This window comes from Pelmatolapia mariae, linkage group LG5, assembly GCF_036321145.2.
Source record: "Pelmatolapia mariae isolate MD_Pm_ZW linkage group LG5, Pm_UMD_F_2, whole genome shotgun sequence".
NCBI classification, from domain to species: Eukaryota; Metazoa; Chordata; class Actinopteri; order Cichliformes; family Cichlidae; genus Pelmatolapia; species Pelmatolapia mariae.
The window spans coordinates 13,528,191-13,600,279 of NC_086231.1; the positions used below are offsets into that span (position 1 = coordinate 13,528,191).

The window sequence follows — 72,089 nt, forward strand, 5'->3', positions numbered from 1 at the left end:
CTTTTTTATCCTTTGTTGCTGCTGTGAGTCTGATTTAAGAAAAAAGAAGTCTTGCAGATATTTTTTATACTCAAGAATATTTAGATTGTTGCAGCTGTGTATGTCAAATTACTGCTTGGGCAACTCATCTAACAAATGACAATAAAAGCAAAGCATATAATGCTGAAAAATCACAACTTTCATTTACATAGCGTACATACATTTCCATTATCTTAATATTTAAAAGAAAAAAGTTGCACAAGAAGTCGACATATACACGGTGGGAAACATCTGTATGATTAAAAATCATGACAGTGACACGCATGAATGTACAAAATAGAACCCCTTGGTACATTTAGACCACATAAAAATGACAATAAAATGGATCAGTAAAAAAAAAAGATGTTTATGATTACAGTATTAATAATATGAAATAAGGGTCATGTGATCCTGCAAGGTTTGCCTCTCTGAGGGAGGCAAATGTGTGATCTTTGCTTTATCTGTGGTTTCCTCCCTGCCTGTACGACCTGGCAGATGAGCCAGAGCGAGGGAGAGAGCGAGAGAGAGAGCGAGGGAGAGCGAGAGAAATCCCTAGAGACAGACTGAGAGCGAGAGAGAGAGAGAGAGAGGAGGGAGAGAGAGAGAGAGGGGGGGGGGGGGGGGACAGACAGGACCAGACAGACTCCCTCAGCAGTTTAGTCGCCGGTCACTCGGCGCAAAACGCGGATCCTCTAAAGCTGATTTGTTGTAAGGGACTAAAAGTAGCTCAAGTACATCTTTACAACGTTGAAACTACATTTAAAGGCTGCAGCGATACTTCAGCGGCACGCCGATAGATAGATAGATAGATAGATAGATAGATTTTCGTGGAAGAGGAGGAGAAACCTCAGAGAGGAGGAGGAGAGAACCGAGACAGGAGGAGGACCGGAGGGAAAGGAGAGGAGATTGGAGAGAGAGCAGAGAAAAAAGGAGGATTTTTTTGGAGGGGAGTTTGTTGTGAGATTTTTATTTTATTTTTTTTAGTCTCCTCTCTCTCTTCCGGTCGCCTCTCCTCCTCCACTCGTCCTCTCTGTCCCGGAGTATTTATGTCTGATTTTAGGAGCATTTAAATGTTAAACTTGATGGGTGTTTTAAACGCCACCGCCGCCAATGTCTCCTGTACTTGTAACTGCAAGCGCTACACCTCCCTCCAGAGCATGGAAATCAGTGAGTAATGACTTTTTTCTGCCTCTACCTCGCTCACTTTTTCCTTTCAAGTGTCTTAAAAATGCGTCTGTGAAGCTTCGCTGCAGGTACTCGGAAGAGTTTCTGTTTCCCTCTGCTCTTTCCACATTATTTCTTTTATTTAAACGACTGGAGTTAAGTCTTTCGTTCTGAGTCAGTTTAGAATCTGCTGGTAGTTTTAATATGTTTCATGGTACTCCCTGCAATTATTAACTGTGGTGAATATTATGTTACCCTTTCTAACATTTGTGATTAATAACGCCTCATTTTGAACTTAAACCAAAAACCGCAAGCTTCCCCATCTCTTCCTGAAGACTCGAAAAAGCTCTTCTGTTTGATTTAATTTATATCACATCATGGCTGTTTCGAGCCGTTTTCTTCGCCATGTCAGCTAACTTTGACAGTTTCGGGTTGCTGTGTTTTTTTCGGTCGACTTTCTGAGCCGTTGGCGTTTTCTGTCTGCTTTTGAACTTAACGCTCAGCTGACTTGGGTTTCAGAGAAAACCTGCTCCTTCATTTTGGATTTTGACGGTAAAAATGAGACTTAAAGTGCGACGAAACTGTCAGGACGTTACCTTGGGGGGACACTGAAAGCTGATGTCTTAGGAATACCTGGGTTTGATCGGTGACAAAGCAGGGGAGTTGGAAGTTTTGTCGTCGCTTCGTCATTCGAGCAAAGCCAGACGGCTGTCTAGCCGCCCGTCTGCGTGCGCGCGCGTGCGAGAGTGCGCGCGCGTGTGTTTATGTGTGTGGCCGTATCCGGGAAATCCCTGTGTTCCACTGCGTGTGTTTATATTGGCGTATACTTTATGTCGGAATCTTTGTGTGCTGTTTGGTCTAGCAAGACAGTAAAGCAGCAGCGGTCCCTGTCTGTGTCGATATATATAAAATGTGTTTTTACTATTGCGTCGTAATATTGGAGTTATTAATGACTTAACTGCCCTGTCCATGGGACCCTTCGCCTAGCCGGGTCTGACTCCCCTGATTCATGTTTGACGACGGTGATTTAGGTCTTTTTAGCTGAGTAAAACTCACAGTCCCAGTATATTTAAATAAAATAAATCGCAGACATGATAATACTGGATCATAGTTCCTGATGCATGAGTATGTCTCTCAGTTTAATTTTGCAGCTGTATCTATGATAATACAGAAGAATATACTAGTAGATCTATAGTTTTTAAATCTTCAAAATATGTAACTAAACCTTTAAAATAAATGCCATGGATCACAAAGTACAGTATTTGCACAGAAAATATAGAGTACACTGGAGTGAAATCTGTGCTTCATTAAAGTACTTGAGTGAAGTTATGGGGTTCTTTTCCAGCTGGGGACACCTACTATTAAAACTGCAAACAATCATAATGTTGTGAGGTCATTTAAGACATGAAAGCTGTGTGTGTGTGCATGTGTGTGTCACTCAGACAGCTTCAGACGCAGTTCAGGTTGTTGGAGAAGACAGTGCACACACAGACACTGCAAACAATTGAAGCCTATAGACGTTTTTTAATGTGACGTCATGCACATGTTGCTCGATATTGGTCTGCCATATTGGATGTGATCCAACTGTCAGTTGCTGAGGGAAAATGTGTTTTTTCCTAAGTGGATGGCATTGGTTCTTGGAGGTTTCTGGCTCTCACTAGGTGAAATTGGTAGCTAAGAAGGCTGGGAATACTGATTTTTCCCTCACGACCAGTGATTACTAGATAGTCATGGACCAGTCACCAAGTCTGTATTGGGTGTTATTTACTTACCCTTACCCTATATTATCACAATGATTGTCACAAGTAAAGCAATATATCTCTCTTAATCATGTTTGACGTTCCAGCAGCAGTTTCAGATAGATGGCCTTTTCCTTTTCCACAGCACCTTTAATGTCTTTTGTTTCACCACCTATCCAAATCTTGTCATGTATGACGAATTAAACATTTAAGATCTAGGGCAAACAAATCTTTGCAGTTTTGCAGGTTTAAACAAGCAAGCTACACACAGAGCGCTTATCTCCACCAAGGTCAGTTTCAAAGAAAATGTTCTGCATCTGTACCAAAACCGAACAGCCTCCATCTTTGCTCATGTTCCACCTCTCCATCAGGTTTCATCAAATTCGGCTTGTGTAATCCTGCTGACACACACACAGAAGCCACAGACAACATTTGCATCAACAGACAATAAAAACGAGTTACAGTGAAGAACCAGACAAAGTATAAATCACATCAGTGAAATGGTTATTGATGAAATGATTAAGCATTTGCAAGTTCACCTTCATAATTGGGAAGATGTATTTGTAACATTTGTAAAAATGATTACTTTTAGTTTTTATTCGGTAGATAAATCATACATCCTTTAAAGTGCCAGAAATAGTGATAAAAAGCCAGACGTGACGTTATTAGAAGTCTTATTTGATCTGACAAATAGATCAAAACTAAAAGATATTTATTCGCAATCACATCTGCAGAGCTTAATCCAAATGAGCGATTAGATGATGACGTGATTTGCTGTCTTTTAAAAACTGAAAAGCCTTTTGAGCAATGTGTGAGAGACCTAAATTGAAGCATTAATAAAAAGGCTTAATTTCTCCTGAAAGTGATTTTTCTGGATGGTTCAAGCAATATTTTAACAAGTTTTGTGTTTTTCTCATTTAAAATTTAGAAGCAATGATAATGGAGAACGGTGACTAATGTATTTTGTGCAGAAATGGTTCATGATGGTGTCACCTGTCATTTTTCCATGCTGCCACGTTGAGATGACATAAGTCCCAAGCAGATGCTGTCAGACCAGGTTTCCCAACAATAATGCATATTGAAAATACTTTGATTCTGTAAATGCATGATAAATAAAGTTATGTGCAATGCCTTGAAAACATGCAAATGGTATACTTGTAACAGTTAGAAAGGTCAGTGTGTCAGTGGCCTCAATGGAGTTACTTTTGTGATGTATAGATTTCAGCAGTATAGTGTAGAAAGTTGTGCACTTACCAAGAAATGACATTTGCTTCATATGCTGCACTTTGCAGATATTTACAATTTATTCTTAATGCACAAAACACCCAAGTTATTCCACAATGCATGCCTGACAGGCAGCTAGAAACTCTAATGACATATCCCCTTCCAGCTAGCTCTCATGCTACATAGCTAAGATGACGCGATGTGTTCCCTCCACTTTCTGGCAGTTATTATGGTTAGACATATATGAAACACTCCAAACAGCAAGTTTTAGTACAAAATGTTTTCAGTGCTGGTTCATTCCCAGTGCCAGCTAGCTAGCAGCTCTTTAGCAGGTATTACTTGATATAGCATTGTTTGTTGTTTAAGCAGATAAAAACGTTAAGTGTAAGAAGTATAAGCAGACTATTGTAAATATCAGCAAAATATGGCAGCTAGCATGACAAGCGCATTAAAATGTTCAATCACCAGTTTGGGTTGGTGCACAGTACAAAGCACTGTACTGCCGATCCAAGCTGTAGAAATGCAACAGCTGTAAGTCACATCAAATGTTTTGGTAATATAAATAGGATTCTTTTATTCTTAGAACCAGTCTGCGATCGAAATCTCCCAACTAGAATTCTAAGAAAGTAAGTCCATGTAAGCATGTAGTAATGTTGATGGGGTTATGGCAATCAAGCCATGTGATAACCATAGTTGCCTTAACTTGTAACAGAGAGGCTAGATAAGAATGCAGACAGAGGCGCATACTCAATTCTTCTGTCTGAAAACAGACGTGATGTTTAGTCTGGAGGACAGGAGGAGGGAAACAGATAAACCAAAGAGGCAGACAGTGAAGAGTACTGAGCAGACTAGAGAGACAGCGGAGAGAGAAGTTAGCAAGAAGAAAATGTCAAAACTTTGGAAAAAGCAAATAAGGTGTCTGTAAAAGAAAACGACAGAGGAAGTGAAGGAGAAATAAGAGGAAAAAAGAACGGAACAAAAGACATTTTGGTGAATTTTAGATTGTGTAGGAGTTGACAGACTGAAACTAACGATGCGTTGGCTTTTATTAAAAAACAAAAAACAATATCACATTTAGGCTCGTTCAGCTGTACTGGGCAGTAAGCACCGGAGTGTGACAGGAAAGATGAAAAGCACAGTAGAACAAAGTAAAAGATAATCCACGTTATGCACTTGATGCGGTGATCAAAGGATGACATGATAGAAAAAGGAGGGGTTCCCTAAATTTTTTACCTCTGAAGATCTTAAAAATAGATCTGAAGAAGAAAGCACAGATTTCATAGCAGACACCTGACATATCTGTTGCTGCATATATTAAGGCTGCCGGGTTCAGTTCACCTCTAAAAAAACTAAAAAAAAACCCATCTTTAGTCATTTCACTTGAGCGGTATAAATCAGAAAGTTTCAGTTTTATCTGTCCAAATTTTTATATCTCTTTCTGAGATTTATAAAAGACGTTAACATGGTTGTGTTAATTTTGCATTAACCAACACAAATGGTGCATCTAACTAGCAGATAATTAAAATAGTATTTCTTATAGACACTTTGAGAGGACCACTGGAAATGAAATTAAGTGAAAAGCAGCTCTCCTAGCTGAGTTCTAAAGACATAATGCATCTCAAACTAATTTGGCATCCCATACCGTGTACCTTCAAAGCTGGATTTGAAGCATTTAAACATTTTTAAGTCACTGAATTTAGATAAAAACATTCATCTGAGATTTGTGAAAGAGCTGCAGATCCTCTGAGTCACCTCAGATTATCATTTATCTGTCTCTCTTCCTCTCATACGCATCCTTCCTTTGTCTCGCAAGTTGTAATTGTAGGGTTTCGTGTACCTGTGCAGTCACACACACACACACACACACACACACACACACACACACACACACACACACACACACACACACATATGCAAAAACACATCTGTTCTGAGCAGCAGACATTGGTAGTCAAAGCACATGACATCAGCATTACTCACAGACTAGCCGTGTGTATGTGGAGAGGGGGAGTGAAGTCATCGCTGGTATCAGCTTGTAAGAATCATTTCCTACCAGTAGCTCAGTTTCGCTATTCATTTGTTACTACATGTCTGGCTGCCTTAACATCAACACGTCCTCAGTCTGACTCTATAGCCGACATAAATGTTATCAATAGTGTGTGTCGAAGTATGTGTGAGTTCAGCTGGAGGGTAGGAGTGTGGGTTTTTTGGTTAATGAATTTGAGAAAAACAGTCATAGAGTTCCTGAGTGGAGAGGAGGATGACGCCAACGTTGGCAGGAGGAAGGACACAATGTGACCAGGCATCATGTTCAGTCACAAGGTTGATCTTTGCAACAACCCTTATTTGATCACATTGTACTTTAACCTCTTAGCATCCACCAGATCGCCAGTGAACTGTTTAGTGTTAGGGTTAAATTCCCAACAACCCTTCATATGGAAATGTTGTTCATCTGGTCGGAGATAAGAGGAGTTGAAATGCATGAAAGACAGTCAATTTGCACGATGACATCTTCTTTAGCATGTTGCTGAAATGCAAGCTAACATGGTTTGCTGGTGACTTCTTGGCTGTTAACAGGTTCATTGAAGATAGTTCTTGATTTTTTGTTCTTGCATTTAGCAGTGAATTACCTCTACTAAATCTGGTAATGAAACAATGACAACTTGTAATACTAACAGGCTTCAGGTTTCAATATTTGTTCCCTCTACTAACTGCACGGGTGGCAACATAAGTAATATACAATCTGAAAATCATCAAGACATATTTGCTCCTTTATTTACAGTTATAAATTTCTACACACTAGATCAGACTCTGAACAATATGATTTATAAGCCCACTATACCCATTTTCAGCTCCATATTTTTAATATAATATTCTTTTCAATCCAGTTCAATTTTATTTATGTAGCATTAAATCACAACAACAGTTGCCCTTAGGTGCTTGATATTGAAAGGTAAAGCGCCTACGATAGCAGAGAGAAACCCCAGAACAATCAGACGTCCCCGTATGAGCAAACACTTGGCGACAGTGAGAAGAAGAAACTCCCTTTTAACAGGAAGAACCAGGCTCAGGGAAGGGCAGCCATCTGCTGTGACCGGTTGGAGGAGATGGCAGGGAGGGAGATAGATGAATAGATTTTCTAAACGAATGAGATTATCATTCTTGGTTTTAGCTTTTTCCCTTTTCTTAAAGCCAACTCTCTGATTGCCCAATCGTATATGAAAGATATGGCCAGCAGGTGAATGGGACTTCAATGTATATGACATTTTCACTTTCAGTGACATCATACAGAGCCATGAGTGGAAGAAATAACTGAAACAGAGTGTTTTAAGCAGTTTAAAGCCGCAACTTTTGCTGACAGGGATTCCTTGAACAGTTTAATTGAAAATGCTTGTAACAGAGTTGTATGGCAGAAAACAAGAAGCCTAATAGGTCCACTTAAATAAAACATTAGTCCAGAGAATTTCACATTAAAATGATACGGAAGAGGGAGATAATTTCACTAGACTAGCCTAACTAGTTTATTGATTTACACTTTCCTGCATTTTAAACAACATATTTTTGCTTAAGAAATTAATTATATGAAGTTTGTGTTGTAAACCAGTAAAAGTGATGACTCTGATTAACCTTAACCACAACCAAAAGAATCCAGGTTTCACTTGTAATTCTGTGACAAGAACATTACTCTCTCCTGATCTTAGTTTGGATAATTGCACCAAATTCACCTACTGTCGGTGAAAGTTCACCACATGACCCACATATATTAAACGTCTGTACAAAGGCAACAAGAATACATGTAAGTTTTATGTATAGCGTGACAATCTCACATCTAAAATTCATCCTGTCATTCTGTCACTATCATGTGTCAGGCTGTTAAAATAAAAATCCCTCCCACATCCTGTTTGGGCTGCAGCTTCCATGTGACCCAAGACATGATGTGCATTAAAAAACAGGAAAAAAGCTTCATTTTATTTCTCCCCATTTCTGCTTTTGACAGATTATTTTTGGCACAAAAGTATATCCTGAGGCAACCTGCATGGAACTCTGTCTTTGATTGTTTTACTGTAAACTGTGGTAGCTACACAGGAATGACGCATAACGCTCCTTTTGACATATCTGTCACCTTTATATTGGCGCAATGTTTGGGGGCTGTTGACTAATTATTTCTTCAGAATAATTAAACAGTGTATTATTTCAGGGAAAGGGTTTCAGCAAATTCACGAGAAAGTGCTGAAAATAGAGTTAAATTCTTTCTTCCTTTCTCACTCACTCAGTGAATCATGGAAATTAAATGACTGAGTCTGTTCTGGCTGGCCTCCTAGACTTATTATGTAAACCGCTCTGTCTGGCTGTCTCAGTCCTCTGTGTGAGTGTGCATGTGTGCGCACGCGTGCACATGTGTTAGTCTGCGTTTGTCTGTTAATTTCCTCCCTGTGTGACTGTGTATTTCTGTGTGAGCAGTCAGTTGAGGGGGGATTGAGAAAGAAAAAACAATATAAAAAATAACGTTCCTTATTGGACTTTTCTCGCAGCTAAAGAAGATGGGTTGGCGTGGATCAAATTCTGCCTTTTGTGTTTCATTTTTCTGTGACTGACAGCTGGCATCGTCCCAGAAACAGAATCGCTTTAATCCCGTGTACGATATACAGATAGTAATTTGTCTTCAAAAGAATTACCACAAAAAGTTGGCACATCTGCTTCCTCTTTGTTCAGTTTCCGATAACGCACGACTCCTGAGTAACTGGGTTCAGTGTCTTGCTTAAGGGCACAAAGAATAGCATTTCCTATTTACTGCGAATTGGTGAGAAATTGCCTCTTTCCAAGGTTTCTCACCTCCTTGCTTGTTTCATCCTTGATTTTTCCATTTAACCTCCTGTCTTGTATTCAATTTTGTGCATTTTTTAAATTCTAGTGGTGGATAGGTCAATTTGATTCATTTTCATTAGTGGTTTTTAATAGAGATCAACCAAATTTGTATATTTAATATTTATGATATTTAATCATTTGAGGAATAGCCGATGCCCTTTATCAATTTCTTTTTTGTATTTTTTTTTTTATTTAGTTCCTTTGTCAGAAAAAGCAGAAAAGTCTTTGTCATTTTAAAATCTTTCAGGTTTCCATCACACTATCCTTGAAAATTCAGTCAGAGCAAAATGTATTTGACCCAACAACAATATCAGTTACTGACAAAGTTAAATGAGGGTTTTCAGAGATGTTAGAGAGACGCATTGCTCTCAATGAAGTCTGGACTGAAATCTATGGGAGGTAAATGGACTGGTGTTTTTATAGTGCTTGTCTACTCTTGCTGAGCTCTCAAAGCCCTAAAACACTACAAACCACATTTACCCATTCAAACATCATTCATTTCTATCACTTTAAACACTTACCTATCACACTCACACCATCAATGGATGCATCGGGGCAATTTGGGGCTTAGTATCTTACCCAAGGACTTGAGGAGATGGTGATCAAACCACTGACCCTTATATTAGTAGACTACTTGCTCTACCTCCCGAGCTGCAACTATATATAGCTATCAGGCAGCTTTAACCTCAGGTCAGTTATACGTTGACAGTCTTTTCACAGTAGATATATATACTTATATTTTGCAAAGTCAATACTAATACCGAGCCTTTTGTAATTTAAAAACCTGCAGAGGTTCCTTAGTTGGTGATGGTTCTTTGAAGAACCAGAGAACTTTTAAAAAATTTGAAACGAGTTTTCCTAGAGAAGATAGCAAGAGTTGCCACTAGAAGATGAGTATCAACCTGCATACTTAATTTCTAATGCAAGAAACGTCCAAATGTGCCTTTTTTTCCATAGTGGGTGAAAGACCGAAAGTTGAGGCACGCAACAATGTGTGCTGCTGGTGTTCCTCATAACAGCCATCCCTCAAGAGTCTCTCCATCTAAAGCAATGCATTATCAGGGGCTGTAACATCTAGTCCTTTTTACTGAATTTTAAATGTGAAAATATGAACGTTGTTATGGTCTCTGTTTCCGTTTGTTTCACATCACGTTAAACGTATATATCATCCGTAGGTAAATTAAGAGTCACCAAAAAAAAAAAGCTTTTGCTTGCATAGGGTCGAGGATGTATATATGTATATATACACAAATACATATTTTTAAAGTAAACATAGTTTTACTTTTAAATTATTTTTCTTTTCTTAAAAAATGGATTTTGACTAAGTAGACAAAAAACATTATTAATTCAACAATTACTGGATTAAATAACACACAGTTGCAGATTTAAAGTGTTTTTTCCTTCATTCTTTGTTTAAATCCTTTCGTTCCTTTTTATTCAGCCTCTCAGCTGTTCATTGTTTCTCGGTCTAGACACCAACAACACACACACAGCTCGAAAAAGTCATCAGCATGTTCTCATCATGCATATATGTAGATGCATGCAGTGTGTGTGTGTGTCTAGGGGGTCTGGGTCAGCGACACTTTGGGGAGTTTGTGTTTGTGTGAGTGTGTGCTTTTTGCATATTATCTGCATACCAGTCAGCATTCAGCTGAGCCTCTTGTAGGCTGTTGGACCCATATTGTCCCATTAATTAGTCTGAAGTCAGAGCCAGCCCTATATGTCTGTCTCTCAGTGTGAATAAATCCATACAGAGACTGTCTGAGGTCCAAGAGGCTGGCTCTATAAATAAAGGCAATGACTGTCTGCCTGCTGTAGGCATAGACTCGCACACAGTAATGTGGAAAAGATTGTCTCTTGTTTTTCATTAATTAGGCTGAGGACGAAAAATAAACCTTTATGACTGTCTGGTCTAAATACTTCAATTGTTGTGTGTCAATGTAGTTTAAAAAAAGACTGTTTTCTTATTAATTAGTCTGGGACAGAGGAAGTTGCTAACGTTAATGTCTGATTACGTGTTGAGAAGAAATTAAAGTGTCCCTTGGCTTTTGTTAATTTGTCTGAGTCATAATTTGTCTGTCTGGTCTTTTAAGAGCGTGGTGTCACCTGCTAATGTGGAACAGATCATGAACGCAGGCTTGTCTGCTGAAAAGAAAATTTAAATTATTATTATTTTTTATATTTAAGAGTTTGTGTTTTTGTCACCTCTGTACGCGTACGATTGGATGTCTACATGGAATTTAAAAGTGATGTCATGTAGAGACTATTCTGAGTGACAAGTAAGTAATTTCATAAGTAAATTGTAATTGAGAAAACAATTCACCAAAGTTTCTCTAATTGAATATGTTCGTACTTAAGATCAATGTTTATTTAGTCATTTAGAATCGCACCCCTATTGCATTAATATGGAATCTCTGGTGTTAAATGAATTAGAGTGATACTCAGAATGAAAGTCATCAAAACTGTAGTTTATGAGTCATCTTGTTTAATTAACATTTAACAATATTTTTGCCTTAAAAGGTTAGTGACTCTCCTGATGGACCATCTGCTTTTTCACATTAACCTAACTTGAAGAAACATGAAAGTAGTTGAGTGATTTCAGACGTTGTGGGAAGAAATATCAAGATTATGTTTATGTTATGTCACAGGCCTCCATGAGTAATTCAGTTTGCAGATTTTCATTAGACATTCGGATATTCAGATGTATGCAAATGCTTGCTGTGTCAATGGTGGCATTTTTGCATTTGAAACCAATGTCGTGCTGCATCTGCTGGGAGGCAGTGGGTGAAGTGAAACAGTCTGAGTATCTTTAAAGGCAAAGGTCAAGGGTCAGGTCAGGAGAAGGCAGGGAGGAGGAGGGGTGAAAGGTTCGTTGTCACAGCGGAGGGGGTTGGTTTTGGTTGTTTGTGTGCCTTCTCCCATAATATTTCTCTCATACTAACTTTTTCTCCTCACTAACTATATTTTGTTAATGAATTCAGTTTTATGTTCCTTGTTTGTTTTTTTTAAGTGCAGATATATTTATGAGACCTTTGATGACTGATTGATTTGTTTCTCTCCACCTGCTGACAAAGCTACCAGTAAATATAGCAACTGGACATATTGATGCTGACTCCAGGAAGCCACAGATCAATATAGATAGCCAAGTCTCAGCACAGGGTTGGAGGAGGCTCCAAAAATGAAAAATCTGCATGCTGAAAACAAACAAAAAATGAGAACAAATGAGTGTTTTAAATACACATTTTTTGACATCCTAGTCTAAGAAAATATTCGAAACTGCAGTGCTCAATGAAACTATTGCTTAAAATTTAAGTTTAGAAGTCTAGACCATGAGTGTCAAATGCCCAGCCAGCCAGAAGATCCAAAACAACCCGCTGGATGGTTTTTCAATGTCTGAAAATTTCAGTGAAGCAGGTCTTAACTTTTGAACTTTTCTCTGTGTTTTTGAAAAAGGAAGCACTGTGCTGACAGTGTCTAAGAATGAATCATGTCGTGAAAGTCGTTCATACTGTATCATTCAAGCCAGATGTCTGAATCATCACCAGTTTTACAGCCTTCTTACTGACAAAGACTTTACGTGTGGCCTGCCCTACCACACCAAAGCAAAGTTGTTAAGCCAGGTAGGCAAAGTGTTTCTTTGATTTATGACAGTAGTCTTTGTGGTGACAGTAGCCTGAGTGAATATGGAAGACGGACACATATTATTGAGATTCCACATACTTTTCTGAAGACATCTCAGACTTGAAATGAATGGCTCATATGAAGTCAGAGTGTCTACTAAAACAAATGGAAAAATTTAGACAGTGTTTTTTTCATTGCTATTTTTCCTTGATTCACTGATCTAGCCCACTTGAGATTAAATTGGGCTGTATGTGGTTCATGAAAGAGTCAAGACTAAACTGATTGTCAACTACTGGAGAGCATCTTACAAAAAAGACAAAAGCATAGATGATTTTCACCAAATGTGCAGAAGAATTTGAGTTACATAAGTCACCACATACATATTTTGGCCTTTTGTGTGGATATACCTTACATTATGTTCGGAAGCAATCCGTGATGTAGATTTCACACAAAGACGTTTTGTGCGACATTTACGATGATTTGTCAACCAATCAGCTGCCCTGACTGCGAGACAGAGTCTAGACAATGGACACTTCAGTGTACAAAGCACACACATACACTCCCATTCCCCCCACCCACGCGACACAGACACTCATGACCGTGGGCTTGACCCCTGCGCGCACACACACTCAGACTTCCAGAGAGAACGCGTCTGCCTCCTTTGCCCTCTGGCTCACAGGAAACAGCTGGGACCACGTCATTTGCATCCTCAAACACACACACACACAGAATGCCACCGTGACTCCTCCTAGCTGTTTATATTGCTAATAATTATCATTACATATTCAACCATTCAAACACATAGACACAAACCAAGCTCCACCTAAACGCCAAATAACCCCCTCACTCTCTGACTGTCACAAACGCACATACATTTACACACGCACACACTGAGTGGATTGCAGTGTCTAGACAGAGCAGCAGGCCAGAAAAGCACACAGACAGCCCCTGTACTCCGCTTCAGATGCACATTAAGGATGTGATTCTAATGGTTTTAGGGCTAAAAGGTGAGAAAATAAAAGCCCACATGCACATCAAAACAAAGTTATATTACAGTCATGCTCTTGCACTGTAGCCAAGTCTACATCCCCACTAAGCTGGCTCAGTCGGAAAACACATCTTTTCCTTTCCACTGTGGCCTTTTGTTCACATTCGATGGTGTTTTTCAAAGCCCAAAACAGATCTCCTGGTCTACAGAGCAGCTAAACATGTAAATGTTGGCCTCAGATTTTTGATCACTGGAAAAATCGAAAACTTGATCATAGGAAAAGTATGCAACCTAAGCCTGCTTATGGTGGAATCTATTCAATTTTTTTAGAAAGGGGTTATAAGGAGTAAGGGGTTTACCTATAAACTAATGTGCTCTGAGAATAGAATAGAACTGAACTTAGTGTTGGTCAAACAAACAAGCAGCCTCGGTGCTCTTCAGTCAGTTTTTTTATAGCTATGTCTGCACTACTACAGAGTGTAGAAAGAAAAAGAGCTTTAAATGGCTGGAGACTTCACAGAGTGCATTTCAATGCATTTAAATATTTAATGTTTAAACTGTAAAAAGCAAGCAGAGGAAAAAGTGAATTTCGAACACAAACATATCCCCAAATAAATAATGATGCAAATAACGGTGCAGTGGTTTACTAACATCCTATGATCAAGGGTGTGTTCAGGGGGTCACATAGGGTGGCACTGGCCCATCTCAAAAATTTCACAACTTTGCAAAAGAGTTCAATGTAAAACAAATTTCAGGCTCCTTTGCAGCACTAATTTTCACTTAATGCTATTTGTATAAGGGTGCAGACCTGCACATTAACATGAAGACTCTGCCTAATGTTTCTCCAAATTTCTGCTCAGTGTTTATTTCTGATAAAATATTCTGAAGTGCCATTGCATTATATACATTCATCAAAACTATATAAGATGAAAACACTGTAGGAGAATTTTTCAGCAGAAAAAGAAAGCTTTTTGAAATTTTATTTTTGGTCAGATTTAGCAAATATTTGACTGTTTCACGTTTCTGTATTTGCAGTTTATATGTCTCGGCAACCATAAAGGTAATAATACTACTTCGAATGCTATCCAGATGAGCTGTTGAGATGGCTGTCGAGTTTTAAGACTTGCTTTTGGAAGGACTTTGATAGTTTTGCTGCCCACAAGTGGCAAAAAATCTGTGAACTGAGCTTCCAGCATCTGTGGTGTCTCAGCCTGACAGCTGTTTTTGTTTTACGTAAACATACCAATTTTGAGTCCATTAAAGTCTTCGTGACGGCCTTGATTGTGCTCTTCATGTAAGCATGGGGACCACAAGACTTGATGATGATGGGTAGGAATGAGAAAACAGGAAATTTAAAAGAAAACAACATGTTGCCTTAATCGGATGTGCATGTCTGATGAAGGTTTGTTCTTTTTACTATTTTTAGCCATGACTCAGTGTCCAGCCGCTCCATGGCATCAGACTTAAATTTGTGTTTGGCTACCCCACACAAAGTCCACAAGACCTTTTGGAGTCAGTTGAAGTGAAAATTCAACTTGAAAGGTTTAAGGAACTTCTTAGAAGTTGTTTTTTTTTTTGTCTCCTAAATGCACCACAGTATGGAAGGAGTCTTCTTACAGGAGACAAACTTTGAAATGGCTAGTTTCTTTAAAAAGGCAAACAATTCCCATCACACCTGCGCTGACAGATTCTTGGCTACATCAGAAACATAATCGCTGCTCACATTGTGTCCACTAGCTTCCCACACCTTCCTCAGTGAGGAGACGGTAGACTTTGCCAGCTGGCATGCACACCTTAATGTGAGGCCCATATCATTTTGTGCTCTGGAGGCATGGAGCCAGTTTCCCAGCTTGTTTGCCATCCATCCATCCATTAAGCTTTCACAACACACACCCTCTTATGGTAAACATTTCTGACCCTGATGATACAGAGAAACATCAACAGCATTAAAACACTGTCGCCTGTAAGTACAGGGAAAATACCTTTGCTCTCTCGCAGACAGATTTCCACGTGTATGTTGGGTTTTTGCCAGATGTCTCTTGCAATAAACGTTAGAGCTCTACATGTCTACCATAAAATATTCAGACGGTGAAATATTTTCACCCTTTATTCCCCCCACCCCCCCATTCCTGCTCATTCTTTCCTTTTTATACTTTCCATGCAGTTCTTTGTTTCAGCTTTGTTGCAGTCATGCTGTTTGGGTTTCTGCAGAAAATTGTTTTGTCTAAACTAGAGGTTATCTCATTTCTAGCACACACACACGCGCACACACACACATACACACACGCAAAGGCACAAAAGCAAAGGCGTGTTGATTCATGTGGAGGATAAAGAAAGGACATGAGCTGATTAGAGGTGAGTCTTTAAGAAAGAAAGTGCACTCTCAGAGCCAGGTGTTTTTGAACATTTTAGCCACCGGGCTGCTCTCGTGAGGCAGGTGAGGCTTCGGTTTCTTGCTCAACGGCACCTGAATAATAAAGGAAGCATTCAGGTGTTCACTTGTTGCTGTTGTTGGATTACAGTTTATAATAGAGTGAGGGTGGCGGTGTTGGTCAAGGGAGGATAAGAATGTGTTTAGTCATCAAATGGTTCAGTATTTCCTTAATGGAGCATGTTAATGTAAACAGCATCCACCATCAACATAGGTATTGGCATCTGTTACAATTCTACAATGAAATAAAAGGAGCGACTGCCTGGGAGGAGAATTGCTACTAACTTAAGAAAATTAGCAAAACGTGTATTAGGATAGGCTTTCTGGTTTTTAATACAACCACAAATAGTCTTGTTGCACTTCAAAACCACAAAAAAGTCTTAGAAGATACTAAGGAAAATGGTACAACTTTTCCAAATGACTTATTCTTGAAGCATAGATCACGAAACCTTAAACTTCAACAGGTTGCTGCTTGTGAAATGACAGCGTTTGCTGCTTATGTTTTTTTTATTTCTAAAAGCAGACTGAATATGTTTGGAATTTGGACTTCGTCGCTTTGATCCTGAGCAGATAAATGAGTAAAGTGCCAAATCACAACAACAGTCACCTCAAGGTGCTTTTTATTGTAAGGTAGACCCTACAATAGTAAAATTGTTCATTATTGAGAAAAAATATATATAATGAAAGTAAGAATTAAGAGCCTTCTGAGCAAACCTACTCCTTATTTTAAGTCTTTGTTTGGCCTCCACCTCTTCAGCTGTTAGTGTGTAACTTGTCAGGTGTGTCGTTTTTAAAAGAGATTAATTATGAACACAGCTTCCTAGCAAGTCTTTAAAAGAAAGCGCTGTAAAATTTGTGAATCCATCAATACAAGTGACCTATTTTAGATTATGTTCAGTCATCCAATTCATCACTGATATCAAAATATTTAATAGTAGAGCTTTTAGTGGGGATTGGTACTTGAATCACATGGCATCCAGTCTGAGCACAACAGATTTTCGTGCACAGTAAATCATTAACATCGTTCTCAGTGTTGGCTTGCGTTCCGCACACACTCACTGTAGCCGCAGACAGAAGTGCTTTTAATTCATTAACCATTGTTTATTAATGTGGAATTGATTTTCCCATGCAGACACACAAAAACGCACACAGGGTCAGACAGACATTGTTTTGTCTAGCCAGGTGTGTGTGCGCGCGTGTGTGTGTGTGTGCATGAAAGGACTGGCTGAGCGAGTTTTGATTTGGCAGCTGGAGAGGAACCACATGCCTGGCTCTCACACACACACACACACATTTGCCTCGTTTTGCAGGCTTGATCGCAAACTCATTACCTCTATAACTGCTTTTAGCTTATCTTAGGCATACACACACCTGCAGAACACAACAGGTTTGTCCTTGAATATTTATTACACTAAATTCACGCCTCCTTAGTAACCCTTTATCACTGAAACGCCACTAATTTTTCTCAGTATTATTTATTTTATATTCTCCTAAATGCATAAAAATTCACTATTAGTGGGCTATTGTGATACATTTAATTCTATGAGTCATTTTTGGATCTTCAACAAGTTTTTGGAGCATAGTTTAAAACAGTTCTCTATTGAGGATACGCAAGTAAAATAATTTATAACTGTTTTGTCAGATAAAAGCAAACTTTTGGTTTCTTTCAGCTTTTGGACGTAGCTCAAAGTGTCTTAGATGTTAGAAACCCATTTAGTGACTTAGCACACTTATAAATTCTTGCTCACTAAAGTGACTGACTAAGATTAAACTAATAGTAGCTGAAAAAATCAGTAACATCTCAACAAAATTTAAAAAAAAAATCAGCCCAATTTCCCCAATCCATGTATACAGGATGCATCTTAATACTACTTAATACATTAAATCTTGACATTGAAATTCATTATTACCATTAATTTAAATCAAACAACAGGAAGTTAATCAACGACTGTTTGGATAATTGAAGTCATTTCTGGCCAATAACATGAAACATTTGACAGATCTGTGCTACATTTTACATTAACAGAATTTCTTTATTCTTCAAACTGTTAATCAGACACCGCTAGACATTTGAAAACGCTGTCTGGAGTCTAGAAAAATGTGACAGCGATTCTTTTTCTAATGTTTTATGGAACAAATATTTGGTTAATAAGCAGCAATAATCTCAGAAGAGTCATTAGCTGGAGCTATAAAAGAAATATCATGCACTGGCACATTTATCATATTGAATGACGTCCTCTTGTGATAAGTTATCAACACACTGGTGCCAAATACTTAAGTTTTTATTAAAGTATTCAGGAGCTCTAAACGGGCTACCCTGCCAGTCTTAGGTCACTTAAAGACTCCTTATGGTGGAGCGTATAAAATGAATGACGGTAAAGTGAAGAGAGGGGTGTCACTGTACTGTGATGTGTTACTGTAAACAATGTAATGTAATAATATCATATTGAAAACTGATCAGCCCCTAGTGTATGCCAGTTATAATATGCATGATATCCGTACTGTTCTTTTATAACAGAAATAATAATTATGTATACTAAAATAAAATCGTGATTATTTAACGCAGTTACATAGGACTGTTGGTTTTACAAACACACCCATTTATTAACAGGGGACTTTCCCGAACTTCAATTCAACTGAAAAATTGAGAATAGCACCTGGAGGTGGTGGGAACACTGGGTTATCATGTTGGGAGCTGGGCCCAGACTGTGGGTCCAAGTGAGGGCTGTAGCTCGGCACAGATGTGGAGAGTGAGGGAGAGTTGAGCTGTCCTGACCTGAAGTGGGCCTGACAAGAGACCATTAGCAATGTGGAGAAAAAGGCAACTGTAGGCAATCATTAATGATCCAACCATTAATGAGCCCTCTGCAGGTTTATCCATGCAAAGTGTGTTTCAACTTTTTAATTCCCACTAGAAAGATTTTGTTGATCAAAGGCTCATTTTCAGTTATTTGAAATAGAGTTGAACCAGTAACTGATTTTTTTAAAGAAGGGCAAAAAGTGCACAGCTGCAAAGAAAAGAGGAGCGCTGAATTAAAAAAAAATGAATGAGGGACAATAATTATTTTATCCATGTAAGCTTGTAGATGTAGAATACAGAAAAGACTAATCATGCACAAAAGTAAATGTGACAATATAACAGTAAACGTTGGTGTAATTTTGCTGTAATAGTACTGCTAAAGGGCACTTTGGCAAAAATTTGCCACTGCTGACAGAAGGAATTGAACCAGTAACTTTGTTAGCTAACCTGATGACCTGTAAATGTGTGTCTGTGTGCGCGCAGCCACTGATTGCACGCTGCTAATGATTATTATTATGTCTAGTGTCACTTTGGATCAGATCCATTATAAACACACACACGCGAACGTGACCTGCCCCGCGACTTTCTTGTCTCTTTCTCATTCAAATGAACACCGTGTGTGTTTGTGAACGAAGGTCTATCTGTGTGTGTGCGTGTCTGCGTGTGCGGGGGTGCGAGACGACAGGGGTAGTCTAGCTCCTTCTGGCTAGAATTATAATGAGCAACACACACATACACTCGTGCGCACACACACAAACACAGAGCCAGACAAGCAGCTGATAATGAGGTTTGATTTTCATATGTTTCAGACAGAATGCTCTGCAGGTCAGCTAGTACACAGAGGAGCAGTGTGTGTGTGTGTGTGTGTGTGTGTGTGTGTGTGTGTGTGAACACTGAGTGAATGATTTCCGGTCTCCTTGTTGGACTTTACATACTGTCACTTTTTCCATTGTTAACATTAATGGCTTTGCGTGTCCAGTACAGCACGAGGTGTGTTGTTTACGTTTGTCTGTGCTTTGTTTCCATTTCGCTGATGTTTCTGATGTCAGCACAGCATGGATTCTATTTAATTTTTATTCATTTCCTTTATCGTGCTACAGCTCAGCCAGACTCCTGCAAACCAGAAAAAACAAATATTCTTAAGACATGCAGAAACATAACTGTAACTGTGTTTGATTGATTTTTTTATACAGTTTTACATTTTTTACTGTAATAATTTTGGTGAAAACAGTGCAATTGCTATAGCAGAATAAAAGATAAAAAATGAGCTATATCTATAAAACCTTTGGACAACAGATGCCAAACACAAGACAACTATAATAAATACCGCCCACATGCTGATGAGAGCTAGTCAAACAAACAGCATGGTTATATCTTTTTAATAGCAACTTCAAAACATGGCCAACTTCAGAAAACAGACATACGCATACATATCACAGAGAGTAAAACCAAAGTCAAGCCAAAAAGCAAATTATTTACAATCACAAAAATGCATTAGTGGTATTGAAATTGCATTTTTTTAAATGTAAGTAAGCTAATGTACAGTACTGTAGCTCAATATATTCACCACCTGTCACGAAAGTAATTCTTCTTCCAGTATTTTTACAAGAAACTTCAAAAAGCTGTGAACTCGTGGAACTTTAATCAGCTGTGTTGCAATTGTTTTAGGTGAAAACAGCATAAAACATGAAAGCACCAAACTTACTGATTAGTGCGACCTGCTCAATGAGAAGTTTCAGTACTATAGCCTTTAATGCTATCCAAACACGTTTACTTTTTCCTAATAACAATCCTTATTATTATTCAGTTTTATTAAAGTTCTCATTGGTTCTTGTTAAATAACAAAGACTTTTGTATTTTATCATTCTTATTTAAAAAAAAAACAGTCAAATGTGTTATTAGGGTGGACTCTGAAAAGTCATTACAGTGTGAAGGTCAAAGTGTCAAAGGTCACAGCACCTGTATTGTATTGGTGAGAGCTGGCAGCATGCTTTGTGTTTCATGGTCAGGATATTTAGTTTACTCAGAGTCAGTGACCTACTCTCTGCTAGAGTTAGCATAGCTAGCGTTCCAGATGGGACTTGCAATTTAACATGGGAGTTCCCTGGTTTAACACTCTAAATTTAGACTAATGCTTCTCTGTCCTTCTTCCACTCCAGCACTCATCTATTCTATACACCCAGTTCTTACACCTATTACATATCCTCCAATTCTACTTTATTTTGTCTTGTTGTAAAATGTCTGCACTGAACATTTAGATATGGTGGTTATTCACGTGGTGAAATAATGCTCTTTATCACAATGGCAGTGATGGTTGTTTTGTTTTTTTCCCTTATCCATTTAGTTTTAAAATTTGATATATAGACTGTGATATCGGTATTTGTTTTATTATTATTATTACAGTACAGTGGTTTGACATAGTGAACCTCTATGCGTACCAAAATCTGATTTGCATGCATTCATTTGTTTTTTTTACAGGGAAAGAATCTCCATTTGAGATGGATTCAGGTACATATGTCGGCACATTTTGCTTGCTGTTACCTCTAACTTCTTCCTGGGTTCAAACCCAGGCAGGGCCTTTCACTCGTTTGCACCTTCTCTCCGTACTTGCACGTATTTCTCTGGGAGCTCCGGTTTCTTCCACCATCTAAAGCAATGCCCTAGCCAGCAGGATCTGGTCCTCATTTGCAAAGTAGGCTTTGGGTAATGTAAAATTACACACTGTGCAAGTGGATCATGTAAAGTTACAGTTCTGATTTTACATTTTGTTAGTCATCTGTTACACTCGCAATCGTCACACTTTTGGGCTTTAAAATGCCTCAATCGGTCAGTCTATTGACAACTTTACTGTCTAGTATTTCAATACATCAGCTGTCAAATTCCTGTACTTTACACTGCAGCAGAAGTCTTTAGCTAATGTTCCTGCTCTCACTAAAGTCTGTGTGTGTGGGTGTGTGTGTGTGTGTGTGTGTGTGCTCGGTTTAAGTAACACATGACTGTGTGTTGTCCCAAACAAGACGTGATGAGAGAGAAGTTTCCTTTTTCAGAGCAAAGACTAATGAAAGATGAGAATCAGAAACGGGATGACGGTTAGAGAAAGATGAGGAAGGATGATAACTTACCCCTTCAAAGATGCGCACACACACACACACACACACACACACACACACACGCTTGCACACACACACACACACTCAGATTTCTGTCTCTATTTTCCCACTGTTGAATCAAGCAGTGGGAGTTTTATGGACCAAAGTTCCCACACTTGTTGGCTGCACCATGACTATGACTTCCAAAGTCAATGGGAAGAGACAGTGTGTATCATTTTGTGTGTCTTTCTTGCATGCATGTGTGGGTGTTTGTGCAAACCTCCCTTACACACACACACACACACACACACACGCACACACATATACCACCACCCATTGCCCCCTATAGCCTTTCTCATGGAAATTGGCAGGCAAAATTGTGTGAACCTATGACCTATAACTCTGCCTCTCACACTCGCACACATATAGGAGCTTGCACAAACACTCTCTCTCTCTCTCTCACACACACACACATACACATACACACACACAGCTGTCTGTGCTATTTCTGACTACCCAGACTGTCGAGTCATCTGAGGACTGAGAAAGGGGGGAGGAATTGGCGAGCTCTTCTCTCTCTCTCTTCCTGCCCTTTTCTCCTTCCCTTTCTCCCTTTCTACTCTTTTCATCATTGATTTTTTTTTACATTTTCTTTTCTGGTTGCCTTCCTTCCTCCCTTTTCAGCTTTTCAACCTCATATTTTCCATCTCCTTTGCTAATATATTTCATGTCCTGCCTTCTTTTCTGCCTCCCTTCACATTCCCTGTTTTATTCCTCACTCTTCAACTTCTTCCCTTCCACTCCCTCCTTCCTTCCCACCATATTTTCTTCCTCCCTGTCTTCCTTTCTCCTACCACCCCTCCCTCAATTCTCCTGCCCTCCCCACTCTCTCTCTGTCTGCACTCTCAGAGCCATCTGACTCGGCAATGACCGCTTGTGACCTTTAGTTGAATGCAGGAGGAGGAGAAGGAGGCAGATAGACTGAGAGCAGGCAGCGGATGACAAATGAGCTAATTGCTTTAGATTAACCATGGAGTGTCTGCCTGCCTGCCAGGCTTACAGCCTCCTCCTGTCTAGACAACACCACAGAGGGAGGGAAGCGATCAGCAGTCTCTCTCATGCAACAATTCTGAGAAGTGAAAATGTTTCTTTAGCGTTGCACAAGGAAAATTAAAGGACCTGGAAATGGCTATTTAGAATTGTTCTTCCTTGAAGATAAGGCACTGGGAAGACACAGGTCTGAACCTTGATCTTTCAAAAAGAAAATATGCTGAATTTTAGTGCAACACTGTAAATCCTGCATAATTCAACGTGACACCATTTTTTTTTTGTTTCAGTCCTAATAAACCAGAAAGCACCACAGACTTTCTGTTTAGTCTCTAAGCTGATGTAAGCTGTGCAATCAGACTCAGGATGATATGAGAGACGACAGGCCTTTATTCTGATGATCAGTTTTTACACAAACCATCTTTTTCTGAGATTATCTTTAATATGCTGCAATTTGTTTTTTGGCATAATCAAATTCAAAAAACAAAAAATGAAATGTAACTCTCAACTGTTTTAAGTTCAGTCATAAAGTCAAGCTTTGACTTCTTCAACTTTTCAGTTTTTTATCACTTTGAAAATATATGCACGTTTTAAGATCGTGCACTAATTTTCAGTGTCTGATCACTACAATGTAGCAATGAAGCATAGCTAATAAACCTAGAATAGTAAGACGTGCTACTGCAGAAGCCTTGAGGCAAATAAGACCAAACAACTAATGGAGACGAGTTGGAGATGCTTTTATTGCATGAAAATGATTAAAACAATTATGCAATACAATTATATATTAGAAGGCATCTGTCATAGATTAAGGAAAGACGGCAGCTATGATAAACTCAAATGGCGTCATTAGAAAAAATATTCCTGCATAAAAGATAAGGGGTCATAAATGAATCCTCTCAGTTATTTTGGTTGCTTGTCTAATCTGGCTGAAGGTTAAGCACCTGCACTGATTCAATTAGTCAGTCAACTGAAGATAATTTGAAACTGGATGAGCCATTTAAGTCATTTTTAATCACCATCACACATGTGACAATTTTTTTTAGTAAACTGCGGATCAGAACAAACAGGTGAGCTGAAAATATCGCCTTAACTATTCAAGGATTAAATAAAAATTCATTTGCACAATACAGTTGCACCCCAGATGGCTAATGAATTAGTAAGAGATTTTTTTAGACTCCATTTGTGTGAAATACAATGAAGGTTAGGGGTAGAGAAGTCGTCTTTTGGATCACAGTCCACCGTCCATTATTTAAAGACAAAAAATAAAAGAGTTTGATGAAGTCAACAAGGGTAGCAGTGTCTTTTGAAAGTTATCTGGGGCAGAGGGATTTCTTTGACTTATAACCTTAGCAATTGTCAATGCAGCGTGGGCTGAGGCTTAATAAACCCATGAATGCGGTTTTCTGTTTGCATTTGGCACAAATACTCGGCGGTGCACATTTTTGTCTGCCAGGAAGAAATCAAATACACTAAAGCTTGATCATTGTTTGCCTATTTGTTTTATATTTCTTTTCTTGTCTCTTTGAATGCACACATATGAGCATGTAGCTGAGATTTTGGAGCCTCTGCAGTTTGCACAAACCTGTTTTTTGTAGCATACCACAGAAACAGTGTTATTATGTATCTTCGCTGGAGCATGTTTTAGCCTCAAGGATGTTTTTCAGTGGTGCATCTGCACAACACATTTGCTTTAAAAATAATTTTGGCATACCAAAAAGGCTTCTGCGATTGAAAGAGAAGAGAAATAAGGATGAAGAATAAGATGACAGAGAGAAAAAAGAAGAAGAGGGAATGGGGAAAATGAGGTGGAATGGCTGCGCATTTTAAATCTCCACGGGGTGGGGGAAAACATGTCCTAAATTCTGCAAAAAATAAAATAAAATCTCTCTGCAAAGTTATGCACCTTAAAATGAGCGGCATAAGTGGATGAAAACACAGACAGCTGAGATAATCATTTCCCAGTTAGCATGCAGAATGGAAGGAGTGAGCTAAACGCAGCATTATTGACACTGGAGAGAAAAGAGAGAATCAAAATAAGAGCGGAAAAGAAAGGGAAGGGAGGAGAGCTGCTGGTCGACCTGCTGACCTCGCAGTTTTGGGAGCTCTGTGTTCAGGGGGACTGACAGAGCATGTTTTTATAGCAATAGTAGGAATTTTTCATTGAATGGTGACACATCAATTTGCAAAAGCTGAAAGGAAACAGGATAACAAACATTAAAACGTCAGCGAAAGGCACTCAAGAGTGGCTCAAACTTGTGGCTGTAAATGCAGCTTTCAAACATTCGGTCCACGGGCCAGAACCCCTGGTGTGGCATTGCCAAAATATTACACGTGTGTGGAAATATCTGGAAGCTTAAAAGTATTTTTTTACCTCTACAAGTTGTCTAAACTGTAAAAAAGTAAAAAAAACAAAAAACAAAAACAAATCTGTAGTTCCAAAATACTTGTAGATCTGCTGTAATCTATCACTTATAGTCTGCTCTTCATGTGTTTTGTAAAGAATGGTTTAATAAATGTGGTTTTACTTATTTAGACTAAAAGCAACGGAGAAAGTGGACATGTTTACTTCTTATTATTAATATTGTTAATTTAATATGCATGGGTTTTGCTGTTGGGGCCCACTTTACATCAGATTTGGCTATATATGTACTTTTACCAAAATGAGTCAAACAAGCCTAGTGTCACTACAAAGCTATAGATATGTCAATAGAAGTGCTATAAATATAATATTAAGATGACCAGTTTTGAGATAGCATATCCAGTAGGAAGCAAACAACTAAATTAGCACATAAAAAAAAGGTGTGTAAGTGCCAGAATGCAACAGTATGGCTTTATGTGCTAAATCCACTTTTAATTTTTGAACAATGTTGCCATGAAATGTTCAAACCTCGGACATAAAGGAGAAAAAAAAAGGACTGAAAGGAAGGATGGAAAGATATCAAAGGGAGAAATTAAGGGACATACTGTAGCAGACATGGGAGGAAAGGAACACAGACACCCACATGAGCAAACATAAACAGACTAAAATTATTATCTGTAAACAGTCACATTGCCTGTTAAAGCGAACTGTTGTTATTGTCAAAGGCAAAAAAGGAACAGAGAGGCACTTAAACATACAGCGATGCCAGTCTCGCCATCTGTGTGAAGCCACCCAGACTGTGTGTGTGTGTGTGTGTGTGTGCGTGTCTGTGGGCTCACTGCCTGCTGACAGCTTGTTCTTTCAGCTGGTGCTAAACTCCCACAACTTTTCTTTCCCTCCCTTTCCTTTCCCTTCGCAACATACCGTACACAGCACAGTGGCCTCTTTGGTAACTATAAACCTTCCAAGCCGTCTTTTCTGCATTCACAACGTCAACAGGAACTCTGACGTTATGTAACAGGGCTGCATGGTAGTGCAGTGGTTAGCAATGTCACCTCATACCAAGAACGATCCTGGGTTCGGACCAACCTGGTTGGCTGAGGCCCCGCTGTGCGGGGCTTTCCGAGTTCACCCTGTGGATGTGTGGGTTACATCCAGGTGCTCTGGTTTCTGCCCAAAGAACTTAGAGACAGAGAGAAGATGCAGACGTGACAGTAGCTGATCTTCTGTGATGGACTGAAAAACCACGACTGTACATGTGGGCCCAATCCACTTGAATCCACTGATGTAATTAGGCCCCACAACCCCTGACATTGGCTGGTAATTTTAAAACATTTTTTATAACATTTTCCAAGTAATATGAGGGAAAAGGGGCTTCATTAGTGTGAGGTTAAATATTCTCATGTTTTGCCTTTTGCTTAGTTTTCTTAGCATTTTGGATAAAAGTGTTATTTTGTGGGAGACAACATATTGGGCTTTGTCCTGGAGGGATGGTGTTGCCTTACAGCTAAATTTAGGTCTGGATATTTATGGACGGTGACACAATTTTCCATATTTTGCATCTGTACACCAGCAAAATAGATTTGAGAGTCAAAGGCTGAATTACAACATTTGTAGGGAATCATTTCATACACGATCTCTTCATATAATATTTAAAAAGCTGCGCTCTTGTTCTTGACCCTGCCGCACCATACCGTGCCATGACAGACCATACCAGACCACAACGATCCTTTCAATGATGAAGCAGTCAGTACTAACTATTGTATTCTGCTTGTAAGAGTTTAATTGCCTCAGTGTTTGAATGTCCTAATGAGCAGAGAAGTTCAAACTTCAAACTCAGCTCCCCCTCCCCTCTCCATGTCTCTCTCTCTCTCTATCTCATCATTATTCTCTCCATCCCACTGACCCATCTGTCTCCTCTCCCAGACGCTCCCACCACTCCCCCTCTTTTTCTCTCCCCTCTCCCTCTGTCTCTTTCTCTGCCTCCCCTCCTCCCTCACACTGACCCCTTTTGTTCACAGCTATTGGGTTTTGGTGGCGAGGGAGGGCAGAAGAAAGGGTCTGGTCAGCTGTTTCCTCGATATGTGCGCCTGTGTGTGTCTGGACAGTGTGGGAATGTGTGTGAGAAAAAGTTGCAGACAAAGCTTACTCCAGGCTCAGAGTGTGTGTGACGGCCGGTGAGGACACACATGGTGTTGGAGCAGCCACGGGATATGTAGCTTGGAAAGTTTTGTTTTACTTTCTTTTATTTTTGTTGTTTTGGTTTAGCGTTGGTTTCTTACTTTTCCCTCAGTAGCAGATCTTCAGGATCTGTCCTCTGGAAATCAAACTTTTTTTTTTTTGTTGTGAGGCTTGTTGAGTGACGAGACTATGCAACCTTCATCACAGAGTCACAACCATGACAACTGTGTTCAGACACAGCTGTGCGGTGAGTTTCTTATCTGAGATGAAAAGATGTATGTTATCAGATTCCTTTGTATGCACTAGAGTCTGATTTATTTTTAAGCAAGCACGCTTTAGTCTTTAAGTTCATTTTTCCTTTTAAATGCATGCACATCAGCATATTTGCAGATAGTTGTAGATAGTTACATATGTATATATATAAATTGTCAATTAAAGTTTTTCTTATATGAGTTTGCAGGTTTACTATGTGCGTCACTACATATTAAAAATCTTGGAAATTTGGACAGTTGGTCAAGTGAAATGGCATTTAAATGCATCATCTCAGCCAGCTTTGGGATATCTTGTTGTGAAAATCCTTTTAATCCCAGGAAGTGTGCAGCTGCAAATGTTACAGAAGTTTGTCCTAAGTGGTCTTCTGACCACGTTCCCTGGAGTTTTTTGGGGTCCTCTTGTGTATGTAGACCATACGTGCTAAGCATAAGTGCCTAACAGAAGGGGAAGAATGATGCTTTTAATCATGGTTTAAATAAAATGTTAGATTTTTTTTGTTAAAAAACTGGTGCTTAGTTCCCAGAAACTAGTATATGTTTTAACTTTGGCTGTTCACGTCTATTGATTATTTAAAACTCTGCTTCTCTATCAAAGAGTTCTGCGCGTCTCTGAAACTTTCTTATTTTGCTTTAATATGTTAGTGTAGCCTGTGAGCTAGTATAAATAAATGTGATAAAAAGTAATACGTGAATGAATCCAGTGATACAGGAGTCATCTGACTCTATACTTCTTCATCTTGTGTGATGGGTTACTGGTAAGAGGAACTCAAGACTGTGAGAACTGGTGTGGACTGTGAGAAAAACAGAATGCAGTGTGAGTGTGTGTGGGCAGGGGGTGTGCGGGGGAGGGTTGGTTTGTTGTCTGCTAGTTACTTTATGCTCTTGTGTCTGACTTGGCCCTGACCTCTGCCTGCTCCCTGTGAAAAAAACAAAACAAAAACAAAGTGTGAGAAAAAAGCCTCCGTTTCTGTGTGTGTGGATAATGACAGTGTTGATGATGGGGGAGGTGGAGCAGGGTTAGGGGGTATTTAAAGCAGGCTGTCTCTCAACAAAGGTGGCCCTGTCTGTCAGCCTGGCCTCGTCTGGCTGTGTTTCTATATGTGTGTGTGTGTGTGTGTGTGTGTGTGTGTGTGTGTGTGTGTGTGTGTGTGTGTAACACCCTGACCTGACATGAGGACTATATCTTTCTCTGTTTTTTCTTCTAATAACATAAATTATACCAGCCTGCTTTAAATGTGTTTTCGTATTTGTTGAGGTCATTTTTAACCACGAATGTGATGAAGCACTCCAAGTAGTACTAAAAAACCAAAAAAGATGATGAACTCATATATTTTACACAGTAATTATTGGGTATATGTTGCAATACTGTTTAATGTACTTTAGCTCTCTCCATGTTGTTTGACCTCAACTACCAACATCCCCAATGATTAAATGGACAATACTATTTTTCAAATCCAGCCATGAGTTATTTTGTTATTATTATCATTAGTATTTCAGTTGAATAACTAAATCAGGATTTACAACAGTGTTTTGTTTCTGTGAAAGCCCTGAACTTTTGAAATGTGTATTTTTAGTTGCTTGGAATGAGACTAGAGAGCCGTGATCTTAACTGTTATTGCCCTAAAACCTAATAAGAGGATGGTGATTATGTTATCTGAGGCAACTATACAGGGGATGAGGTCTTTGGCCATCTAAAAAGTCTCTGACAATGATTGGATTTTCCAATAAATAAATAAATAGAAATATTAGATCTTCAAATATAATGCAAAATAGGCAGATGTCATCATACACTTTTCATGTCCTTGCAAGGCACGTACCTGACCTAACAGTGTTAATGTGACTGTACCATCATCAGGGTTATTGTACAAAGAGCCACAGAGGACTGTTTTCTGCTTCTTTGAGACTCGTACTTATGTCAGTCTTTGTTTCTCTGTCACTGCAGCCCAGCTGGAGTTCGTCCAGATTCTGGTGATCGTAATAGTCATGATGGTGATGGTGGTGGTCATCACCTGTCTTCTCAACCACTACCGCCTATCAGCACGCTCCCTTCTCTCCAGGCACACCCCTACACACAGGAGACACCTGCCACTGGCCAACGTAAGTCAGACTTATGCCAGGACTGCATGATGATGTGTTGCCCAAGCTATGCACTTACAGTGGCTCATTCATTATGTGTGCAAAACCTTTTATTCAGTTGGGTTTACATACATGTTGCTGCTAAAAAGGTAACACAGTTCTGACACACCGAGCAAAGAAGAGAAAATGTATTTTAAGGCCTGTAGTTCACTGTTTTCTTTCATTTAAAAAAAAATCATTTCATTCAACCTCAATACACCAAAATGTGCACTTGTGTCCAGACTATAGAATAGAATAGAATAGCCCTTTATTGTCATTGTACATGTACAATGAAATTATGGGTGCTCTGTGCAAGAATTAAATATAAATGATAAGACAGGAGGAATAAATAACAAGAAGGAGAAAGATGTACAAAACAGTAGAAAGGCAGACATTGGAGAACAAAGTGCTTGAAAGTAGTGCAAAGGGCTCGGTCTGAGTATAGAGTCCATGTGTGAGTCGCCTGAGTGATGAGGGTTACTCAGACCATGGCTCAGATTGGTGAGATGAGGGGGGGGGGGTGCAGCAACTTTGCTTACCTACTGCATCACTACACCACTCATTTTTCCATAGTGCCTTTACATAGCTTGAACATACACGTGTTTCTGTGTCAGAGAAAGAAAAAGTCGGTTTGAATATGTGGAGCAAACAGAAAATGAAAAGCTGTAAATGGTGGCAGATATTATGTTAGATAAATGAATTCATTAATTAAAGCTTGAAGAAATAAAATAGCAGTCTGTTTAAGACATGGAATAAAGTTAGTGTCTCGACAGGTGAAATTTTATTTTCCAGTAAAGCTATCCAACCTTGCAAGGTTATGAACAAGATATGTGTAGGGAGACAGAGAGAGAGAGAGAGAGAGAGAGTTAAAGAAATATATGAAAAATGAATGAAATGATTTATAAAGACAAATAACAAACCCCTCAACCACGCTGACCTTTTATAGTTACAGTCATTCATCTTTATAAACAGACTTCCTGGAGGAAGTTAGCATCTGTTTCAGACAGTTTCACAATAAAAGCAGTTTCAGAGGCGTGCCAACTGGCCGCATGTGATCACAGTGATTAAACTGTGCTGCAGGCTAACGCTAACGCACTGACTCATTTCTTCATTAAGGGCCATGGCGACTTGCCGATGTCTATTTGAAGAACACGCACCGACTTACACCTGAGGCTTCCTCAAACATATGACTTCACTAGTGCTGCCTGAATCACCTTCCACTGAATCACTGTCTGTGTGTGTGTATCTGTGTGGCTTCAGTTTCAGTTTAAAATATGAGTAAAGAATGAAGCACAAACATGCACATACACACACACATAGAGCTCCTTATAAGCTCAGGGGAGTCATAGTGTCCTAGTTAATTTGGATTAGCAAACAGACATGGTGACACACATGCAGCCAGACAAGCAGGCAAGAAAACTGTCACCAGAGAGAGTATGTATATTTTTTTTTTTTACAAAAGTTGAAAAAGTTCCTCTCAGACTTTTTTTTAAAGAAGCAAAGAACTACTTTTGTCTTCTCCTCACTGCAAGCGGTGACACCGAAAGCATCGAGACACCCTCTAAAAATCAGCTTGAGCTCAAAGTATTGTTCAGTCCATTATAGATTCATGTACACTCTTAATTTCAACGTTTTAAGTCATACTTGTGTTGGGCAATGTTGTACCAAAATATATGTGCTGCTGATTTTAAATGAGCACAGAAAAAATGTATACTTTGTTAACTGAATGTGAAGCTTACAGTGTCAAATTATGCACATACATTACATATTTAACTGTAGGAAAAGGTAAAACACAGGGTAAAAGGTACAATATTTTACTAGAGAGGACAGTATTAGGCAGTATAACCTAGATTTAAAATACTTTAATAGAAGCAGGGCTCATAGTTAACTTCACACTTTTGCATAGACAGGTTTATATAAACAAACAGAGTCCTCTAATAAATAACATGCACTCATCCATCCGTCCATCCAGTAAAGTTTGAGCAAACAATAAGAAGTGTATCAGTACTAAGTCTCATGTTCTATGTTTGGGGAAAGGCGATTGCAGTGGAAAGTCTTTGTGACAGTGTTTAAAACAAGAACTAATATATGACAGGAAGTTACAACCACTCATCTCTAAAAATTACACAGCAGTGTTGAAATCATTATTAGCAGCAGTGTATATTCCAGTTCTAGTATCTATGTCTTAACCAGCTCAATATTATTGAAATTTGAACTATTACAAATCAGATGAATAAATTATACTTTTTAATAGTGCTAAATGTGATTTGAGGTCAGCCAGCAGATGAGTGGCTAATGCACAAACCACAAGATATGCTTCCCTGCCTACTGAGTGTTTACACCATGCAGACATTCTCATGCTCTTCTTCTCCACATTTTCTTTTACTTACTGCTGTTCTTTGCTAATAGACTTGCAAAAAAAATGAAGAATTATTTTTCTTATTTAATTACATAAATGGACTTTCTTGCACACAGGAGGGAAGTCTGTGGTCCTCTGAGGGAACAGGCACAAACAGTGGTCTAAATGAGGTGAGTTCTGCTTCAACCAGTGGTGGTTTTCGAGTTTGATTTAGTACAAAGTTCATTTAAACCAACATTAGTTAGAGGCACAGCAATAATTAAATATCTCTCCTCACACAGCACCAGGTGTATAACACCCACCCCCCGGAGAGAGGGGGCAGCTCATCCTATATACAGCGGGAAGTACAGCACAGCCACTCCCAGCCTCCGCTGCAGCCCCAGCGCTTCCATCACACATACGCCCCGAGTCGCTTTCAGCCAACTTATCCCTACCTGCCTCAGAGCCTCATCGATCTCCCCCCCACCATCTCCCTCTCAGATGGAGAGGAGCCCCCTCCGTACCAGGGGCCCTGCACCCTGCAGCTCAGAGACCCCGAGCAGCAGATGGAGCTGAACCGCGAGTCGGTCAGAGCGCCACCCAACCGAACAGTATTCGACTCCCACCCTCTCGATCCATCCAACTCCTGTCTGCAGGCCAGGTAACAATAAGCAAGTCTGTGGTCCGTTATTGTGTTTTGGATCACTCACTCGTCGTTGTGTTGACTAATTCCTGTGTTAAGGATTTTTATCAGAGACTTATCCAGCTTATAAAAGGCGTCATAGAAATGTTTATGTTCTTTGTACTAACTGTGACTAGATGTACTGCACAATAAAGGAGAAATGGAGTGTAAGTGGAAAAAGAGACTAAGAGCTTTAGACATCCTCTCTTCACAGCCTAATGTTTAATTATGTTTCATTTTCTGTAATTATGATGCATTGTAAGGTTTTAAATGCAGAAATTCGATTAACTGAAAACCTACAACAAATCATTTTTTATCTGCCATCATCTTGTCTTCATCTGTGTTATTTATTCATTCATTTATTTTGCTCTCAGACTGCAGGCCCCCCCTCCGAGTGTCCATTCAGGCATCAGTGTGTTGGAAGCCCAGGAGGCTTTGTCCAGGCATCAGAAGCAGGGCTCTCGAGTGGAAGGAGCTCCTCCAGCCTACAGCGAGGTGATTGGGCACTACTACCACCCAACATCTGTAACCTCCAGCCATAACAATCGGACTGTGATATCCTCACAAGCACCACCTGCCTCGCTCATACAAGGCCTGCTCCGACCTCCGCATCAACAGCAAGGACGCGTGGACAACAGGAACACAAGGAATACAAAGGAGAAATCCCAGAAACCCCAGCAGGTGTGACAGTGCTGCTCTCTGTTTCCAGTGAGAAAACCGGGATTACATCTGCTCACCACTGGAGTAATGGCCAGTGGAGAATGACGAAAAATCACGAAGTTGTTAAAATCCACTCTGAAGGGTTTAAGAGCTGGTTAGTTTTAGTTGTTGCAGGTCAGTTTTACAGTTTCCCCACTGGCTTCTCTGGGTGAGATAACCCAGAACCACGTTGCTCCTGCAGAGCACAGTCGCATGAACATCTGGCACATCCTGTTCTGCAGCTTCCTGCTTCATGTCTTCTGATGAACCATTGATGTCAGAAAAGAGAGGAAGATTTAGAAGGGAATGAGATGGAAGCAGATGATTCTTTTCTTTAACAAGTCCTCCTCATCTCTCTTCTGTCAGACTGATCTGCGTAATCACCTTTCACAATGAATATTTACTTGGTCTGTTTTTTTCCATTGAACTTTTTCTTTATCTTATTCACACATCCATGAAAATTCCTACCCAAGCAAATGGCGAAATGTTACAATCTTCTTGGTTCTTCCATTTGTAGGATTTCTTTTTTTAAAATGTGATAATCCCCCACCACCACGCTGCTTGTGTCCATTTACTCCATATTCAAAACTCCACTTCTGCACCAGGCTTTAGCCACATCGCTGGGACATTTTAGCACAGTAGAAAGAAATTGGCGATAGCTTATTCCGCGAGTTGTAGCACAAGGCTAAAAGTTCTGCCTTACATTTCCTAAGCGATGCAGGAGTTTCCACTGAAATGCTTGTTTCTTTTTTTTCCTTTTTAAAAAAATGTATGTTCTTTTTTTTAAAGAACGCTTGCACAAAGTTCAAGACTGTTCACCGCAGAAAAAGAATAATCCGCAATATGATCGAAAAGAGACAGAAAGTAGGGAAAGTATGGGTATTTTTCTATACTTGATGGATTCCTATGAGTACATTTTTGTGTTGCTTTTGTTTAGCTTTTTTTTTTAATTTGTTGTCTAGTTTTAGAAAAAAAAGATACAAACATCAGTAATCGGTTGGGGTGCCAACTTTTCACCTTTTGCAACGTACATGTTGACGTGTATATACGTCACACATGGAGCATATATACACACACATGTATGCAAACCTAGAGTGAAAAGCACGAATTTAAAGTTATTTATATAATTGCTGAAAAGAATTGCACTATTTTTTAGTATGCGCCGATGGAACGTTTCTGGGACTTTTATTTTGAAGGAGCTCTGTCTATTGCGGCATAAAAAAAAGAGAGAAGCAAGAACATGGTGAGTGAGGCTCGGACCGAGCGGTGCACAGCAGCTGCTATCATGATAAAAGTAAGGGGAGGTTCTGACTTTGGCCCAACGGACTCGGATTAACCGTTACTGTACCATTGATAAAAATGAATAAATAATCGTTGGTTTATGCAAATGTCCGAGTCCCGCGAGCCAGCCACAAGTCAGCATCCAACCTGTGGGTCCAATCAGAAAGTCTTAACTCTCTCTCATCCTATTGGCCGAATCATTAGCCAATCCCAAAGCTGGCTATTACTACCTCGACCAAACAAGCGAAGCACATTAGAGTTTATTCATGTTAACCAGACACAACAAATGTCTGGACTAATCGAGACAGTCTAATGTAACAATAGATGTTAAGTAGAGTAGGATGTCGTAGACTTAGTTTTTAATCCTGTTATTTTATTTGAATGTCAGATATTTTTATTCATTGGATGAGAAGAGAGAAAACAAACCAATGACACCCCCCTTGTAGTGTATTACTCAGGAAGGAAGCCAGTCGCCCAGCAGGTCCTGAATATCTGATGCACTGACTGTGCACCACTTTGGTCACCCATGCACCCAAAAGACCAGATTTTCTGGTCACGTACCTCTGGTTCCTTTGAATTATCGAATCTCTCCCACGTTTTCAACCCATGTACACAATCTGCTCTCTAAGTTTTTCTCTCTTGCAGGCCACTCTGAGCACTTTATTGCACCAGGAAAGAGACAACAATCTTCTGTCAGCCAGCGCCGACCAACCAACCAGTAAAGCTTAAACACAACGGTAGAACCTTTTAGGTTTTTAGATTCAGATTTAGATTCTCCAACCACTAGTGATGCACTTTTAAAGAGATGCAATGAGTTGTGGACCAAAGCTTTTAACATTTACTGGATTAAAAAACAACTTTATTTATCATTTTGAGATTTAAGAACTTTAAGACATACTGACTTTAAATCCTCAACTATCCTTCTACAGGTCTCCATAAAACCAGCTGAACATATACTTTAACAAATATATTCTATAATTAGGAGATTTTTTTTAAATTTTCTTGATTATAAACTCATTCTTTTAAGCTTTGGACTCAATCTCTTTGAGTGTTGAATGCAGCACAAGACTGGTTGTTGAAACTAGACACACTGAAGTGTTGAAAAGTGGCACGAGTGTTAATAGCAGCCCGTCTTGTGTCATCTCATTAAGAGTGCAGAATTAATAGAGTTGCATTAGGTAGCTGACTGAACTACTTGATCAGTATTTGTAGTTTTTATATTTAAAGCTGCTGCTTGTTCCAGACAAAATCAGCGCCCTCTAGTGTCCAGCCTTTATGCAACAGCGCCCTCTTCAGGGACTGAACCAAACTGTAGCCAAATCTCCTGAGAGACAAAGTCTGAAGGCCAAAAAAAAGACATTTTATAATCTCATATGGTGAATCTTTCATTTTTTGTCTTTACTTTCCTGCCATGATGAGTCACAGCAGCATCTATCAACTATCGTGATAAAAAGAATTCAATCTGCTGAACTTGTTCCCCAGTATAAACCTTGTTTACAGGGACAGTTTGGCCCAAAGGTAAATTTATGTATTTTTCCAATTTTTTTGTAGTCATTCCTATCCAACTGGATTGTGTTGAACTGGTGTGTGAATTGCCCAGTTCTGGAGAAATCAGCTACAGCGATGCCTGTGTTCTCTTTAATATAATGTAAGTAAATGGCAATTTCTGCTTTAGGTGTTTAAAGTGCCAAAATGTGAAAAAGACGGCAGCAGTTTCTCTTTCCAGAAATTGTGACCTGTTTATTCAAAAAAAAAAAAATCCTCAAACCTTACAGTGAGCCATTTCATGCAGGAACTCTTTAGTTCGTACCGATCTGCAATTTTGAAAACTGTGCATGTGCAGAAGAAAGCAACCATGTGCGTGTGATGAAAGGCTCTTGCTGGTGGGAGATTGAATGGATGTTAACTTCAATTGCGTGTCCCTCATTTGACCTGTAATATCAGGTAGCTGCACAGGTGCGAGGGTGTCTTTTGGTACGAAGAAGATATTTCCTACATGAAACTACTCACAAAAATGTTGGTGGATGTTTTTTGATTAACAGCTTCACAATTTTTGAAAGAGGCATTGCTGCAGAATATTTCAAATGTAATTTTTGGTGCTCTTCATAGTAAATGCCATTCAGTTCTATTCCATTAAATAGAACGGTGACATTTCTACATCCAAAAACTTCAAAAATGAGTGGCTTACAAAAATCCCCCATAGAAAACTGTGTAAATTTGATATTAGGGTAAACTCTTATTTTAAGTTGCTGGATACAAACTAAACGTTTACAGCTTGATAGATGGATTGGATGTGTTTATGCTAGTCTTGTTTCTCGTCATTTTATCATCGCAATGATGCAGTCTTGTGTTCTATAGCAAACTATAACATTTCAAATCATAAAACAGATTGAAAAGACTCTTCTAGCTGGTTAGAAAAGTCTTTGATGATATTAGAAAGATCTTCAAAACATCTTGCAGCATTACTCAGCGAACTACTTTTAAAAATCCATCGAGGATCTGGGATTTACAGATGCTTATATTTTAGAGTTAAAACCTGAAAACACTGAATTCCTCTCAAAAAGTAAAGACGTAAAGTGAGAAAAAAGATTCGCCCTCCCGTCATCTTTAAAGTCTATGGCTCTCTGTATTGTTCCTCTGCTGCATTGCATTTAATATAGATCACTTAAAGAAAAAATATTATATAAAATAACAAATCTACTGCCCCAAAAGAAAGATGATTGGTTTATTTAAAAAAATTATTGTAATAATAATAATATTAATAATCTTTGATCTTGTAATGAGGTTAGCAGCCTGGTTCTAAGTCCTAAGGTACTTTGAACTATTTTTCTCTTTCATACTTGTTTTTGAACAGAGTTGTTTCCTTAAATGGTTTCCTTTCCTGCACCAGAGGGTTTGCAGCGGGTATGAGAAGGCTGGACAGGCTCTGACCACAAATATTAGTGATAGGAGCTTAAAAATGTATAAGGAAGTTGGAAAAATGTGTAGAACCAATCTCTTATTTCAGGGGAAAACCCGGGCTGGCTGACAATACAAAATAAGACAGGAGGAGAAAGAGGGAAAACTCATTTGGAGGCTGACAGGAAGAACAGATCACACATTTATACACAGCTGCTAATACCCTAGCGCTGCCTACACCTAAAGACTGGTGTGTTTACATGCAGTTGTACTTGTTCACCAGTGTTTGTGAGCTTTTCTTTAACTCTCAATTCTATTTATTTATGTTTCTTTTTAAAATTCAGTTCGATTTGAGACACATAAAAGAGACATACTAAACCAATCAGTGCTCAAATCACATATTTTTTGCTGCTTTAATCCATTGTGGAGATACTGAAAGTGTTAGGAGATCACTGTGTGTGTGTGCAGTTAATGTACACCCACCTGCCCTGGGAAAGACCTCCAGCTGTCTAGACAAAAACTAAACACACATAAAGGCACACACAGAGCAGACTAAACAAACTCACCGAAGAACCAAACGCCTCACACACACACACACACAATAAACACACACAGACACACACACTGAGGTTTTTGTTATTGCGGACCACACAAGGTAGCAAAAACATTTATTTCACACACCTTGATTGCCTCTCCCCTCCCTCTCCCTCTTCCTGTCTGAACGAGCTCTTCCTGTTCCCTAGAGATGGCCGCTGTCCAATGACAGAGCTCCTTTCAGAACCGGCCCTCGCTGCCGCTGGGTCAGCGGTCTTTGAGTCTCCTTGGAAATGTTCGTTGTTTATTATTGTTGCTATGTCGTACAAGTGTGCCTGCCTGCGCTGAGACGGGCAAAATGTGAGTGGCTAGTTTGGGCTGTCAATCATCCCAGGCCACACTGTCTCAGATGATGACGATGAATAGATGATGGTGATGAGATTGTTGTTGTTGTTGGTGATGATGATGATGATGATGATGATGAAGATAGATGTTTTTGGTAGTGACACCGCAAAGATCGTTGCAATACACCTACTATTTGCCTTTTTGATGATATTAGTCATATTTTAACGTAGTGTGCTAAATGTCAGGTTTTTTTTATTGTTGTTGTTGTTGTTGCTGATGATGTTTATTCTCTTGAGAACAAAAAGATTTAACTTCAATTCAAAAGTTCATATCATTAAAAAATGTTTGTTTTTTTCATTTTGTAAACATCGAGAGTGTAAAACTACCTAACACACAAAAACTGCAGATTTCTGGGGAGGATGTGTAAATATAAGAAAATGTACTTCTGCTTTTAAGTGCCCTTTTTTAAAGTTTAAAGTTGTCAGTGTGCAGCTGTCTGAAGAGCAAACCGGTGCGATTGGTGCGGGGATCGAGGCCACAGATCCCCATCAACATCACTTGAGATGAGCTTATGTTAAAGCTAGCTAAAGTTCCCTTTTATCGGAACCTTTTTGAGCACATTTGTATCACGCACTTATAAGTTCAAGTATAAATCTTCATCTAAGCACCTAGTCCTCGTAACCCACTCTGTCGGCTAATCATTGCGTCTCCTTACTCGACCCAGCGTCTAGATGTGTGCCTTCTGGTGTCCAGCATGATCGGAGACTTACACTTAAAAAAATCCTTTACTGTTGCCTTTCAACGCAAAACCTCGGACAGCACAAAATCTTAACACGTTACAGCCGTGATGTATGGAAGTCCAGTCAGGCCAAGAAAAAAAAATGGAGGGAAAAAAAAACCATTCAGTGTTTCTAAGCTAAAATGGACTAAAAGTCCTTAAAATACTACAAAAAAATAACATGTGGAAAAGCGGAGATCTGCAAATCCTGTGTGGTTGCTTCTATTGTTTTTATGTTATCATTCCAACTTCTCTTCCCTTTTCTTTTTCCTGGTAAAGCTGGACTTCCATAATCACGATATTAGATGCTAAATTTGTGAAAACAAACAGAAAGTGTCTTTCACATTACTGTTGCTATTGCTGCTCTATATGTTTGGAACTATAACTAAAAACAGCTGAAATTAATGTTTTTCTTCAGAAATTTAATGAGACGCAGTATTTGCTTTTAACATTTCTGACTGCTTGCAAAGAATCACACACCACACGGTCCAGATTCATATGTAACATTATTTAAGACATCTCCAAAGACGAAACCACTGTAAAGAAAAAAACGTTCAGTCAAGCTTGAACTTTTTTTTTTCGATTTTGGGGAAAAATCTTTTTTTTTTTCCTCCAGTTTTTGCTACGTGTTTGATCAGTTTTAAAAGAAAGGATGATTTAAGTAACACAAGTAGACTGGCTAACGGCATACAAGCAAACCATTTTCTCCCTTCATATTTCTGTATCATCGCATTTTCTCTACTTGCTCTGCTCTTTTAATCAGCGCTGTGTGGCGCCTCTCCTCTGACAATGTCGAAGAAAAAGTATACAAAAGCACTCTTGTTCGCAGTTATGTTATGTGTTCGTATTTAAATAAGCCTCTGTATCTTACACCGCAGTGACTATTGTAGAAGTCTTCCACCTGTCCTTGAGTTTTATCCTGCAAGCATGTAAACTGTGGGGCTTGTACAATAGACCAGTTTGTTCTGGTAAGGATTCCTACGTGCAGCTGGTCCAGATGTTTTAGAAAAGCATGATAAAATGCTCCGATTGTGTCCAGGAAAACAAAACTGCACACAAATAATCAGCAGCTTTGGAGTGAAATCTTCACTCAGGACCAGATGTCAGATAAAAATGTGGGAACTCTGATCTGTTCTCTGCAATGCTGGGTTTCCCATCACTCAAACTTAGCACCGGGTTCATAAAAACAATGAACATGGAGCTGAGGGTTTAACTTCAATCTGTTATCTGTCACAGCATGGCTCATGCACTTATATAGAGGCCTGCTTATTCTCAGTGATAATAACTGCTTATTTGTGTATTAAGACAGTTTATTTTAATTTATATTGGATGGTCTATGTGTTGCTGGGTTTGCTATGTTGTTATTTCCCTTTCTGTTACAAACACAAGACAATGGTTTATTGTTGTTGTCACAGAACATGAATCAGACACATTTCAGTTAGCCTTCGATTTAAAAAAACAAATAAAAAGTTTTATAAATTCACCCGAGCCTCCTCTGCTTATTTATATTGTATTTAGTAATTGTTAGAGGCTTTCCTTTTTTTTTTGTTTTTTGCAAGAAAGGTGCCTTTGACACACATTCCTTCATCCACCACACAGAGACACACACACACACCTACACAGACACTTTGTACACATACAAGATTTGGTTTGTATGCACATTTCAAAAAGCTGCTGGGAACATTCCTTAGATTAGCTCCTGTTCCATGTTGATGTGATAGCATCATGCAGCAGATCTGTTGACTGTACTTTGATTCAGGCTGAAGCATTGATCTGACAGAAGGTACTCTGCAACATGGATGATTGGTTTTGTGATATTTAAACTCAAATTTGATCCTACTGTCATCACGTGGCATCCAAATTAGCAAAAAAATTATCATAACTTTTAATTGTTGTGTGACACTTGAAACACATTTTATTTTCATCTGCAGAGTTAAGTTGCTGTAAATATGTATCCAGCAGATGGCGCACTTGAATTAGAGTTCAAGGCTCAATGGCCACATCATGGTTATGATTGTTAGATTTACTATATCTCTAGTTATTAGTGTTTAAGGCTTCAGTGTTCACTGACCTGGTCCACCAGGGAGACTCAGGCCTTTTGATTGTGTTGTTTGTATTTGTTGAAAATACATGAAAGCACGGAAAGGAAGAAGTGTGTCAGACTTTTTATAAAAATGTTATTTTTTGGACTTTGCATATTAGTAAAAACGTGAGATACTCTGAACATGCTGTGTCTGCTGCATGATGGCACTGTGAAAATATATTGTAAATAAAATGCCTGTGCAGGTTTTAAGACAGTTTAACGGTTGGGTTTCCTCACTTTGGTATTTTGCTGTTTGACATTCTCTATCCTTGCTATTGAGGTTTTCATTTTCATTTCGGTCTTTTAAATTAAGCTGCAGAAAGCGCCCTGAGCGTTTTGACTGGAAATGTGTTTGTCTGTTTTCAGTTTTTAAAAAGTACCAGTGTCAGGATCACCAACACCAGGAAGGCCTGATGGCGGATGAGAATTCCCTGCGGAAGACCACCTTGCCTGTTGAGGTGGCTCCGACGGGCTTTTTGCACTCTCCATTATAAAGAAAACAAAAACATGACAAAACAAGTAAACAAACAAAATATGCATTCGTTCCTCAAATTAACTTGAGCCCCTAAATTAACTTGAAGGCTCAAAATGAACATTTTTGTCATTGCCATCTTGATGTTTTAAAACCAAATGGGATGTGAAATACAAAGCCACTTTTCAATCACATGAACACACCCTAAAACATACCCTGCTTTATCTTACTTCTCTACATAATAAACCACATGGTCATTGTGCCTGAGACCATTAACTTATCAATATCTTAGGGGACCATTTGCACAACTGAATATCTTTTTGCAACCTGAAAAGTGATCCTTGCTGACCAATAGAAAGAATGCAGCTTTAAGGCATCCACCATGCATGGTTAGACTATAAACATTTGGAATTATTTACAATGTCATCAATTATTCAGACATTTATGTAATACAAGTAGCAATAACACACATTCAGAACACTTGTCTACAAGTAAAACATGCTTTGAGACTTGAACTGAAAAACTGTGAGACTTGACATGAACATATCTGTATTTACGTGATGCTTCACCTGTACATGTTTGAAATTAATTAAAAAAAAAAGTTTGGATAAAACATTTAAAAAAAAATTGTATTTAAATTGTATAATGTGAAACCACTGCAGAAGCACCTTAAATCTGCATTCATTTCTGTTAGGCCCTGTTAGTACTCTTGTGGCATTCTGGATTAACTGAAGGCTTTTAGAACAGCAAGATAGGAAGGGGTTACAACTGTCCAGCCTTGAAGTGACAAATGCATGGACCAATTTTCCAATGTCACTCTTGGACAGGATGTTTCTAAGTTTTGGAACATTGCTCTAATGACAGAAAGCAGTCCTACATATTTCCTTGAAGGACACATCCTGGTCAAAACTAATGAGAAAATATTCCTCACAGTTTTACTGCCGAATAAGGTAATGTCATCTAGGGTGAGCATTTGGTTGGACACATTGTGTCTAAGATTTCAGGGCCAAATACAATAACTTAGACTGATTTGATGCTTGAATTTATCTGAATTTAATTAAGACCCGCTTGGTCTTGTTGTTTTAAAGCCTAACTTAGATGCACAGGAGGACTTGAGACTTGATTGGGTGAGGCTAAAATGAGGGTAAACTTGAAAATACACTAAACTTTACACAGTCGACATTAAAGGCTCAGCTCTGCCCTTTGATCTGTGGCTGTCAGCTGTCAGCCTCTTGATCATTGAGTGACTTCCAGCCAGATGAACCTGAACCAGTTATTCAACAGATTCCAATGACTCAACAACTTACACTAGATTACACTCTTTTCTGTTCCTGCCAAGTTTCTACATCAGCTCTCACCTCGTACTGCAGGGTCATTCATTCTCCTATCTCTCTTTCTCTTTCTACTATCTGTCTTGCTACACACTTGGCAGTCAGCTTACTGAACAAACACTATTCAGTTTGTTTTATGGCCTACGAGAGCAGAAAAAGGCTGAATGAGTTATGGATGCATCGTAAAACGGAGATGGAACAATGAATGAGGTGATGAAGAAATGAGGGTTGATTACTGAAAGTCATTCCAGGGATCATGTAAGGATCATTTGAGTGAATTCATAAAACTTATCTCCTTTCTTCTTTCCTCATTTATAGCAAGTCAATTAAAAAAAACCCATCAAAGATCAATTTCTGACAGGTGGCATAAATTTATTTTTGATCTTTCTCCTGTGTTTTTTCTTTTTTCCCTGTGGTACAACTTGTCTAACGACGGTGGAAAAAGCAGCATAGTTGCAGTGATGTGAAAAAGAAAAAAGCTACACTTTATTCTTTTACCAACTTATTTGAACTTATTTAGGCACTTTAACACCTCAAAAAAGAAACTTTAAAATCTGTGTGCAGAATTTAGCAGAAGGGAGTTCAAGTTGTCAACTTTGCCTTGGCATCCTCTCATTGAGCCATTTATGTTCAAAAGACTAATTTAGCTTATTAAATGATCTGGATGCTGTTCATAAGATTAAGTTGATATTTTCAGCCTTTAACTATTTTTGGCATGAATGTTCTAGCACAATGTGTGTGTGCAGCAATGAAAGAGTTCATGTCAAAATAGATTTATCTGCTTTTTTTTTTTTTTTTTTTGAGAGTCAAGACAAAGTACAGTTTTTTGCTGTAACTGACGTGATAATTTACTAAATGAACATCAACTTGTATTTAGCAAGACTTGGCACTATTTGCACAGAACATAGGATGATTAAAAAGAAATAAATTAAAAAGCCATGGTTTTCAAACTAAGTAAGCATAAAGCTCCTTTTTTCTTGGATCCAGATATCCAGGAGCTAAGCCAGATATTTTAGTGTTGTCTGAATGCCTAAAGCAATTCATCTGGTTCAATATAAGAGACAAACAGCTCTATTCTGAGCTCCCCCCAGATGTCTGAGATTTTCACCCTCTCAGCCTCAGAGATGGCTCTCATGGATGGACTTGGTCAGCAACAATATTCAGGTAGGCAGTGGCCTTTAAACAATGCAAAAATGTACAAAATGTGTCAAGTAAATGTTTCCCCATTACCCCAGCAGCAGCAGTGTCAGTCATTGATACAAGGCAGGATGGATTGATGCTTTCACTTTCTCTAAATTCAGACCCTACAATCGAAATGTCCCAGCAGAAATTGAGACTCTTCAGACCAGCTAAGATTTTTCCATTCATCTGTTGTCCAGCTTTGCTCAGTCTGACACAATTTACTATTTGTAGCTCACAAGAGTGGTGTGATGTGGTCTTCTGCTGCTGTAGCTTATTTGCTACAAGGTCTGATGCCGATGTCGAGGTGTAGAGATGCTCTTCTGTGTATCCTGGTTTTTACAAGTGGTTATTGAGTTACTGTTGCCTTCCTATCAGCTCAAAGTAGACCATTCTCCTCTGACCTCTTGCATCAACAAAGTATTTTCATCCATAGATCTGCTGCTCACCGGATATTTTCTCATCTTCAGACCATTCTCTGTAAACTCTAGAGATGGCTGTGTGGGAAAATCACAGCAGCTCAGCAATTTCTGAAACACTGAGACGAGCCCATCTGACACCAACAACTATGCCAAGTTCAAAGTCACTTAAATCATTTTTCTTCCTCATTCTGATGCTCAATTTGCACTTCAGCAGGTTATCTTAATCATGTCTAAATGCAGTGAGTTGGCGCCATGTCAATGGCTGATTAGACACTTGAGTTAATGATGAGTTTAACAGACATACTTAATAAAGTGCCCAGTGCAGATCAAATGATAAATTGAAAGCTGGCTTTAGCTTCACCATATTGGTCCAATCCAATGCCCCCATTACGCCTTCTCATCATTTGTAAATAAGAAACTGCTATATATGAACTTTCCAGATTAAATGAACCTCTTTCCCCAACCTGGAGGGAACAAGTCACTGTGTTTAGGCACATTGCTCCCTCTGGGTTGCGAGAGATAGCATCTACAGATGCCTTCAATGCAGAAATTAACTACTGAATTCACTATAAAGGACCACTGAAAAGAATTAAAGCTGTCACACATTATGAGGCTCAAAAGACATCCTTGGGTCTGAGGGTTAAAGAAATGACTCACACACAATGCCTGGAAGGCATGAACTGAAATTTAAAGTACTGCACTGTAAAACATGATATCTTGAACCGAGAACACAGCATTTGAATACCTTATCGTCATCCATCTAAGCAAATCGAATTTTCATGATGGAGTCTACAAATGAAACTGGGGAAGTTATGTGGGCAGATGTTGAATGCGAACTGGACATTTCAGCAAAACGTAGAGTTTTTTCCCTGTGAGCACGGACCAATCACTGCGCAGAAGCATTCCTGCTGACGTCTAACAGAGAGGGTGAGTGGCCCAGCAGTGATGTCACTGTGTCATCTGTGCAGGCACCAAACAAGAACACACACAAAACTGATAAGGCCTCACCTCCGCTCTGATGCTGCTACATGTCATTGTGTAACTGTATTTTTTGTCACTCTGGCTCAGTTTCTATCACATTTTTAATGTTTTCTATTTGGTATATCCATTAACATTGGACAATTGATAAATATTTTTATTGTTATTTATATTTTATATACAGATCCTGTGGTTAAAAAGGGAAGTTTAATTCTGTTTTTCAAAACCTAATATTTTCAATATGATGTAAGACTGAAGACAGACTGAAGACACGGGAGTATAAAGATACATACTGAAGATCTAGATCACTAAATCTTTTTAGCAGACACTTACTGGAGGGAAAATTTTGTGTGTGTGTGTGTGCCCATGCTATGTTTTTATATCTTTGTGGGGATGAAAAAATTGAAAGCTTACTATACTTGTGGGGACCAACAATCCTTATGGGGACAAAATCCACATCCCCGCTAGTTTGAAGGCATTTTTGAGACTCAAAATGTGGCTTTAGTGTCAGGGTTGCAATAGTCATAGAGTTATAGATAGGGTTAGGGTGAGCAGCTAGGGAAAGCATTATATCAATTAGATGTCCCCTCAAGGATATGAAAACACGACTGTGTGTTTGTGTGCTTGCAGCAATCAGTTCAACGGAGCTATTTATGTCTTGTTTTTGGACATGTGTGGAGCTTGTCAGCACAGAGGAATAAGGTAAAAACTTCCAGCAGGTGAACTGAACAGAACTGATCCTCATTATGACATATTAGCTAGAAAGACAATTAATGTGTCATGGTCCTGGGTCGGTGATCCAGCGCTTTGAGTTTATTGTTATTATTTTCTAGTTGATTCTGATTTTGTATTAGTTCTTTGGGTTTGGTTGTCGTGTTTATTATCCCTACCTGTGTCTTTCCTCTGTGCTCTGTTCGTGTCCCCGAGTTTTGTGTTCAACAGTCTGTGTGTTTCCTGTTTTAATTTGTAGGTCTGTGTCTCGTTTCAGCATTAGTTTCAGCTGTGTCCACCCCTGAGTGTCATTCCCTCATTACCTGGTGTGTATTTATAGTGTGTGTTTGCCTCTGCTCGTCGTCGCGTCGTCTGCTTTACTCTGCGTAACCTGGTATTCTTTCCATGTCTCTCTGCCATCATTCTCTGTGCATTTTGCTCCTCCTCCCGTGTGTTTGGTTTCAGGTTAGTTCTTTAGTTTTCCCCAGTTTAGGTTTGTTAACTCCCCGCTCTGCTCTTCCTATTTTTGCCATTTTGTCACTTCTGTAAATAAACACTCACTCGCACCCCAGCCAGTACCTGCATTTTGGATCCTTTTTTCACTACACCACACGACTGCTGCCCCAGCAGTGACATAATGTGAATATCACTATGACACTAACCACCATTCTACATTTGATTGCACACGAAGTCTACTCTCCCAGCAGGACAGTGTGCCCTGACACACTATAAATAAATAAATACGTAAGTACTCCTTAGTGAATTTTCGGAACTGGCAATTTTTTCCTGAGCCTGGTTCTGCCGGAGGTTTCTTCCTGTTAAAAGGGAGTTTATCCTTCCCACTGTCGCCAAAGTGCTTGCTCATGTGGGTCATATGATTGGTTTGTTGGGTTTTTCTCTGTATGTATTATTATAGGGTCTACCTTACAATATAAAGCGCCTTGAGGCGACTGTTGTTGTGATTTGGCGCTTTATGTAAATAAAATTGAATTGAAATGAGTTGAATAGTGCTTTTCACTACCATATACATTTACCTTATTCTGTGAACTTCATCTGCCCACATCCATCAGTGAGCCTTAAATATTTTCTTGGCTTGCGGAGAGAAAATTAAAAGTGAAACCCAGAACCTTCATGAACCTTCTTGATGGGAGGTGACAGGGTTAGCCACCATTCCATCATGAAACCCAGTGAGTCTAACTGTGGGTCTTAGTTCAGATGTGAAGCAAAGTTTCAAACTCTTTTCTTTGTTTTTCCTTTTGTGTCTGCAGTGAAGTTGAAACACTGACAATAAGCTAGTCCTCCATAGCAGATTGTTAGTGGCTCATCCACAGTCTCCTGGAGAATCTCAGCTGGCTTTTACTTCACATTTTCAGCATCGTGTATTCTCCTCTGTTTGTGTCACCTGGCAAAATTTTGTGTCAGTCTGCGTCTTTGCAGAACTTTATTTATTCATGCCATGCAAAAAGTCTGCAAGCTGCAGGTTTAAAGTTAACAAACCAAACAACAAACAACTCTGACTACAAATTTAATATGCACCGTAAAGTTTTTTCTGGTTAACATATCAGCAAACTATGTGGAACATTTTTTATCATGAAATGCATTTTAAATCTGTCATATTTACACATTTAATTAACCAGGGAGACCAAAGAGAAAACCAAAAGTTTCAATGTACATCAGAGTTGATATTTGCACAAAATAGCTTGTGTATATGTGTCTGTTTCTGCTGTGTACTAAAAAAGCACATTTAAATGTTATTCATTATTTTTGTGCAGCTGTATTGTATGGTTGACCCGAAATCAATCATTGCCTTACATGTATAAACTTAAAAAAATAATATTAAAAGCATGGACATGGATAGGCCACAATAATGCACTTTATAGATGTAAAAATAGCTTCCATAGTTTAGAACATTAGATAAGAGCTTTGCACAAAAACAGATTGAGACATACAGTCGAAGTATGCCTCTGTGTGGTTTCGAGGTAATTATTTCCTCAGATTAGACTGCTGAAAATCAGAATATACAACTTGTCCAGTCCTGGCAGAACATAAGGAATAAATCATTGTCTCAAAGAAGATGAATCGCTAACAACACAATCAGACAAACAATCCTGTTTATGCCAAAATTATGTTACATAAGATGTTTTTGTGCATGGTGCAGAACTTTTTTGCCAATTGAAAAACATGGCTGAGTTCACTGTAAGGTAATGAAACTGACACTTTCCTTAAACCTTATATAATACAAAATATAAAGCAATTTAAAGAAAAAAAGGCAGGTTTATAAGAATGCGTGTGAAAGTGATTTTAATGTAAAAAAAAAAAGAAAAAAAAGCTGCACTTAAATATTAATAAAAAAATAACTGCAATGCAACATCCATTTGGTATCTTTTGTGAATCCCTCACAGCTCGCATAAACATTGTTTTTGGATTCTGCTTTGGACACTGAAAGAGTAAAATGCTAAATTATCATCTAACACTTGCATGCCTGGTTGGGAATGTGCAGTCATAAACTGTAGGGGTTCAACACACAGACACTAGAATTTAGTTCACCAAAACTGGAGATTTGGACCGTTGGCAGTTCACTATATGAACTGTCAGATAACCGACACATTCAGGCGATCAATCAGTGATTTGATTTTGTGGTGGCTAAGCCTATATCAGCTACCAGCTATCCCTTTTGGTGCCAGCCTCGAGTGATCATTATAAAAACTGCAGTAATTAGCATTTCTGCATTGTCGTGATTTCTGCCCGTTGAGGTTGGTGATTGTGTTATAACCAGGTCCTGGTGCAGGAACATTGTAGGCCAAAAGAGTAAATAGTCATGTGTCTGTTAACCTGTGTGTCCTGTGTACATTTGTTGTACATTTACAGGAGTTGTATGGACTTCACATCCAATCATCCTGCAGTTAGTTAGCTGGATTCTGATGGGAATTCTTTATGGAAGCTTGTTGTTTCTTCTTCAGATAATAACAACCTTGATTTAACTTAAAAAGTGAATTGAACTGGTGCTGATCGTTTTAGCAGTAAACTTTAACAATCTTATCTTGCAACTGTACGATTTAATTGAACTGCAGCCTGAATAAAAATGTTTACCTGTTTACCTGCAAATCCACTTTGGTTGCTGGAAATGCTACAACAAAAACTTTCCCCAGTAACCTATTTTGTGTTTATTTAATGTCTAAGTGCTCATACGTGGAGATGAGTGGGACATTTTGCAATAATTCTTCTGGATGATCTGTCAGTGATTATGAGTCTTTACTGGTTAACCAGCCTCTGGTGGAAAACTTATTTCTGTTACATGTCTCTTGGTTTGAGTGTTCTTAGAAACATTATTTCAGTCAAAGATAGTGTCAAAAACAAGTTAGTGATGATTAACTACAGTTCCTGTCATTACCTTCATATCTTACACAACAGCTCCAGTGTACCATGGGACAGAAACATGTGGCCTCACACAGCCACAGTCCAGGTGACCTGATTGCGGTACAGATTGTCTTGTTGTCTACATGATGTTTTGCATGTAGCAACCTTCGTGTTAAAAACAGGATTAGCTTGCTTTTTGTGAGGTCATAGCAAGAGACTGACTATAGTCGGGGGTGCACATAAGTGGTCCGCAGGTGCGCATTCGCTGTCAAAATAAAAGACGCGCACCAGATAAGAAGTTGCAACGCGCGTCTGCGTACATAAGATTTTCTGGAGGAGGACAGACATTTAGAACTCTTAAAGATGTCGAAGAAGCAAGATCCTTTAAGCAATTACTTTGGTGTTCCTCCACCACCAAATAAATGTCAGAAGGAGTCCGAACCGCAAAAGAAGCGCGTATTCTCGTAAAAGTGTTTGCAGGAGGGGAGCTGGCTTCAAACAAATGATGAACGCACAGAGATGTGGTGCAGAATATGCCGTGAAAATCCCACTCTAGTGGACAAAAACAGTGCCTTTTATATGTACGCAAATGCGCGTTGCAACTTCTTATCTGGTGCGCGTCTTTTATTTTGACAGTGAATGCGCACCTGCGGACCACTTATGTGCACCCCTGACTATAGTGTATACAGTGGGCTATATTATGTAACTGTTTGTGTCTGTAAATGTGATAAAGCACTGTATAAAACACACGATACCAATATAAATTCAGCAACTGAATTTATGCTTTTTTTATTTCTCTACAGAAATTCTAAAAATAAAAACAAAAAGAAAAAAAAAAGCAGATGTTCAGATAACCCCCCTGTGAGTAGCACTTGGTGATGGTGGGGAAGAAGAATCCCATTGTCATGGTTCCGAGTCATTTGACCCAGCATTTTGGGTTTTCTTGTGTTTTTGTCATTTTGTATTATGATTTATGTTTAAGATAAGATAAGATAAGACACCAAGACAAGACATGCAAGACATAAATGTAACCATTCAACCACAACCACAACCACTATGTAAGTAATAGATATCAATGAGTATAGAAATGTACACGCACACACACGTACTAACTAAATATACATATGTATATACCTGCACACGTCCATACATATAAAAAGGTGCATTATGCATGAAGTGTGTGATGTCCACAATGTCCAGTGACTCATGATATCATGATTGAGGAGTTATAACTGCTGTTGGGATGAATGATCTGTGAAAGTGCTCCTTCCTGCAGCGAGGGTGTTTCTGTCTGTGACTAAAGGAGCTGCTCAGCACACTAACAGGCTCATGCAGAGGCTGATGTGGGTTGTTCATGATGGGTGTCAGCTTTACTAACATCCTCCTCTCACCCACAGCCTTCACAGACTCCAGAGGACATCCCAGCACAGAGCTAGACCTCCGCACCAGTTTGTCAGTCCTGCTGACACTCATTCATCAGGCTCAAGAAAAGAGCAGCACAGAGAGACCACAAACAATACACAACTGCATACAGAACAGACAACAATTAATGACATGAAACAGTGGCATATACATTGAAAAGAGTGGAGCAGAGAAAGATTTTGCTGAACACATCACGGGAAGTCACCAACAGCCTGAGCTTTGGCAGCAAAATTAAATGCTACTACAGGGTCACCTGTCATGTTTACATATTTTAATCCTAACCTTAACCGAAAAGAGACAGCTATATGGTTAAAATCAGGATTAAATATCATTGGATTTAGTTGAACAATAAAACAAGGACCTTCTTGTAAGTATCCCCGACCAGCTGATCTACAGTGGAGAGAAATACATATTGATTCCCAATTGAACTCATTGTTTTAGCCACTTAGAATTCTGTGGTAGGTTTATTTTAATAGTAAATGATAGAATGTCAACAAAATATTCAGGATTAGAGATGTAAGAGTTACAAATGAATGCTAATTTATGTAAGATAAATAATTCTTTGATCTTGTACTGACCAGCATGAACTGAAACAAAAGTAAACTGTTCAATAAAAGTTTAATTGGCAGCAACTTCAGCATTAACAGCCAACACTGACAGTTAATTGCACCAGTTCTATGAATAGCACCCAGAACCTCTGACCTGTTTATATCTTGAATGCTGCAAAAACAAAAAGCCATCTAAGAACATCGGCAAGAAGACTGCTAAACTTCACACACTCTTATAGTCTAATAGACATATCCACAAGAAGCATAGTAAAAAACAACCCAAAACAATCACAGCTGTTGGTCTGATTAATCACAAATGGAACAAAGATTAAATTACTATCAATAATCATTAGTGTTGGGCACCCTGCAAGATTTCCTCTGTTGTTAAAGATATCAGAGCAGCTCTGAGGACAGTTACCAAGAAAAATATTTGTAACACATTGTGCTGTGATGGTTTGAAATCCCGGAGGACCCATGTTCAGGCCTTGAGAGAGTGTGATGTGGTAGATGAGACCAAAATTGAGCAATTTTTGCATCAATTTACTGGTTGCATTTGCTGAAGATGACACAGAGAATACTATCCCAAAACATGGAGATGGAAACTTTAGGCTTTGGGAATGTGTTTGTGCCAGAAGTACAGGGTGACTGCATGGCACTAATCACTCAGCCAAGGACTGAAAGTGACTCATGAATAGGTCTTCCAGCAAGACAATAACCCAAATCATACAGCCAAGGCAACAAAGGAAGAAGTACAGTAAAGTCATGGAGCACCTTAAACACTGTCTGGGTCTTAGTCCAACAGAAAACCTATAGAGAGAAATGAAGCTCTGTGGTTTCCAAGCAACAACCTTTAAACTAAAGGATTATGAGAAGATCTGAAAAGAGGAGAGGTAGATGTATGCAAACCGTAGGACAAACTGCATGAAATATTTGACAGCTTTGCTTGCCAAGAAAGAGTATTCCACCAAGTGTAAAGTCTTATTTTAAATAGCAGTGTCAAAGATGGATTATATAATCATGTTTTCTTTGTTTTGGCATTCTTAGTATTTGAAAGACTGATTTCAGATATTTTAGCACAAACTAAGGCTGTATTTTTAGATTATTGCTGTTTACAGATATATAGATACATGTAGTTTAGTTGAAGTTTAGTTTTGACTTTTAACTCAATTAAATACTCATTATTTTTTCCTAGCAGGCGTATATGATATGATGGTGTTGTACCAGCTTGATATAATAGTGCTTGATTTTATTCTTTTCTCTGCCACACTATCGCCAACACTTACAAAATAAAATAATAATAACAAAACCAGATCCTTGAAAAATGAAACAGAACCACGAGTAAGTTTAAATACTTTTATTGTTGTTTCACCTCATTGGGGGCTTAGATTACAACACAAGAGAACCAGGTGATACTAAGTCAGTATAAAAATAAATTAAGGCAAAAATAATACAAAATTCCCTTTCGTGAGACCTGAGCTAACATAGACTCTGTCTCTGTCATATAATTCGATATGACAATGACACTAAGATGTGCATTCACAATAAGTTATTATTAAATAGAAGACTTCTGACAATAGGACAATACATTGGAACAACAGAACAAAAAATATTGCTACTACAAATGAAGATGAAGATGCATGGAAATGTAGCAGTCTTTACATGCTAACATGTGAGATAGTTCTAATGAGCATAGTCAGGAAGGTTTATCGTTACTATTCCTACAGTTTCATGATTTACATTCTCCATGATTTGCATGGATTTTTTGTAATGAACAGCCCAAGCAGATTATAGAATGTCACAGTGGTAATAACCAAATGCTGTAAGGAAAACTGCTTATTTTCTTAAGGATACTTTACTATAAATTAAGACTACATTAAAGAGATAATCTAGCTACTCATACTATGTTCTATAATTTTAAGATGTTGTTTCCCAGTTACTTAATTTAATTTCCAGAATGTCTTACATGTCATTCTATTATTGCCAACATTGTAGTCTAGAATTATAGACAAATAGTCCGGAGAATTAACCCCATAATTGTTTACAGCTGCTAACATGTGGCTATTTCCTCTTCACATTTGCTTCACCCTCTGCTGCAGGAGAGCCAGTTGATGGGCTACCTCATTGGGCAGGTCAGCGTTCACCTGTGTGGTGAAGTATTTCCTGATCTCATCCACCTCCCTCTGCCAGAATTCCTGATCCAGGGAGAACAGCTCATCCAGGTCCACGTGTCCCTGAAGGCCCTGGAGATTTAGGGAGTCTCTACAAGGCAGGTAGCCCACTGCTGATGGCATGGCGCCCTCCTCGCCATTCACCCGTCTGAACATCCAGTCCAGAACGCGGATATTTTCACCAAACCCGGGCCAAAGAAAGCCGGCAGTGGGGCTCTTGCGGAACCAGTTGACATGGAAGATCTTAGGAAGCTTGGCACCAGGGCGATCAGCCATGCTCAGCCAGTGAGAGAGATACTGGCCAAAGTTGTAGCCAAAGAAGGGGCGCATAGCGAAGGGGTCATGCATTATTACTTTGCCTGGAAGAAAAAGTAATTAGGGATTTGTCAGTACACTGTATGTTAAAGCGAATGACATTAATGTGTTATTTGTTGTCATTCAAGAATTCTGAAAGTGGTTTTTTTAGCAGAATTTCAGATTAAATTGTCGCTAGTCAAAACAATTTATAGAATATTAAGCAAAAGTCAAAATCATCATCTAAGAAACTCCTTAAACATCCACTGATTGTCTTTCATACCAAAAAAGGACAATATCGTATGCTGACCTTTGTGTTCGGCTGCAGCAGTGGCCTCTGACCTCATGACAGCGCCAACAAACACACCATGCTGCCAGTCAAAAGCTTCATACACAAGGGGAACACCTGAAAATAAGCAGATTCATTATCCAGTTATTTTCTGAGAAGTATTTATGTATTATTTTTATTTCATGTATTTAACCAAAGGGCAACTGGTGTATTCATTTCCATCTTTTGTAGTCTCTTCTCACCTTCTGGTCTACGCCCACCAAAAATGATGGCCTCTATTGGCACTCCCTCTGGAGACTCCCACTGTGGATCAATAATGGGACACTGTCTTGCCGGAGTGCAAAAACGAGAGTTGGGATGAGCACAGTGTTCGCCTACGAAGAAGAAGAAGAAAAAAGAAAGAAACTAAGAACTTTTTACTTTTATGACACTCACACACTTCTTCTCATTTTTAAAGTATATTATCTTTCTGTTATTTATCCCTATTTTTTTTATAATATAATCTTGTACTCTGAAATTGTTTGGGTCTAACAATTAAAGATTAAAAGCTTTTTTTCTTGTTACGAGACATTTGAAAATTGCTTTCGTTACACTTCTGTTTCCACCTTAAATACTAGTTTTAAATCTTAGACATCTTGTAGTCTTGCTTCTTTTTCTTCTTTTGTGAGCTGTTGCTTAAAATCAAAGAGCTGCTTACCATCTTCTGAGCGCCAAGGTTTGTTCTTCCAGGATGTGATGGTAACTCCCTCGGGCAGTGACTGGTCCATTCCCTCCCAGTACACACCGCCGTCACTTGTCTCTGCAACATTTGTGAATATGGTGTTCTTGATGATTGTTGCCATTGCATTGGGGTTGGTCTTGGCTGAGGTGCCGGGTGCAACGCCAAAAAAGCCATTCTCTGGGTTAATGGCTCTGAGGTTTCCTACAACCAGGGTGAAAACACAAATTAGAAATGTTAAAGTCCGCTGTACTGGATTTATGACATTTTTGACATTTGTACATCCTTGAAGACCTTTAAAAAGACGTCCTCCCTTTACCTTGGTCATCAAACTTCATCCATGCAATGTCATCTCCCACACATTCAACCTTCCAACCAGGCAGTGTGGGGCAGAGCATGGCCAGGTTTGTTTTTCCACAGGCGCTGGGGAAGGCTGCTGCCATGTACTTCTTCTCTCCAGCAGGGTTGGTGACGCCCAGGATCTGAACACAGGAAATATTTGGTTTGGTGAAAATGAACAGTATGTGGATGAATCCAAAATTTAAGTGACAGTCTCATTTTCATTTCTTACCAGCATATGTTCGGCCAGCCAGCCTTCCTCTTTAGCGATGCGTGAGGCAATGCGAAGGGCGAAACACTTCTTTCCCAGCAGGGAGTTTCCTCCATAACCACTTCCAAATGAGATAATTTGTCGGCGGTCTGGGATGTGAGCGACTAGTGTCAGCTCAGGGTTGCAGGGCCAGTTATTCACCAGAGGCTCTGAAAGACAAATTAGTACATTTGTTCATTTCAGTGGTCTATTAGCAGTTTTGTGGCAAAAGCGCTATTAAGTAACTAAGCTGCATAGAAAATGCTGCAGGAGAATGAGTTGATCAGTTTTTGACATACTTTTGAGTGGCAGAGGACAGCCGACAGAGTGCAGACAGCGGACAAATTCTCCAGTCCCCAGGGTGGTCAGAACAGCTTTCCCCATACGAGTCATCACCCTCATACTGGCCACCACGTAGGGAGAGTCTGTCAGCTGTACTCCAATCTTAGAGAGAGGGGAACCTACTGGACCCATGCTGAAGGGAATCACGTACATGGTCCTACCTGAGGATAGAAACAGACAGGGATGTTCTTATTATTATGTTATTTCAATATTATTTTAAGGTTTTTGGTATTTGAGACATTCACAGGTAACAGACAGTCAGGAAAAGAAGAAAATTTGCCTCCAGATCATTTAAACACTTTAAAGGCAGCGTAACTTGTAAAAATAGTCTCCAATAGTGTTTGTTCTTTCTAAAAAGTACCTGCTGCACTGTGGATATACTTGTCTAGATTCTCAATGGGGTCCCGGAAAGGGGAAAAAATGTATTCATTTAGTCAGTGTACAATTGATGAGTGAAAACTTTTGATTTTAGTTTCACGTTCTCAAGTTTTTCTAGTCCTATATTTGAGTCATCCTTTCTACTAAGAACTGATAGCATTTTTGAAACACGTTCGTCTCTGGTACCTCTCATGCAGCCGGGGAACCGCTGAGCCATGGCTTTGTCGAACTCTTCTGGGGACATCCAGCGGCCCAGCTGGCTGATTCCACCTCCTAGTGGAGTGGGCACTGTGTCCTTCTGTTCCTGGGTAACAATAACTGTCTTACTCTCCACACGAGCCACATCCCTCGGGTCAGTTCTGGCCAACCAGCTGCAGGAAGAGGAAGAAGAAAAGGAAGTGCACAAATATTGAAAACTTTAGGGCTTTTGTTTTAAATTTTAATTTGTTGTACTTTATTTTAAAGTAGGCAACGATTTTAAAATCTCCTAAAGCAGCCACAAATCATTATTAATAATCAATATGTCTTCTTGATATCAGCTGGTAAAAAGGAATGGTGTGATTGAGCTACCTAGACCTACTGGTTTGTCAAGAAGTAGAAATTTTCCAGGTATGTTTTATATTTAAACAGCTGCTGACGACAGAATGATGTGTGTTGTCATTATCAACAGCAACAACCCTGGGCATCTCCCAGCTGCACCAACGCACCACTGTCCCAGCTACAAAAACAACCCAAGCTATATTCAAGAAATTTAAAGCTATCATTAGCAATAATTTCTCCTGTTTTTCAATTTGGAACCCTCACTCACATAAAAAATAACTAACTAAATAACTAAATAAGTCTCTTAAAAAAGAAAGCCTTCCATAAACCACTGAGTGTAACAAACATACCAGTTCTCATATTTGGTGAGCTTCTTGATCATCCCCTGTTCCTCCAGCTGGGTCAGGATGGCAAGTTTCTCCTCGTCTGAGCCATCGCAGATGTGAATGGACTCTGGCTGGCACAGGGTCATATTGGTCTCCAAAAACTCCCTTACAGCTGGACTTAGGGCACTGAGATCACCCTGCAGGATCCTGGGACCACTCTGGTTCTGGGACGGGATCTGAGGAGGCATGGTGAAGGTTCTGGAGAGAGCGTGAGCTGATAGACTGAGGGAAAAAGGTGACAGGAAGTCTGGAAAGAAAGATTTAAGTGGGGGTTTAAAAAAGGAAAGGGGAAAAAAGGAAGATGGTAGAAGAATGTTGGAATTGAATAATATGGGTGAATAATACGGTGACAAGGAAGAGGAAAAATATAAAAGGAGGATAAAGTTTCGGAAATAAAGACAAAAATGAGGACAGACCAAGAAGAATGAAAAAAAAAGAATGAAGCAGAAAAATGGTCTCAAGGTTGAGTAAAATTTGGGGTAAAAAGAGAGACATGGGGGAAAAAAGAATTTAAAAAAAGTCAGTTTTGTGCATACATATTCTCAAAAAAAAAAACTGCTCTGCTGCTGCAACATCAAGAAATCAAACTCTGGGTGGTGCAACAGCATCCCTGTGCAGATACCTCTCATTCTGCAGTGATCCTCACATTACTTTGCCTCATATTATTTTACCCTCCTCACTTTAAACATGAGCCCCACTGAAAAGAAAGAGCAGTAGGTTACCTTCAGTAGTTTGCCTGGAGTGCAGAGCCTTTAGCTTGGTCTCATCTGCTGAGGTGTCCCTGTTGCCTGTTTGCAGGAGAGTTGAGGACTGTTTCTCCTTCTTGGTCAGTTGTATCTCCTATGGAGAGCTTTGTCCTTTTTATACCCTGGGGTGTCTCGCAAGACAAGGGAGGGAGTGGGGAGGGGTGTGGGTGAGGGAGGGGTGGGGGGGTTAGAATGGGAGAGGGTGAGGAGGTGTGTCAGGGAGGAGGGGTGGTGGGGGGGGGTTGTCCCTTGCATTAGCTGGGTGAACCTGTTGTTCCCTGCAGATGTGAAAAACACAGTGTGTAACAGGCTGCTGGTGAATCATTAATCAGCAGCAGGACGTAATGTCGTCTTTGAATAACCGGTTCCCTCTGCCGCTGATCGCTGATAGCTGGCTCAGATATGAAAGAGAGGCAGGTAGCTATGCTTTCACTGCTGTGGCTGTCTCTCCCTCTGTCTCTCTTTCTGAGTAACACATGTTTTTGGAGGGAAAACCCAAGGGGAGACCGCCTGGACAAATACATATTTTATTTAGAATGATAACAGTTAGTCTCTTGCCATCCAATCAAAAAGAGGGCTGAGACAATAGCACAAGATTTCAATCTTAAAATTCTGAAATAAACAGTAATATATGCTCACACCGTTTTCAGCATTTTGTAGTGTAAAATAAACTTTTGCCCTGAAGCAGCAAAGCAAATCCAATTGATATACTCTCTGATTCAGGCTGCCTCTGCCAGTGTGGTAACCTCCTGTGACGATTGCAGCAGTTGAACTTTGGCCTACTTTACTCGATGATGTAAGTTCAGGGTTCAGTGTTGCCAGAACTGTGTGTGACGTGGGCTCCTTGGCTGGCCTCCTTTTATTGGCTGTCAGGCGAAGGCTTGCCCATGTGGGATCAATGGTGGGTCACTGGAACATGCGCACATGTGCGCAGTTCAGAGGAACTGCTGAATAAAGTCAGCGACACTTAATGATAAGAGGTAAAAGCACATGTTGGAGATAAGCTCAAGGCATTTGTAAAAGTTGTAGCAACAGTTAAAGGAGTAATAAAGGCATATGTTTCAGCATAATTTTAATGACTGTCCAATTGCCACATGACAGAATGGCAGCTCTCCATGAGCTGGAGGGTTTTCTTCATTCTGCTGCTTAATACGCTGGCATGCTGCATGTCTTTAGGAATAAACTGCGTTTTAATGCACCCTCTTTTTCAAGTTAAGTTTACTTTTGAGTTTTAGTAACAAAAAGAGGTTTAAAAACATATGATCAAAACCAGAGTTGCACAAATGAATGCAAATTAAACTAAATTATTCAAAGGTCAAAGGTCGTTATTTGTAAAGGAAGGGAACAAATCTGAAAAATTATGAAATATCTGAGAAGCAACTGTGACTGTGTAACATGTGGGATATGGGAGAAGCTTTGTTTTGTTAATAATAATAATATATTCTTTTAAAGTATTGAATATTCTAGTCCATTAGTAATTTTTCAGCTAAGGTTTTCTAATATTTCATTAAAGTGTGGTAAACAAAGCAAAATGGACAGATCACAAATTAAAGAAAAATCACTGTTATACTTTTACTTTTACTTATTACTTATACATGTGGCAGATGTTTCAAATGATGAGGAGCTATAACAGCTTGTTTCAAACAGAGGATGAACTGAGGGGCTACAGTAAATCATACAAAACAGCATAAACATATAAATTTGGAAATGATAGGGCCCATTCAAATTGAGGGATGTGGGAAAGGTCCACTACAAGTACAGTTTCTGGAATTGATTTCTCCAAATCAAATTTCAGTGAGCCCTCATTCCCTATGGATGAGGGCATTATTGTCCTGCAAAAGACCACTCCTATCAGTATAGATGTGTTTGCAAATGTTATTACTCAGAACCATTTTGCATTGATTTGCACAGTTCCTTTCCTGTAAGGCAGGGGCGTCAAACATAAACTGAGATCTACTGTTAAAATTGCACTTCTTTATATTATTTAAAGACATCTCAGATTAAATATGCAGTTACACACTGACAGAAAGTAGAGTTTCACTCAGCTTGATTATTCTGAATCCAAAATGAATGATGTTAAAACGACCCAATGGCACATAGGACAACTTTGTACAACAGGTCTCATTATTCTCATTGCCAGCCAGGAGTGAGATTTGGAAAAAAAAAAATATCGCATTTTTACTTTATTTTTATTTTTACTTTAATTTAATATAATCTATGAATTATAACAAAATTTTAGTCTGAAGTAGAAAAACAACATCTCTGAAATATCTGCATCTGTATTAGACTGACTAACAAAAAGCACCAGAAGGTTCTACAGTAACTGTGCTACAGTTCAAAAAGGTAACAGTTGGTAGGCAATGATATAGCCTGGTCACAGTACAGGGACAAGCTTAATAACAGTGACAATAAGACTGGCTTGAATTGTTTGCAGTGTACACAGGTTCAGCTTTTATAAGTGTGCAGTCTCATAGGAGTCTAATCCTGTGAATAATTAATAACAGCTTATGAGTCTAAAGCTTGTAAAACCACCTTTAGCACCAATGATTGGAAGTAATAATTTTCTTCATGACTTTAGCAGTCTCTCACACCACTGAGTTCTGAAGTTAGTGGGCATTCATTTATGCACAGCTCTTTTAAGGTCCGGACACAGCATTCTGTTGTAGATTTGCTTATCTTCTTCGGATTGTTGTCCTAACTAAACATTAGCTGTTGGACAGATGGTCTCAGATTTGATTTTCTGCAATACTTTGGCGTGCAGTAGAGTTCATGGTTGACTCAATGACCACAAGGGGCTATGATTCCTATATAGTATGGCTACAGATCTTGCCCCAATCTTCACTCTTTCACCACCATACTGACAGATGCTGGTGGTGATACGCTAATATGCTATTATTTTTATGTCCAAACCTGTCCACTGTGCAAAGGTTCTGGAACAATATCTTTTGGATCAAACTGCAGATTGGTAATACATTTAAACAAGATGTATTTGTTTAATATTTGTTCATTTGTAATATTATGACATGACCTGTAAGGTTTGAGGGGTAGCTCTTGGGTTTTTTGCAGTTTGACCATTAAGCATTGCACCATCTGACCTTGATCAGTTAATCAAGCACATTTGATTAGCTCTACAGACCCTATAGAGTCCTGTGAAAAATTATTGCAACAATTTGTTAAACTAGTAAAGTAAGCATAATTGTACTTGTACTGGTAGTAGCTCTAGTATTAACCTACTTTACTCCTACCGAAGGAGTACCATCATCATTGATAGGAAAAGGCAAGTAGTAGTGGTTATAGCAATTGTAGCTAAACTTAGTAATTGTTGTAGTACTGATAGGAGTGGAGTGCTACTTTTAGTGTAGATATTGTCTCTAAATATAACTGAATGCATGATAGTGTTGCAATTAAGGGGGGATATTTTCCTGAACATAGTTTGTAGAGCCAAGTGGACAAATGTTAATACATCTGATCACTCCTGAATCCGACTTGAGCAGTTATATAGAAACAGCAGCGAACAGGAGTAACCTCCTAAGACAACAAGATGTAATAAAAAGGAAACTCCTCGACAATGGCCCTTAAAGTTGTGTAACACCTGCAGCTCAAGTGTTTCATGAACAATATGTTCAGTTATTCAATGAACTGTCAGCTGTCATAAAACAAAAATACCCAGAGGATCTTGGGTACGACCTGCCCGCTAAACGTTAATGACGCTCATATAATCAGCACAGCTCAAACCGAACAGAATCTGAACAAAACTGCAGGAACAGGATGTAAGTGAATGGAAGATAATATTGTCAGATCTTAACAAAACTAAAGTTTGAAACAATTAAACACAACTCTACTGCATAATATGTTTCTCCTGAGTATTTGTTAACATGTTCATGCTGCAAACTTTAAAAAATGATAATGTGTCAGAGCTGCTTTCAGCTTGTGCTACACGCTCCAAGAGGTCAAGAAAATCATTTAATGCTGCTTTAACATAATGCAAACAAACATTCATGAATCTTATCTTTAGTATGTGAACAGATGACAGACATATCACTTTTTAGGATGATAAGTTGTCACCTTGCAACAGGAGCAAAAACTAGTTCATTTACACATCAAGAAATCAATGAGGAACCTGTTTATTCATTTGAAGTGATTTTGGTCTGGGGCTAAATGTTTTCCAGGTCCCTTGTATATATTTGGCTCCTCCTCCATGTTTTTTTCATTTAATAAAGTGCCAGATGCTTGCAGTGGGTGATAGGTACTGCTGCAGGCCTGCAAGTTTGGCATCTTTTATTTCAAAGCAATGGTGTTGTCAGTGTAGAGTTTGGCTTTGTCTTGCTAAAAGCTCACCTTTACAGAAAAATATGTCATCTGGAATTTTGAAGCAGTTATTGCTTCAAAATATCTCTCTATATAATTTTGTATTAATGGGACCTTCACAGATGTGGAAGTTACCCATACCACCTGTACTAATACACTTCCATATCATCACAGATGCTGGCTTTTCAATTGTGTGCTGGTAACAAGCTTGATGAGCCCTCTCCTCATTAGCTCAGAGGACATGGTGTCAAAAATAACTTCAGATTTTAATTGCTCAGAATAATTTTACCTTGTTCCAAGTCCATTTGGACTGAGCTCAGACCCAGAGTAGATGGCAGCTTTGCTGGATCATGTCTATATGTATTTTTCTTTGCATGGTAGACTTTAATTTGCACTTTGGGCAATAGTGACAAGCTACTCGCTGACAGTGGTCTTCACATGTCTTCCTGAACCCATTGCAGTGCTTTCCTTTACTATTTAGTCTGTCAAATAATTTTTAAATATAAGATTTAAATCTTCATTCTATTTCCAGAATTATTTTTTTCTCGAGGGGAAGGTCCCAGCTCTTAGGGCAAATGTGACCTCAGAATTTATCTTTGAGGAAAAATTCTCAATACAATAAACAATAGTTTAGTGTAAACTGAAGATGTCCTTTAATACACTACAGATCCCTAAGAGGGCAAAGCTTTCTAAAGCTTTTATCTCCTGATGTATTACTATAGATACAGGGATACCTTCACTGTCAAAATAGTCATTCAATTCAATTCAGTGGGACAGTGGGAAGGAAAAACTCCCTGTTAACAGGAAGAAACCTCCAGCAGAACCAGGTTCAGGGAGGGGCGGCCATTTGCTGCGACCGGATGGGATGAGAGAAGGAAAACAGGATAAAGACATGCTGTGGAAGAGAGAAAGAGATTAATAACAGATATGATTCAATGCAGAGAGGTCTATTAACACATAGTGAGTGAGAAAGGTGACTGGAAAGGAAAAACTCAATGCATCATGGGAATCCCCCGGCAGCCTACGTCTATTGCAGCATAACTAAGGGAGGATTCAGGGTCACCTGGTCCAGTCCTAACTATATGCTTTACCAAAAAGGAAAGTTTTAAGCCTAAGCTTAAAAGTAGAGATAGTGTCTGTCTCCCAAATCCAAACTGGAAGCTGGTTCCACAGAAGAAGGGCCTGAAAACTGAAGGCTCTCCCTCCCATTCTACTGTTAAATACTCTAGGAACAACAAGTATGCCTGCATTGCCTGCATTGAGGAACAAATTGCAGTCATAAAAACTGCAATTTGTTTCTCACTGATTATGAAGCACTTCATTGAACAAATTATTCAAACAAGTCTAATTAACCAATATATGTATATAAATACTCGAATTTTAGACAGATGAATTTTAAATACTGCAGAGTGGAATATCATAAATGGAAACTGCCACAGTGAGATGAGAAAAGCTTCAGGCAACAGCCATTTATGATTCGTGACTAGCTGCTTCCAACACATCGAGGTAAACTTTACCATTAACAGCTTGGCTGAAGATGATTAATCCCTTCCTTATGAAGGAAAAAAAACCTCTGTATATGGCTGGTCTAGGTTTCCAGCATTTAATAGCTACGAGTGGTGCTGCACTGACATTTATAGACTGTCACAATTCACCACTGGTTTATACAGTGACAACCATGGTGGGTTTAAGTGAGTAATGTCAGAACTTACAATACCTTTGGAGTGACAGAGAGAGAGAGAGAGAGAGAGAGAGAGAGACAGTCTGTTTATGAGCTTTCTGGGACAAAAACACTGATAGTGCTGCACCGACTGTATTCATCAATAACAGCAACTTGGTGAACAGCTGACGCTGTTATTTTTCAGAGGTCTCTGTGTGTCTCTGACCAGTGCCTGTACAATGTTTTAAATAAATGAGAGACCTTTATTTTCCAACTCATTTCCTCACCTTGCATAACAAATGCATGTTCAGCAGATCACCGTTTCACTTTACAGTACCTGGTTTCTGTTTTTGCTCAAGTTAAAAGCCAGCAACAAAACTTGGGTGGAAAGGATGAAAAGGCTGTGATTGTGGAAAATTTCTTTTTTTTTTCTTTACAATCAAAAACTCAGATGTTTTGTGGCACTATCAGCATGAGGTGGCTGGGTTGTTTACGAGTGCAAACATCACTGAACGCGATGTCTTTGAGCTATTATGTCATCATCTGTGCAACAAGAGTATACAGTGTATATATCATGGAAACATTCACTAACAGGGCTGTGTTAAATTGGCACAAACAGATATGCTATCTCCAGTTTTGCCTGTGGTGTGGTTGGCAGCGTGCTAACTGGTGAAGACAGTCAACACCTCATATCAGATATCCTGCTCACATTTGCCATGTGTTCTACCAAAATGAGAGACTGCAGGTTGTTTAGGTGATTTTCTTCTACTAGCAAAGATCTACACTAACAAAGCAAAAATAAATAAATGTCCCAGTTTTTAACTCTAGCCCTGCAGTAGACTGGGTGTTCCCTGCCTTTCGATCTATGGCAACTGAGAGGCCTCCAACCTGCTTGCAACCCTGAATAAGACAAAGGGTTAGAAAAACAGCTGGCTGGCTGGTTTAACTCTGTACTGCCACTGTGATTATCTTACAAATCCTATAGCATATCTAGAGCTAATATATGTCACTGAGTGGTGAGAGAATGAAAGCGATTGAATAGTTTTATCTGTAAAGAAAGAAGGTCCAGATAAGGCAGGATGGATTTATGAGCTACAGACAGTTAATCAGTTGAAAAGACCAGTGACTTAAAGATCAAATCAAATACTTTCTGATGGTTGGGCACTGCAGCATTGCTGCAGGAATAGCAAATGAGCTAAAAAGAGAAAATAAACAAAAACTGCAAAGACCAAGTGAAAAAGGTGAGTTTTCCTAATAAACATAGCTTACAAAAAGACACATTTACATAGTATTATTACTCTTCCTGCAGTGCAGATATCAGAAGTATTTAGCTGAAATCAGGTACCAAGTAGAATGACCTAAATCAAGCATTTTGATTGCTGGGAATGATGTTTGTATATTTCTGGTGATCAACAAATGTCTTTTCTGTCTTTTCACCAAAGAGACTACAAGAAAATACATAAATAATTTGTAAAACGCAAGAAAGACCTTTTCAAGTTAAAATTTCTAAAAGGATCTGTTGGGTGGCATGTGTCAAAGGTGTTTTTGATCAGAGTGTCAGAGCGTCACCAGAGTGACAGCAGCCGATAGTAAACAGACTGAAATGTGTCATTCAGGCTCGGTCTGAACTGTTCAGTGCGTGAGTCGAACTCTACAGCAAACAGCAGCTGCATCAGAGGGGGTTAAAGTACCAAGTGCACTGACGTAAAGGCACACACCTGATAGCTCTGGGGGTCTTTGTTGAGAAAACGCTATTTGTCAAAGGTGCAGTAATGAGTGACAACAGAGAAGATTTTGGAAAAGATATTCAAATTAAATGGTCATTTCCAGGTATAGAGAAAAGGCCTTCTGTAATGCCTCCTGTATGACTTTGTATTACTTTTGTATGAATTTGTAGTGAGGATGTCAAGCATACTGGCCTCAGACCAGAATCAAGCAGCTACAGGGTTGATTTCAGCCCATTGGATGGCTTAGCAAAGTGGGACCCTGTCCTGGACTTCTGATTTATTTCTTTGGAATTATGAGATACTTATGTTCAAGTTCTTGAGTGCCTTTAAACTTCGTTATTTCTACTTCCCAGTCCTTGTTTGATTATGTTAGTTCCTCTTTTCCCTGTCCAGTCTGTCCCAGTCTCATCTTTGTCTTGCACAATGTATCCCTTCCTGTTCCCATAATTATCCGTGTTTTATCCTTCTGTCTCCCCCTCCTTCCCGTCTCTGTGTTAAGTTTGTATGTCTTAGTCACTTCCTATTTTATTTTGACAGTTCCTCGTCTTGTGTGAATCACGCTCAGTTTTGTTTCCCCTGTTTCGTCAGTTAGATTTTGTTCAGCTGAGTTCCCAGGTGTGTTCACACTGCCCACAATTCCCTCCTGTGTATATATTATCTGCATCTCTTTCAATTCTTTGTAGTCTCCACTCAGATGGTGTGTGAATGGCTGTCTATTGAGCCTTAAGTCAGTTTTGATATTTTGATATTACATCACCATTTCGAAAATTAAATGTTGTCCTTACATACTTTAATATTTATTTTTGATTTTATAGTAAACTGCTATTAGGGTCATTTAATTGTTGCATTTTATTTCAGCTGTTGGGCCTTGAATCTTTCCTCCTTGATGGTGTGGTGGATGCCATAAGCTGCTGCTGCTTATTTTTGGTGTCTCCTTTCAGAATCAGGCTGTGTAATACTAACTGTGTTAGTGCAGATGGTTGCATGTGGCTGTCAGGGCAGAACACATTTAGGACTGAACACCCTGCTCTTTCTCTGTCTCCCTCCATTACTTCTCCACTTCTTCTTACTTTTTTAGACCACACAATACTGCACATTGAATCGGCCACTCACTTAGCTTAACCTTTAGCTGTCTTGTTACAAATTCTGTTAGCAAATATGATTTCCCACTGCATTTCTTTTGTTCTGGTATAAGGCCGGCAGAGTGCAAAAAGGAGAAAAAAAGACATTGCATTCTCAAAAGGTAAGAGAGATGATTGTTGCAGTACTGTAAATTTAGTTGCAGTGATGAAAAAAAGGTGATTTGTTTGATTAGAAATCTCCCACTTTGTGATTTTAGCTGTCTTATAAGTTCATGACTTTGAATGATAAGTTCATTCAAAGTCACAATCAGAAAAATCACCATGATTTTTTTATATTGTTTAATTTTCATCTTAGAAATTTCCAGTTAACCTAATCCCACTAACTGCGTGTCTTTGTACTACGGGAGGAAGCCTGGAGTACCCAGAGACAACCCACGCAGACACAGGGAGAACATGCAAACTCCCAAAGGTTAGTAAAAACAAATGATTTACTAACAGCATGTCTTTGCAATGAAGTATTGGAAGTAGATTTGGTGTCTGCAGTGAATATTTGGTGCACATAATGAATATTTGGTCCATATAATGACATATAATAGAACCATATAAGGACATTGCATTAGTAATGTGAAATCTATTTATTTTTAATGTAAATTTGAAAACCTGATGTGGATGAGTCAAAATAATTCGCTCCACCAATGACTCATTGGTCTAGAATTCAAAAGTGGAAAATATTAATGAACACAAACCAAAAGCGTGCATATGAGAGTGGACAGATGAAAAACAAGCATCAATAGATTATAAGGTTGCAACTATTTTAAGGACTCATATTAAACTGCATTAAATGCTGATCTGCTTTCTTAATTGTGCCATGTCTAATCTCTTGATAGTTTGTGGATCAGTTTCCCATAACTGTTCTTGTACTCTAGAGTTTGGTGAACTTTGTATCATCAAAACAGAGCTTTACACTAGACAGGCAATCAGCATACCCACATTTAAGAAGTATATATTTTAGCTCTAGTATATATAGAACTGAACTTAAAGCAGTATATATATACTTTAATATACGTGCAGTTTTAAACAGCTGAAGTAAGCCAAACTTTTGCACTGAGGAAGCATTATGCTCCTTGTTATTTTTAGGATTCACTTAAAACATGTGAGATGTGAAAACTGAGATGAAGGGCTTCTTAGTCAAAGTCAGAATCCAAAAACTGAGCCCTGGTGCATAAAGCGCAAAAGAGAGAGCTAAAACCATGAGATAAATAAAAAGTTGGTCTTACTTTTTGAAAGGTCAGCAGTGACATCTGGTGGCCTTAAATAGGAATTGCACATTTTAAGAGAATCACTGGTTTTAGTCAATGGATAAAAGGAGGCTTGCATTTCTTCAGAACAGTAGGCCTAAATAAAGTCACTACCTCATATCACAGATTTACTCATTGTTTTCCAATAGATCAATATCTCTGTTTTCAGTGAGTATGAATTTCATTTGTAGACCTATAGACCTGTTATTGTATCCAAAGACTGCAGAATTCATTTGCAGCATTTGTTTCTGCTCTGCTCAAGCAGAGATCTAATACAGAGACTAACCAGACATGTACCTCAGAGCAGGCAGATATTGGGGGAACTTTTATTTGACTTTTTATGGGGATGAATCTTCTATTGGGGATGAAAACAGAAGGAGGTTAGTATAGTGGCAACGAATATCTAAAGGGGAACACTCCATGATATCTCAAAAACTGTAAGAGGAGAAAAATAAGAAATAAGAGAATCCTACAGATCCATGTCCTTGTTGTTCCAGGTGATGAGTAATTCATCTGGAAAAAAAATCATACTTGAATCCACTTGCTTGGTAAAGACTGGGAAGGTATCTTAGATAGTGAGGAGTCTTTAACTTACAGGTAAAGTTCCAGCTAAGAAAAGTAGTTAAGTAGCAGGTAAGCAGTGTTGGTCAAGTTACTTGAAAAAAGGTCATTAGTTTTACTTTACCGATTACTTATTTTCAAAAGGAATTAGTTACTTTATTACTTAGTTACTTGTTAAAAACATGATACACAACCTGAATACTTAATAAAGCAATAAACCTTTCAGCACAATTCTATTTTTTCTGCACAATCCATCATATAAAATGTCATCAAATGAAAAAGTTTTATTAGTTTTAATCTTTTAACTTGCTATGCTCATTGCATCAAGCAAAAATTAAATTGTATGCAACAGTCTTTGACTTGAAAAAATTTGTTTAACATTTAAACCTATTTTCTGCATATTCCAGCATATAAAATACAGGGTGGGCCATTTATATGGATACACCGTAATAAAATGGGAATGGTTGGTGATATTAAAGTCCTGTTTGTGGCACATTAGTATATGTAAGGGGGCAAACTCCTCAAGATGGGTGGTGACCATGGTGGCCATTTAGAAGTCGGCCATCTTGGATACAACTTAGGTAGGTAGGAAGAGGGCCATGTGACACATCAAACTTATTGGTAATGTCACAAAAAAAACAATGGTGTGCTTGGTTTCAACGTAACTTTATTCTTTCATGAGTTATTTACAAGTTTCTGACCACTTATAAAATGTGTTCAATGTGCTGCCCATTGTGTTGGATTGTCAATGCAACCCTCTTCTCCCACTCTTCACACACTGATAGCAACACCGCAGGAGAAATGCCAGCACAGGCATCCAGTATCCGTAGTTTCAGGTGCTGCACATCTCGTATCTTCACACCATAGACAATTGCCTTCAGATGACCCCAAAGATAAAAGTCTAAGGGGGTCAGATCGGGAGACCTTGGGGGCCATTCAACTGGCCCACGACAGCCAATCCACTTTCCAGGAAACTGTTCATCTAGGAATGCTCGGACCTGGCACCCATAATGTGGTGGTGCACCATCTTGCTGGAAAAACTCAGGGAACGTGCCAGCTTCAGTGCATAAAGAGGGAAACACATCATCATGTAGCAATTTCTAATATCCAGTGGCCTTGAGGTTTCCATTGATGAAGAATGGACCCACTATTGTTGTACCCCATATACCACACCAAACCATCACTTTTGTTGTTCCAACAGTCTTGGAGGGATCTATCCAATGTGGGTTAGTGTCAGACCAATAGCGGTGGTTTTGTTTGTTAACTTCACTATTCACATAAAAGTTTGCGTCATCACTGAACAAAATCTTCTGCGTGAACTGAGGGTCCTGTTCCAGTTTTTGTTTTGCCCATTCTGCAAATTCTGTGCGCCGATCTGGGTCATCCTCGTTGAGATGCTGCAGTAGCTGGAGTTTCATTTGTGAGTAGCTAATATCCGCTGAAGGGATGTTCGACTAATGCCACTCTCCAGTGACATGCAGCGAGTGCTACGCTGTGGGCTCTTGCTGAATGAAGCTAGGACACCCACTGATGTTTCTTCATTAGTGACAGTTTTCTTGCGTCCACATTTTGGCAAATCCAACACTGAACCAGTTTCACGAAACTTAGCAAGCAGTTTGCTGACTGTAGCATGGGAGATGGGTGGTCTCGTAGGGTGTCTTGCATTGAAATCTGCTGCAATGACCCAGTTACTGCGTTCACCAGATATCAACACAATTTCGATCCGCTCCTCACGTGTTAACTTCTTCGACATGTCAATGGCTGTGAACAAAGAGAAACTTGTAAATAACTCATGAAAGAATAAAGTCACGTTGAAACCAAGCACACCATTGTTTTTCTTGTGACATTACCAATAAGTTTGATGTGTCACATGGCCCTCTTTCTATTGAAAAAGCAAAAGTTGTATCCAAGATGGCCGACTTCTAAATAGCCACCATGGTGGGACGTTCTCTGTGAATTTCACATATTTGTGGCAGCATGCTAGGTGCTTGCTCAGATTTGAAGTTTTTGTCACTTTTTATGGAATCAAACTCAAAGTAATGTTAGTACTTCAAAGCTTTAAATGCTGCTTGGTCGTACTCTCTCCCGTACTCCATATTATCCATTGTTGATCTACACGTCTCTTGCTCTCACCAACGTCATGACACGCACAAGTGCCATAAGACACTCTCACAAACAAAATCATGGTTTTGTAATGCAGTAATGCAGCATGCTTATGGGAAAGTAACATTAATCTAATTCATTTTTGGAATAATAATCTCTTACTTTACTCGTTACTTGAAAAAGGTAATTGGATTACAGTAAAACGTTACTTTTAACTCGTTACTGCCCATCTTTGCAGGTAAGCATCCTTAATTTTTCTACAGAATGTAGTTTTCTTTAGATTTTCCTTTTCCAGAAATCCATACATCTCATACATCACCAGAAATAATTCTAGAAACTACCAGAGACGGTAGCACCAACAGCAGTTAAACATGAGTTGAATTTAGGGTAATTATCAATACAGGAATGACAACAATCTGTTGGAAAGCCAGTCCTTAAATCCACAGTGCTAAGGAGAAGATGAGCGACAGTCGTGGCAGCTGACCCGAGGATGTTGCAGGAGCCAAGAGGAGGCGAGACTACTGCACTCACCGACACACTTCTTCCCACTTCCCACTTCTCAGAGAGAAAAAGAGGAACCAGTCTTTCTTTCAGCTTGACAGCTGTTGCTTTCACATTCTTGTTAGTGTTAATTACAGCTGCTGTGAGAAGTCAAACTGTTTTTCAAGATCTGGATTTTTTTTACTTGTTCATTATGAGTTTATGATCATGAGTGAGTGACTGTTTGAGGTCAACAAAGAATCCCTGTGAGTGTCTAAACGCAACGTTACAGTTTATGGCAGGTATAAATAGAAAAAAATAAATAAATGCACAGACATTTTAAAAAGGGTTCTTTACATTTATTTTCCTCAGTAGGTTGTTTCATTTGTGAAAGTTTTTTAAAACGCTTTTACTGTTGCAAATCGTCGGTGTATAAACAGATTTTAAG

The 72,089-nt window shown here is 39.0% G+C and overlaps 2 protein-coding genes across 3 annotated transcripts; one reads left to right on the plus strand and one right to left on the minus strand.

Moving 5' to 3' along the window:
- The first annotated feature begins 672 nt into the window (after positions 1–672).
- On the plus strand, positions 673–40,940 carry pmepa1 (prostate transmembrane protein, androgen induced 1). 2 transcript variants are annotated; one of them, XM_063473726.1, is made up of 5 exons: positions 673–1,185; positions 29,742–29,896; positions 32,390–32,443; positions 32,555–32,913; positions 33,309–40,940. In XM_063473726.1, the coding sequence occupies exons 1-5, from the start codon at positions 1,089–1,091 to the stop codon at positions 33,619–33,621; spliced, it is 978 nt and encodes a 325-aa protein (XP_063329796.1). In that variant the 5' UTR covers positions 673–1,088; the 3' UTR covers positions 33,622–40,940. The 2 variants fall into 2 exon arrangements, with proteins under 2 accessions (XP_063329796.1, XP_063329797.1); XM_063473727.1 differs by lacking the exon at positions 673–1,185 and adding an exon at positions 27,529–27,774.
- A 13,087-nt stretch (positions 40,941–54,027) lies between these two features.
- Positions 54,028–58,490, minus strand: pck1 (phosphoenolpyruvate carboxykinase 1 (soluble)). The gene is made up of 10 exons (XM_063472922.1): positions 58,399–58,490; positions 57,641–57,923; positions 56,937–57,121; positions 56,330–56,533; positions 56,013–56,200; positions 55,761–55,923; positions 55,421–55,645; positions 54,966–55,097; positions 54,745–54,840; positions 54,028–54,499 (listed from the first exon to the last, which is right to left on the minus strand). Exons 2-10 carry the CDS (start codon positions 57,862–57,864, stop codon positions 54,042–54,044), a joined length of 1,875 nt encoding a protein of 624 aa, XP_063328992.1. The 5' UTR covers positions 57,865–57,923; positions 58,399–58,490; the 3' UTR covers positions 54,028–54,041.
- Between the last annotated feature and the right edge of the window lie 13,599 nt (positions 58,491–72,089).

Excerpts from the sequence above, each read along its gene's own strand:
- pmepa1 (XM_063473726.1), top strand. The coding sequence starts at position 1,089 with ATGTTAAACTTGATGGGTGTTTTAAACGCCACCGCCGCCAATGTCTCC. Across the intron at positions 29,897-32,389 it reads GACACCTGCCACTGGCCAAC|GAGGGAAGTCTGTGGTCCTC; the intron begins GTAAGTCAGACT and ends TCTTGCACACAG. Across the intron at positions 32,444-32,554 it reads CAAACAGTGGTCTAAATGAG|CACCAGGTGTATAACACCCA; the intron begins GTGAGTTCTGCT and ends CTCCTCACACAG.
- pck1 (XM_063472922.1), bottom strand. The coding sequence starts at position 57,864 with ATGCCTCCTCAGATCCCGTCCCAGAACCAGAGTGGTCCCAGGATCCTG. Across the intron at positions 56,201-56,329 it reads CTGTCCTCTGCCACTCAAAA|AGCCTCTGGTGAATAACTGG; the intron begins GTATGTCAAAAA and ends TTTGTCTTTCAG. Across the intron at positions 54,500-54,744 it reads TGCTGCAGCCGAACACAAAG|GCAAAGTAATAATGCATGAC; the intron begins GTCAGCATACGA and ends TTTTTCTTCCAG.